The following is a 72089-nucleotide window of genomic DNA, read 5'->3' on the forward strand; positions in this document are numbered from 1 at the left end:
TGTGATTTCATTAATACCAAGGTCTGTCAAATAAGCAAACTCTTATCAGTATAGATTGATACTCTCTTTGTAACTTATGGTCTCTGAGAATTGCCTAGAGTATTGAGAAATGAAGTGGCTTTCTTAGGTTTAAGAGACTGAGGTAGAACTTAAATACATATCCTCCTGACTCTTAATCCAGCTCTTTATTCACAATGCATCACTATTTACATCATTGAAGGACTGAAAATGAAATTAGAATGAACATTGATTCAAAAATATAAGGGTTTTCTACATACATGATGAGAGAATTAACTCTAATTACTCGAATGTTGTTCTTTCTATAACTTTGTATAGTCTTATTAGAATTATCACATTCCCCAAATTCATCACTCAGTGCCTAAATTCATGATATAAACTAGACTAATCCTGAAAGAATAGATATATATTCTGTCACAGGTCCCTATAGTAAAATTGTACTCTGATTTCTCATCATAGGCTGAAGGTGACCTGGAGTTCTTGAGGTTTTGACAACATGGAGTCTACTCTAGTAGGACTTACCAAATTGAAAATATTGAAGGTGAAACCAAGAGAATCTAGGGAGGGGCTTTCCAGTGCTCTCTCCTAAACCCACCAAATACCTGTAAATAATGAATCTAATTAAATTTTGAAGTGCCAGAACTCACAAAAAAAGAACAGAACCATTTTCCTGCTGAGGACAATTTGGAGGGTCAGATGCACCAAGATAGGACTAGAGTGTAATCCCAAGACAGGCTGCAACTGCATAACTCCACTCCCAGCCAGGGACAAGTGTTAGAGCCTCTGAATCAGTGGTGTTAGTGGTGGCAGCAATGGCAGTTCAGATAACTGGGCATAGGAATAATAGGAATGACAGGAAGAGTTTGAAATGCTACAGTATGAAAGGAGCCTAAAAAAACAAGAGTGGACTTTGGAAGCTACTTAATCAAAAGTGCCAGCAACAGTAGCAAAAGCATTGACTGCAAAAGTTTCTGGAGCTTTTAGTCCACAGATTCAGGTTGCAGTGCTGGCTCACAGTACAGGTCCTTAGAAGGATTTCTGAAAACAGTTGCATAAAACCATGAAGCTTGGGACATTGTAGTCTCCATCTTAGAAACAGAGCCTTACTTTAACAAGGAGTTAAAAGTCAAGTAATAGGCTGGGGAAATGAACAAACAATAGAAAAGGATTCTAACCAAAGAAAGTTACAATGGTGACAAGGAATCTCAAAACACACACTCAGAAGAAGATAGCAAAGTCAAAACTCCTATCATCAAAGCCTCCAAGAAAAATAAGAATGGGTTTCAGGCCATGGAAGAGCTCAAAAGAGATTTTGAAAATCAAATACCAAAGGTAGAGGAAAAATTGGGAAGAGAAATGAAAGTGATGCGAAAGAAAATACAAAAAGCCAATGAGGAGAAGAATGACTTAAAAAATCAATAAGCTTGGAAATAGAAAATGAGGTACGAAAACTCACTGAAGAAAATAATTCTTTAAAAGGTAGAACTGAGCAAATGGAAGCTAATGACTTTTTAAGAAATAAAGAAACAATAAAACAAAATCAAAAGAATGAAAAAGTAGAGAACAATGTGAAATATTTCACTGGAAAAATAACTGACCTAAAAAAATAGATCCAAGAGAAGTAATTTTAAAAATTTAAGAAATTTAAAAAATTTCATTTCTGTATGAAAGCCATGATTCTTTTAAAAAGAGATTATCAAAGAAAACTGTCCTGATAGTCTAGAACCAAAGAGTAAATTAAAAATTTTAAGAATCCAACGGTCACCACCTAAAAGAGAACCCAAGATGGAAACTCCAAGGAATATTATAGACAAATTCCAGAATTTCTTCAGGTCAAGGGAAAAATATTGAAAGCATTCTGAAAGAAAGAATTCAAGTATAATGGAACCACAGTCAAAATAACACAAGATTTAACAGCTTCTAAAGAATCAGAGGTCTTGGAATTTGATATTCTGGAGAGCTACATTGCTAGGATTACAATCAATAATCACCTCAGCAAAACTGAGTTCAATTCTTCAGAGAGAAAAGTGGACATTAATGAAATAGAGGACTTTCAAGCATTTATGATGAAAATACCAGAGCTGAATGGAAAATCTGATTTTCAAATATAGAACTCAAGAGAAGTATGAGGGGGTGATCAGGAAAATGACATTAGGAGGAACTTAATAAGGTTTTTCCCTTTACATTCCTATATGGAAGGCTGATACCTCTAACTCATAAGAGCTTTCTCATTATTATGGGAGTTTGAAGGACAGAGGATATAGGTATGAGTTGAATATGAAAGAATAAAACCTTTCTTAAAATGATGAAATTAAGGGATATGAGATGAATGTTATATGGAGAAAGAAAAAGGAAGAAGTGGAATGGGGGGGGGGGGGGAGTGGAGCCAAGGTGTCAGAGAGGGCAGAGATTTCTTTTTGACCTTCCCCAATGACCCTCAGACTAATTAGCAAATTCAGCCTCTGAATCAGTTCTGGACTGGCAGAATCCACAAATATTGGGAGTGCAGCAAATTACCAACAGAAGATAATTTCAAAGATTGCCAGAAAAGGTTGGTTTCCAGTACACAGAGAAGTGGCCAGGTGCAGTCAGTCAGAGTATGGACGCCAATACACACTGTGCCAACCTAAGGCGGGATGCGGTCTCCACAGGGTAGTGCAGACTCTGCACAGCAGAGAATCTACAAGGAGGAATCTATGTCAGTGTTGGCTACTCTGCCCTAGTTGCAAGCCAATAGATCAGCAGAGAAGTTACAAAACATCCAACACAAACACAAAAGGTAAATAATGAATCCCCAAATGCTGGAGTCTTACAAGACCTGGCCACACCCACACAGCACCAGGAGAGACTCAGCACAAACCCAGCACAGCCACAGCAGTTTAGTCACTTGTAGAGGAAGCTTGGAAAACTTCTCTTGCTTTAAAAGTAGATCTTAACTTTTTTTTTTTTTTTTTTTTTTTTTTAATGAGTAAAAAGGCAAAGAGAACCCTAATCATAGATAGTTTCTATGGTGAAAAGGAAAAACAGATCTCAAACCCTGAAGAGACTAAAAGCAGACTGTCTGCAGATGAAACCCCAAAAGGTGGTTTAACCTGGTCACTATACACAAGGCTCTCCTAGAAGAAATTAAAAATCATGTTAAAAGAGAATTAGAAGAAAAATGGGGGAAGGAAAGGAAAACTTTGCAAGAGGGTTTGGAAAAGTCATATAATTCATTAAAAGATAGATTTGACAAAATGGAAAAAGAAAGAAACTCCATAAAAAACAGAATTTGGGAAATGGAAAATAATTCCATAGAACAAAACAACTCATTTAAAAGCTTAATGGGACAAATACAAAAAGAAGTAAAAAAAAAAAAAAAAAAAGTAAATGAAGAAAATAATTCACTAAAAATCAGAACTGAACAAATGGAAATAAATGACTCTATAAGACATCAAGAATCAGTCAAGCAAAACCAAAAAAAATTTTTAAAAGATAGAAAAAAAGTAAAATATCTCCTTGGAAAACAACTGACCTGGAAAATAGATGTAGGAGAGACAATCTAAGGATTATTGAATTCCCTGAAAATCATAATAAAAAAAAAAGCCTAGAAATTATTCTTTAGAAAATCATCAAAGAGAACTGTCCTGATGTCATAAAATCAGAAGGGGAAATAGCCATTGAAAGAATTCACCAAACACCTTCTGAGATACCAAAATTAAAATTCCAAGCAATATCATGGCTAAATTTCAGAACTATCAGACTGAGGAGAAATTATTACAAACAGCCAGGAAAAAAAAAAACAAAACAAAACAGTTCAAATACCAAGGAGTCACAATAAGGATTATGCAGGATCTAGCAGCTTCCATCTTAAATGATTGAAGGGACTGGAATCTGATGTTCTGAAAGTCAAAGGAACTTGGAATGCTACCAAGAATAAACTATCCTTCTAAACTGAGCATTTTCTTCCAGGGAAGAAGATGGACATTCAGTGAAACAGGTGAATTTTGTTAATTTCTGATGAAAAGACCTGAGCTAAACAAAAAATTTGACCTACAAATATAAGACTCAAGAGAATCATAAAAAAGTAAAAAGAATTCTTGAGAACTGTATTTGTGTTATGGATATACATAGAGACTGCATGTATAATTTGATGTTACTGTTATAATATAAAAAACTAGAGGTGGAAAGAGGATGGTTCCAGAAAAAGGGGAAAGTGCAGGTAAAATGAGGTAAATTACATCTCATGACAAAGCAAAAGAAACCTATTACATTGGAAGGAAAGAAGGGAGGGAGATGAACATTGTGTGGAACTTACTCTTGTCAGATTTGGCTCAAAGAGAAAAAATTACACATATTTAGTTGACAAAGAATTTTCTCTCACCTTACTGAAAAGAGGGAGGGGAAGGGAAAAAAGGGAAGGAGTAAGCTAAATAGAAGGGAATACAGAAATAGTAGGGGAAAGGTATAAAAAAGGGAGAAGGAGTCTAAAGAGGAAAGGATTCTAAAGGGGGAAGGCTACTTGAGGCAAATGGTGCTCATAAGCTAAATATTGGGAAGGAGGGAAAGGGGAAAAGGAAAGAGAAAATATAATCTGGGGATAATAAGATTTCAGGAAATACAGAATTGGGAGTTTTAATCATAAATGTGAATGGGGTGAACTCTCCCATAAAGTGGAAGCAGATAGCAGACTAGGTTAAAAAATAGAATCCTACAATATGTTGTTTACAAGAAACACATTTAAAGCAGAGTGATACATACAGATTAAAGGTAAAAGACTGAAGCAGAATCTTATAATGCTTCAGGTGAAGTAAAAAAAGCAGAGGTAGCCATCCTGATCTCAAACCACAGAAAAGCAAAAACTGATCTAATTAAAAGAGATAAGGAAGGAAACCATATCTTGCTAAAGGGTACCATAGATAAGGAAACAATATCAATACTAAATATATATACACCAAGTAAATATAGCATGGAAATTCCTAAAGGAGAAGTTAAAAGAGAGCTGCAAGAAGAAATAGACAGCCAAACTATAATAGTGGGAGATCTCAACCTTGCTCTGTCAGAACTAGATAAATCAGACCACAAAAATAATAAAGAGGTAAATAAAATACTAGAAAAGTTAGGTATGATAGATCTTTGGAAAAAAAAAATAATGGAGACAGAAAGGAGTATACTTCCTTCTAGACAGTTCATGGAACCTATACAAAAATTGACTATATATTAGGACATAAAGACCTGAAAATCAAATGCAAAAAGGCAGAAATGGTAAATGCATTTTTTTCAGATCATGATGCAATAGAAATTACATTCAATAAAAAGCCAGAAATACAGGGTTGGTTCAACATTAGGAAAACTATTAGCATAATTGACTATATCAATAACCAAATTAACAAAAAACAAACAATTATCTCAATAGATGCAGAAAAAGCATTTGATAAAATCAAATATCCATTCTTATTAAAAACACTAGAGAGTATAGTAATAAATGGACTTTTCCTTAAAATAGTCAGTAGCATCTACTTAAAACCATCCATAAACATCATATGTAATGTGGATAAACTGGAACTAGTCCCAGTAATATCAGGGGTGAAACACGATTGACCACTATCCACATTACTATGAAATTTTGTATTAGAAATGCTAGCTTTGAAAAATAAGAGATGAAAAAGAGATTAAAGGAATTAGGGTGAATAATGAAGAAACCAAATTATCACTCTTTGCAGATGATATGATGATTTACTTAGAGAACCCCAGAGAATCAACTAAAAAGCTATTAGAAATAATTCACAACTTCAGCAAAGTTGCAGGATCCAAATCATCATCATTTTTATACATCACAAACAAAAATCAAGAGCAAGAGATACAAAGAGAAATTCCATTTAAAATAATTGTCAATAGTATAAAATATTTGGGAATCTTTCTGCCAAGGGAAAGCCAGGAACTATATGAGCAAAACTATAAAACACTTTCCACACAAATAAAGTCAGATCTAAACAATTGGAAGAATATCAAGTGCTCTTGGATAGGGTAAGTGAATATAATATAGATGACAATACTACTTGAACTACTCTATTTATGTAGTGCTATACCAATCAAACTCCCAAGAAACTATTTTACTGATCTAAAAAAATAACAACAAAATTTATTTGGAAGAACAAAAGATCAAGAATTTCAAGGTAACTAATGAAAAAAAAATCAAATGAAGGTAGCCTAGCTGTACCAAATGTAGAATTACATTATAATGCAATAGTCACCAAAACCATTTGGTACTGGCTAAAAAATAGACTAGTTGATCAATGGAATAGATTAGGTTCACAGGACAAAACAGTAAATAACTATAGCAATCTAGTATTTGACAAATCCAAAGACCCCAGCTTTGGGGATAAGAATTCACTATTTGACAAAAACTTCTGGGAAAATTGGTAACTAGTATGACAGAAACTAGCCATTTATCCACATTTAACATGGTATACCAAGGTAAGGTCAAAATGAGTTCATGATCTAGACATAAAGAATGATATTACAAATAAATTAGAAGAACATAGGATAGTTTACCTCTCAGACCTGTGGAGGAGGAAGGAATTTGTGACCAAAGAAGAACTGGAGCTCATTATTGATTACCAAATATATAATTTTGATTATATTAAGTTAAAAAGGTTTTGTACAAATAAAACTAATGCAGACAAGTTTAGAAGAAAGAAAATAAACTGGGGAAACATTTTTTACATTCAAAGGTTCTGATACAGGCCTTTCATTTCCAAAATATATAGAGAATTGACTCAAATTTATAAAAACTTAAGCCATTCTCCAATTGATAAATGGTCAAAGGATATGAAGAGACAATTTTCAGATGAAGAAATTGAAACTATTTCCTAGTCATATGAAAAGGTGCTTCAAATCACTATTGATCTGAGAAATGCAAATTAGCACTATTCTGAGATACCACTATACATTTTTCAGACTGGCTAAGCCGACAGGAAACGATAATGATGAATGTTGGAGGGGATAAGGGAAAAGTGGGACACTAATACATTGTTGGTGGAACTGTGAATGGATCCAATCATTCTGGAGAGCAATTTAGAACTATGCTTAAAAAGTTATCAAATTGTGCATACCCTTTGACCCGGCAGTATTATGAATGCCAACTCAATTGGAGAATGGCTGAATAAATTGTGGTATATGAATGTTATGGAATATAATTGTTCTGTAAGAAATGACCAACAGGATGATTTCAGAGAGGCTGGGAGTGATTTACATGAATTAATAGTGAGCGAAATGAGCAAAACCAGAATATCACTATACACAGCAACAACAAGAGTATACAATGATCATTCTGATAGATGTGGCTCTCTTTAACAATGAGATGATTCAAACCAGTTCTAATTGTTTAATAATGAAGAGAGCCATCTACCTCCAGAGAGAGGACTATGGGAACTGAGTTTGTACTACAACATAGCATTTTCACTCTTTCTGTTATTGTTTGTTTGCATTTTTGTTTTCCTTCTCAGTTTTTTTTTTTCTTTCTATATGTGATTTATCTTGTGCAGCAAGATAACTGTATAAATATGTATACATATATTGGATTTAATATAAAATTTTAACATATTTAACATGTATTAGACTACCTGCCATCTAGGGGAGAGGGTCGGGGGAAGGAGGGAAAATTTTAGAACAAAACGTTTTGCAAGGGACAATGTTGAAAAATTATCCATACATATGTTTTGTAAATAAAAAGCTATAATAAAAAATAAATAATTTTTTAAAGAGTTAGACTTTATTTATTTATTTATTACTAATAGCTTTTTATTTATTTATTTACAAGTTATATGTATGGGTAATTTTACAGCATTGACAATTGTTGAATCTTTTGTTCCAATTTTTCCCCTCCTTCCCTCACCCCCTCCCCTAGATGACAGAATGACCAGTACATGTTAAATATATTAAAGTATAAATTAGATACACAATAAGTATACATGACTAAGCCATTATTTTTCTGTACAAAAAGAATCAGACTCTGAAATATTGTACAATTAGCCTGTGAAGGAAATCCAAAATGCAGTCAGGCAAAAATATAGAGATTGGGAATTCAATGTAATGATTCTTAGTCATCTCCCAGAGTTCTTTCACTGGGTGTAGCTGGTTCAGTTCATTACTGCTCCATTGGAACTGATTTGGTTCATCTCATTGCTGAGGATGGCCAGGTCCATCAGAATTGGTCATCATATAGTATTGTTGAAGTATATAATGATCTCCTGGCCCTGCTCATTTCACTCAGCATCAGTTCATGTAAGTCTCAAGTTGGACTATTTATAAATAGAAAGTTTTAAGGAAACTTTCAGAGTAAGCAGATTCTCAGAGAAGAGCAATTGGGAAGAAACAAAAAGTTTTGAAAGGACCTATGGGAATTCAGTCCTTAACAGGAAAATTACTTTCTGAAGATAAAGATAGCTGAAGTGTGTTGCTTCACAGAAGCAATTTACATATGTCTACTGAAAAACACATGCATACACTCAAAAACTCTCAAAATGATTTGCTGGGAAACACTGATAAACAGAATTTTGATTACTATGGAATTGATATGAATTATGACTTATTAAAATTCTAGATAGGAGTTACTTCTCACTGGGATACTCTGTTTTGAAAAGGACAGACTACAGAACAAGGGAAGTAAAAAAAAAAAAAAATCCAAGTAAGCAGATAGAAGCAAAGCAGAGACTGTTTAAGGATGTTTGAAAAGGATCTGAGCTCAGTTTATTTGATGGAATGAAGGGTGAATCAATAAACATACAAGAATTTTAAAAAAAGAAAGAAAGAAATGGAATGTTGTAGATTATCTGCCATAAAAAAGAGGCAAGAAAAAGCTTTTGCAGTGTAGGAGAAGAGGAGAAGATAGAAGGACAGTAAATCTTACTCTCATCAGCATTAGCTCAAAAAAGAAATTATCTTATGCTGCAAGAAAGTGGATGGGAAATGGGATATGGGAATGGGGAGGGTGATAGGAGAGCATAAGCAAATAGTATTGAGGAGAGTCAGGGTGAAAGGAGAAAGAATAGAATAAACTGGAGTTAAATACAGTTAGCCATAGTAATTGTGAAATTAATTTTGTAGTGAGTTTCTCTGAAGAAGACCTCATTTCTCAAATGTATAGGGAAGTAAGTCAAATTTATTTTTAAAAAAAGTCATTCCCCAATTGATAAATGATCCAAAAGTATGAACTATGCCTAAAGGACTATAAAATCATCTATATACTTTGACTTAAGAATACCTCTACTTGGCATGAATCTCAAAAAACATTTAACAAAAAGAAAAAGGACCTTTATGTACAAAAATATAGCAATCCTTTTCTCAGGGAAAAGAATTGAAAACTGAAGGGATGCCTATTAATTGGGGAATGGCTGGATAATTTGTGGTGTATGATTATGATGGAATATTATTATTCTGTAAAAAATGATGAGAAGGATGTTTTTAGGAAAACCTAAAGTCCTCATGAAGTCCTCATGAAGGCCAAGCCAAGTGGAATGTGCTATATATAAAATAATAGCAATATTCTGGAATGACCAGCTGTAAATGATCTTGCTATTCTCAGCAGTACAATAATCCATGACTTGTCTGAAGAACTTATAATGAAAAATCCTATTCATACCCAGAGAAAAAACTGATTGTGTCTGGTTACAGATTGAACCATTCTTAATTTCTCTTTCTCTCTCTCTCTCTCTCTCTTCTCTCTCTCTCTCTCTCTCTCTCTCTCTCTCTCTCTCTCTCTTTCTCTCTCTCTCTCTCTCTCTCTCTCTCTTCTCTCTCTCTCTCTCTCTCTCTCTCTCTCTCTCACACACACACACACACACACACACACACACATACAAGCACATTTCTCTATCACATGCCTTTTCTTTTTTTCCCACTTCTCTTCTCTTTTCTTTCTCTCTTCTAAACTTTTTATTGAGGGTTTTTCATTTGGTTGGGAGATCTATGTTTTCTTTTACAACATGACTTTTATGGAAATGATTTGCATAATTTCACACATGTGGTTTTTTAATGGGGACTGGGGATAAGGAAGATAACCTAGAACTCAAAAAACTAATGTAAAAATTGTTTGAAATGTAACTGGGAGGGGGGGAATATTAAATAAATAAAATAAAGTTGGTTTTAAAATTAAAAAAAAGAAGAAGCAACAAGTATAAAAATGATAGGAGACAGAAGGGAAAGATAGAAGATGAAAATATGGATGAATAAAGAAGCCACAGTTCTAGTCTAGATTCTTGCTGTTGCCATCTATAGATTTCTAGATCAATATTCATTCTCCTCAATACATTTAGCACCTAATATAGTCTTCTTTTATACACTAACTCTGCCTCTAAGAACATTGTGACCTCACAGTTTCTCAATCTTCTTCATTAAACATCTTTGACATTAGCCTACCTCAATTACTCATAGGAGTAATCATACCTTAGTCTTTTTCCTTCCCACCACATCTATTTAATTGAATTTGCTCCAGGTACCAGGACTCTTAGTTATGGCTTTATGAATCTAATTCTCATTCATCTCATACATATATGGAGTAGGTTTACTAGTATTATATAAAGATATTTAGTTCACAGAATCAGAGCTAGAATAGACCTTTGTGGTCAACTATTGTATAGTGATATAGATGAGGACTTTGAGGAAAACAGAGATTAAGTGACTGTCACTTAAATCACTCAAATAGTGTGAGATATAGGATTTGACCTCAAGTTTTCTGACTTCACATCTTGTATTCTTTCTTGTGTGCCATGCTGTCTCTCCAAGTATTATACACAATATTATTGTTGTGAATTAATATTACTATTACTAATTACAATAACTAACATTTATTTTATTCCTTATGCACATGTCATTTAAGCCTCACAGCAAATCTGTGAGGTATATGCCAGAGATGGTATAGCCTCTTGAGGCTTAAAAGGGTTAAGTGGTCTGTCTATAATGATACTGTTATAAAGAATAAGAATGAGGACTTGAATACAGATCTTCCTGATTCCACACCCAGCACTCTATGTAATATACCAAGTTGTTCCTTCAGTTAAGTGGCCCTTAAAGGGGAAAAGATGGATTTAAATCCAGGCTGAGACAATCAGTAGCTATAAGACCCTGGACAACTCACTTTAGCTGTTTACTTGGGGATAGTAATAGCACATAACTAACAGGGTTACTGTGAGGATCAGTTGAGATAGTATTTGTAAAGCACTGAGTCCTGACACATAGCAAGTCCCACATAAATGCTAGCTTTAATTATTATTATTATTATTGCTTATGCAGAACACCAGGGTCAACTTTTTAAGTAGCTGGTAAGTTTGGAAGTGCACTTTGCTGGCTACATCTTGAAATTCCCCACATAAACTTTGCTTCTCTTACTTTATGGTTTTTTTGTCTACTCAAATGACCCTTTGTCCTGGACTGGTCTGGCCTGGCCAAAAATGATTCGTAGGGATTCATAGAGGGAGTATAAATCCTGGCAACTACCTGAGACAGGGCAGATCAAAGAGTTCTTGCAGAGGGCTGGGTTTTCTAAATAAGCAGTTAAAATGGCAAATAGAGAAGGGAGATGAAGAATGCAGGATCAATCATGAGCTCTTGAAGTCCTCTTTAGTGAAGCAATCAACATAGATAATTGATCCTGAGAAAAGATCAATCTAGATATGCTAAAGTAGGCCGGGTCATAACAACTGAGCTGCAAGCATAGATTATCTAATTAAAGGGACTTAATAAAAAGGTCACTTTCCATCAGTTCAAACCATTCCAGTTTATCCAGAGACTGCTAATAAACAGAAAGTGGAAGACCAAGAATGAGATTGTGAATTACAGTAGTAATAAGGATTTTATCATCTAGGTTAGAGAATGAGTCTCCAACCCTTATTCCCCCATTATAATATGAAGTATGGCTGATGTGAATACTTTCACCATACTTTTCTAATTGGTGATAGGAATGTTTTGGGATTGTGATTATAGCATATTTAAGTGTATTTTTATATGAGTCTTCAAGCTAATTAAACTTTTCTAAGAAATCTAAGCTAATCAAGAAATTGATAATTGATAATATTTTAAAGTTTATTTTCCATTAAGGAAAGTCATCAAATTGCAAAAATTTGCAGAACTATGAGTGGATGGAATATGGAAGCATATTCTAAGAATTTTGATAGTGTGGTAGGATTGATGTACCAATAGCTTCAAGGAATATAAGAGAATGACTGCAATCATCTGAGAATGTTTATTGTCAGGGAGGAGGTAGTAAATGTAAGAGAGACTGAAAGATATAGGAGTAAAAGACAAGACAAAGAATCAGAGAAGTCAGTAGGGAAGATAATCAAGGACTCAGATAGTTCACTATCTGAGGAATCACTATATTTGTAAAGTCTTTCCTGATCCCCTTCCACATCACTTTTTCTAGTTAACTATGGTTAGACATTTAATTCCTCAAACTTTCATTCATCAGTATACATTTGCATTTCCCTATTGCATGGACTGTTTCATTTGTGTCTGAAAGGGGATTACTCTTCTCTTGAAATAAAAGGAAAAAAAAAAGAAGAGAATGAATGAATATGTGGAGAAATGCTGAGAATTATAGGAGAGAAATGAGGAAATTCTCATCATATTTCTTCAATTCTATAAAGTCATTGGTGAGCTTGTCTATTTACAGTGGCACCAATTAAAATTGAAAGTTTGTGAAAATGAAATTATTGTGATAACTGTTACCAAAAATGACCGGGAGAAAATTTAAAAAAAAAAGATGAATAAAAGGATGAAATCTAGAGTTTAAAGAGAAATTATAAAATATCATGCCAATCCCCTCATTTAATAGATGGGGAATCTGGGGCCCAAAGGACTTAACTTACTTGATAAATATGACTAAGTAATTGAGGGGATTACATCAGCAAGTGATTAATTATGTGAATTGAGTGAATCACACTACTCCAACTTGTAACTCAGTTGTGGAGCTAGCTCAATTCCCTTTCTATTCAATTGTGAGTTTAGTCCAACTTCTATCTTGTGAGGAAAATTTTCAGTTGTGGGAATTAGAAGAAAATCTTATTGTATTGTTTGAAACTATCCCTGTGTGACTAGGAAGCTGTACCACTTCTACTTGCTGTTTAGAGATCTTTAATTAAGGATATGAGTTATACTAACCAGACCAGTTATACAGTCCAGTCTAATAGAAAGATGGATGCAACAAGTTTTCTGACAGCTGTACATATCAAGTAACATATATGTCTTATTTGAGAACTGGTCCTATATTGTTTATATATTCCTTTGATAGTTTGTTGAGATTTGAAGGAGAATAGGATACCTACATTTCTGATTTCAAAACATTACACCTGTTTGTTCTTCCCCTTCCAATTTGAAAAATTCCTAATCTTTCCTCCAATTAGAAATCACATTACCTAATCTTGAATCCTGGTTATTTTCTTTTAATTAATAGGTTTCATTTGATTATTTCAATGTATAAAAATATGTTTCTCTCTGTATTTGGGGTCCAGCCCCAAACTAAGGAAGGGCCTAGACCCAACTTGTTTAAAAATAGGCATACATTACTCAATAAATGGAAATGCTTAGAAGCTCAAAACTTTGTTTCCTCAATCATTTCATCTTTCATCTGTTACATAAGATAATAAGCAGCTACAGCTGTATTTGAATTCAGGTCCTATTACTTTAAGTGATTATTTCTATTGTATCACTTTGACTTTCATATTTAAAGACATGCATGCCATGTGCTTGTTTCTCAGCATTTAGTCAGACAAATGATAAAATAAATACAAAAGAATTTGGAATTTGGTGGATCAAATGGATCTCTAATGATTCTTTTATATAAGGAAACAATTAAGCTGAGACTTTTAAGATAAGATAAGATTTCAAAGAGGGAAGATGAAGGGGCCAAACTGGGTTTAAGTGGAGTTGGGAGGAGTTTTGTTTTAGGGAATAAGCCAATTTGGTTGTAACATTGAGATGTCTGATGTCATCTGACGTTGAGAAGTCAACATGATGTCTGAAGAAAAAAAATGATAGACTTTCATCATTAAGATAATAGAAGCTTTAAAAATATACCAAATATTTATATCTTTTCCTCGGGGCACTAGGGAGATGCTAAAACATTTTGAGCAGTAGTGGAGACATTGTTAGATTTATGTTTTAGGAATTTTGATTTGACAGATTATGAAGGATGAATTAGTGATGAAAGAGATTGCAGAGAAGGAGAATAATTCATAAGCCCTTTACAATATACAAGAGAGAAGTAATAAGGGCATGAATTAAAGTGCTGCACTGATACCAAAATATTTTTAAAAGTCAGAAAAAGACCCCTAAAATTTTGGACAGATGGTTATAGAGAATTTACAGAATGGCAATAAGAAGAATATCTTAAGGAAAAATGTGTAGAGGAGATTGTCATCTGTATTAATGTCACATATGGCAATGGTAATTCATAAAAATCTTGAACTACTAAAATAATGAAGAGAGGTAGATAAATGAAAGGAGGAGCTGGATTGACAATGTCCATCTGTTTTCAAGAAGGTGTTTATTGCTTCTCTCAGTAAGTTTCTCTGGCTTTTTTTTTTCTGTATTAGGACTGAAAAGAGTTCTGGAGAAGTGCTCAGAGGGCATGAAAAGAGCAGACAATATCTTTAGAATGTGCTTGAAATTCCTGGAAATCCCTAAGGATATTAAGACTTTGAAATGTGAATCTTCAAAGTCTTCACTCCTTCATCTGAGGTAAAAGCAACCCTCATTGACCAAAAATATTATTATTTTGGATATCAATAAAACAGACAAAATATAAGAAATCTCTTTTTGTTGAAAAATTACTCTGAGAAAATCAGAATCAACATGCAAGGATTTTGCAGCAATTGGGCCCCAGCAATAGTTATAAAGTTCATAAAAAGGTAAACAACTAGGAAGGAAGGAAGAGTTGAAAGTGTAGTATGATTGAATATCCTTATGGGACCTGAATTGATCTTCCTTTCTAGTTTTATGCTACTAGAGTTACACAAAATCAACCCCCCTACAAAAGCAAGAAAGCAAAACATTAACAGGAATTTTTCCCCTTCCTCACAAAAAGGAGTAACTTTGCACATAAGTGCCTCCAGGATTCAAAATGATATATATGTCATAAGGTATATGCATATTCTTCCAGTAGGTACTTGGCTTTAGTCAGCATAAGAGGTTTCAAAGGGTCACAGACTGATTCATGAATAAGACTTTCCAGTGGCCACATCCTTTGATTTCTCTGTGTTATCATGACTGGAGCTTGAGTAAAAGACGACTGATGATTAAATTGGGACAAGCTACTCATTCTGTGCTTTATAAGGAATTAGTAGAGGCAGCTACAGGCTTCATTTCAATTGGCTTCTTTGTTGGAATACAGTCCTTGCATGGACTTTCAATAAAAAGGGAAGGAAACCTCATCCCATTTCCCCCTCAATCAGTTCAACTGCACACATATAGCAGCAAGAATCTATATTTGCCTATGAACATGGACAGCTGTATCACTTTTGGTGCACTCAGAGTTAAGAATTAAGGAGCTCATTTATGAATCTTCTACTCTATTGCCTCATTGTGGCATAGGTTCTTGGGTACTAAGCTAACAAAGTTCGATTTTTGAGAGGTTCTATCAAACTTTAAGGATTTTGATAATGGATCTGATGATAGATTCTTGTCTAAGAATAAGCCTGGCTTAAATTGGAGAGGTACACAATTTCTAAAGACTGAATCATCCTCCTCCTAGTCATTCAGACTAGTAGTCTCAGTCATTTCTTTTTCTTTTCTCTCCTTCACAACCTATCATTTCCCAAGTATTATTGATTCTGCCTCTACACAATTTCTTCCTCATGCAACTTCAATTGAATTGACCTAATTTTAAGGCTTTGTTATCTTTTTCGTGGATTCTTATAATGGCCCTTCAAGTGACATCCTTAACTCTAGCATATTGTTTCTCCAGTCTCTCATTCATATTACTTTCCAAGTAAAGACGATGGTATGAGGATGATAATGACAAAGACAATAATAATTGCATTTATATAGCACTTCAGAAATGTCTCATTTTCCCTCACAACCATTAGTGGATGTAGGTGTTATTAATAATTCCATTTTATTGATGAATATACTGAGGATCTAGATGAGGCAAATAGAAGCTAAGAGATTTTCCAAGGATCACAAAGTTAATAACTGTTTAAAATAATATTTGAACTCAGGTTTTTCTGACAACAAATTCAATGCTCTAGCCATTGGGCCATTTAGGTTCCTTCAAGTAATCTTTTTTTTTAACTTTTGTAAGTTATTTATTCAAAATCTTCCAGTGGTTTCCCCATTGGCTACCAAATTAAGTGTAAATTCCTGGTTTATCCTATTAAACATTTATTCCCTATGACTTTCTTGTAGCTGCTATTCTAATAAACAGAGGAAGCAGATAGAGAAACTCATTTTCTTTTGTCTTTACTTTGCAAATAGGGACACTCACTGATCTTTGAATTGAAGCTTCAGCTACTATTTGTACTTCTGTCTTTTCATCTCCCCAGCTGTGATTGCTGATGTTTTTGCTTGCTGATAAAAAGTTACTCCACATTTGATCCTTGCCATAGTGGTCTGTGTGTATCAGGTATATTTGGGAAATGCTAAAGAGCCAGCCTTTATGGTGCTCTATGATCTGCCTTTTTTGACCTTTCTTTACTCTTTATCCCATTTCAACTCCCCATAGAGGAATAGTAATCCATTCCCGCCCTCTCAAACATCCATATTAATTCAGTAAGATACAATGCATAAAGTATTGGAGTCAAAAAAAAAAAATGTAGCTTCAAATCCTTCTAAGACTTATTTATTAAGTGACTTCAAACAAATCACTTAATTTCTATAAACTTCAGTTTTATTATGTGAATAAATAGTTAAAACAACTTTTTAGGATTCTTCCAACTTGAAATCTTAAATCCTATGAACCTATTATTCTTCTATGTATAGTTGCACTTCAATTGTTATACTACCATTAAGACCAAATATAATAATAATGGCTTAAACGGGAAAAGATCATAACATCATAGATGTAAATTTGGGAAGGTAAATTTGGGACACCTTTCTTACAGATGAAGAAATTAAGTCCCAAGAACTTTAAGTGACATAGAATATCACACATATTATAAGCAGCAGAACTAGGATTCAACCTTAGACCTTTTGTGTATAAATCCAATACTCTCCACTATATAAGTAGATTAATGGCCTCCTTTTCTAAAATGGAATTTAGTCATCCCAATTCTAATTCCCTCTCAGGCAGTGGAAGTTTGTACTAAAGAGAGACATCTCATCACCTGTCAATGTCCTATCAGACACAGAAGACATTTTGGCATTAGAGCAGATAGTTGCTTTAAGCCAATTTTCCTTTTCCCCTCCCTTTCTGGGAACTTTCCTCTTCAATCTGTCCATGAGAAAGTGGATCATTTCCCAAAATATGCTCTGCAAAGTCATTTATCAGAAAGTCATCTTTTGTTATAAGGTATATATGAATTTAAGGATGAGTTCCATATTAATTTGAAATCAGGAAACAAAAGTCAGCAACCCAAACGTTTCACGAGGATAAACATGCTGCCATCATTTAATAATGATACTTAAGAATGCCGTTATACTTGACTCAGACCAAATTTAGATTAGACAAATGCTATTCTTGATTCTGTAACATATCTGTAGTAGTCAGAACCAGTATTCATTATTCACTCTCCTATTAATGCCCCATTGTTCCTTTCATCTATCAAAGAGCTTTTAGAATTTCAGTGCTTCAACATCAAGGATCTATGATTTCATTGCACTGGATACTCCCTCCACTGACATAGAACACAAGCTCTTGCAATCAAATCAAATCAATAAGAGTTTATTAAGTACTTATTTACATGAGACTTTAAGGAAGTTGGGGAAGTTGGGGAATCTAGGAAAATGAGATGAGAAGGGGGGGAGAATTCAGACACAAGGTATATCTGGTGAAAATACATGAATTCAGGAGATTGGACAACGAAGAGCAAAGAAACTAGAATTGGAATGAAATATTTGGAGGGGAATGAAATGAGAAAAGATTGGAAAATAAGAAGGGGTCAGATTATGAAGATTATTTTTAAATGATATAAAATTAAAAATAAGAGAATTTATATTTGATCAAGAACATTTAAATCCAAATTTGTAGGGGAAAATACTTTTGAATCAATTAAGCACTATCTGTGAAATTATCTGGAATTGACAAAATCAAGATCACAGTGTCCAAAGAGAGATAAATATAACTTAGGAATAATGAAACACTAAGTCTCTGGGAGAAATTTTTAGCTTATTAATAAGCACACAGAATATCATGAATTGTTGTGACCTAAATTAAACCTGCTTATGAAATCTCTACAATTTTTTTCTAGGCTGACCTTGGAAAATGGGCATAAAGTCCCTTTCTTGACCATTCTTGAAGTCTTTCCAGTGATTAGAATCTTCTAGAAATGTATTGTCTTTGCATAGACTTGAAAGGATATGATTAATTCCATTCTACAATGAGTTTATAAAGGAAGACTTGGGAGTACTTATAAAATATTGAAGCATAGAGGTTAATTGTTTAATTCTAAAAGGGAGCTCTGATTGTCTGAATTTGCTTATTTCATTTAATAAGACTGAGTCAACTTGAATATCACATTTTGGTTTGAACCTGTAACTTCATTGGTGTAGAAATTCCCAGTGAAAAGACTCATTATTCTATCAGTGCATATTGATAACTTCTCTGCAACTTATTGTCTTAGCAAATTCCCTTGAGAAAGAGACTAACTAAAGGAGGGAAAGAGACCCACATGTGCAAAAATGTTTGTGGCTGCCCTTTTTGTAGTGGCAAGAAGCTAGAAATTGAATAGATGTTCATCATTTGGAGAATGGCTGAATAAATTATGGTATATGAATGTTATAGAATATTATTGTTCTGTAAGAACCAACCAAGAGGATGATTTCAGAGAGGCCTGGAGAGACTTACATGAACTGATACTGACTGAAATGGGCAGGACCAGGAGATCATTATATACTTCAATAACAATACTATATGATGATCAATTCTGATGGACACGGCTCTCTTCACCAATGAGATTATTCAAACTAGTTCCAATTGTTCAATTATGAAGAGAGCCATCTACATCCAGAGAGAAGAATGTGGGAACTGAGTGTGGTTTACAACATAGAATTTTCACTCTTTTTATTGTTGTTTGCTTGCATTTTATTTTGCTTCTCTCTTTTTTTTTACTGATTTGATTTGATTTTTCTTGTGCGGCACGGTAATTGTATAACTATGTATGCATATATTGGATTTAACATATATTTCTATCATGTTTAACATATATTAAACTGCTTGCCATCTAGGGGAAAGTATGGGAGAAGGAGGGGAATTGGAACACAGGGTTTTGCAAGGGCTAATGATGAAGAATTGTCTATGCATACGTTTTGAAAAAATAAAAAACTTTAATTAAAAAAAAAGAATTTCAACCTCAAAAAAAGAGAGAATAAGGGATTAAGTTACTTCTCTGTTAAGGACCATGCCTAAGTGAAGGGGCAGGTCAATTCTCCGAGACTGTCCACAGCTGTGAATCATAACATCTGAAGGAGTTGCAAAGCAGCCTTTACTGATGCAGATGTTCCTTATAGATGGGGAATTAAATAAATTGGAAGCAAGATGGAAGAAGGGAGAACTCAGACAACACAATGGCCTCTCAGTTGAGAGGTCAGAGAACAGCAACTGCCTCTCAGTCTCCTTGTGTCACCATCATCCGTTCACATGAAGAGATCCATTCTACAAGTCTGAGTTAGACCTCCAGCAGCCACTGGCAGGCGGTTCCCATATCACAACACTTTTCCATAGTCATAAAGACAGTATGTTTCAAAAGTGGGATTTAATCTTAGGCCTTCACACCTCCAATGCTAGCTCTTCATTTATTTACTTCTTTTTAAAAGCTTTTTATTTTCAAAATTGTATACATAGTTTTCAACATTAACCTTTGCAAAACCATTTGTTCCAATATTTTTTTTCCTTCCTCTCCCCACTTAGACTGTAAATCCAATATATGTTAAACCTGTGCAATACATTTATCATATTAGATTAAGAAAAATCAGTACAAAAAGGAAAAAATGAGAAAGAAAACAAAAAGCAAGCAAACAACAAAAAGAAAGAAAAAAAATGGTTGTGATCCATACTCAGTCCCCACAGTCTTCTCTCTAGGTGCAAATGACTCTCTCTATCACCAGACTTTTCAAACTGATATGAATTACCTCACTGTTGAAAAGAGCCACATTCATTGTATATTTTTGTTATTGCTATGTACAGTGTTGTCTTGGTTTTATGCACTTAGCATCATTTCATGTAAGTTTCTCCAGGCCTCTCTGAAATCATCCTGCTGATTATTTCTTATAGAATAATATTTGTCCATATAGTCATATAGCATAACTTATTCAGCCATTCTCCAAATGATTGACATCTACTCAGTTTCTAGTTCCTTGCTACTACAAAAAGGGCTGCCATAAACATTTTTGCACATGTGGGTCCTTTTCCCTTTTTTATAATCTCTTTGAGATACAGACCCAGAAGAGACATTGCTGGAGCAAAGGATCACAGTTTGATAGATCTTTGGTCATAGATCCATATTGCTCTCCAGAATAGTTGGATCAGTTCACAACTCCAACAATCTATTAGTATCCCATCTTAGACAATCTGAGAGGTATGTAGTGGTACCTCAGAGTTGTCTTAATTTGCATTTGTTCTATCAAAAGTGATTTATATAACTAGAAATGGTTTTAATTTCTTCATCTGAAAATTGTCTGTTCATATCCTTTTGATACAGTTCTCTATATATTTTAGAAATGAGGCTTTTATCAGAACCCTTGGATGTAAATTTTTTTCCCGTTTTACTGCTTCCCTTCTTAACTTGTCTGCATTCATTTTATTTATGCAAAACCTTTGTAACTTAATATAATAAAAACTATCCATTTTGCATTTCATAATATACTCTAGTTCTTCTTTGGCCAAAAATTCCTTCCTTCTTCACAGATCTGAGCTACACTATCCTTTGTTTCTTCTAATTTGCTTATAGCATCACTCTTTATGTGTAAATCATGAACCTATTTCGACCTTATCTTGGGATACAGTGTTAGATGTGAGTCAATATCTAATTTCTGCCATAGCAATTTCCAACTTTCCTAACAATTTTTGTCAAATAATGAAGCTATTTATTATGCCATCTTGCATCCACTTACAATAATCATGGTTTTCAGAGTACAATGACAATTTCCTTAATATTCTTCATCATGAAATAATTAGAAAGTGGCTCATTTAGAAGGATCAATTAGAAAACACAGCTCAGAAAATTCTCACTCTTTATATGACCATTTAAGAAGATAGATACTCAAAACTCATTCAGTTTTAAAAGGTACTTTAGTTAATGCTTCTTTTATTTGTCTTCAAATTTAAAGTATCAGGATTAAGTTTATAGTTTGTTTGTAGGATAGAAAACTATCCTTCAGCCAACATATGAGATAATCAAGCTTTACAGAGGAAAAGTATCATGTCCAAAGACAAGGAAATACTAAGTAGCAGATTCAGGATGTAATTCAGGTGTTCTGACTCTAGTCCAGTATACTTCCTACAGCTCCTGCATATATCTTGATTAAAAGGACTATTTAAGTAATTCAAAGCCTCCAAGCAGAAAATAACGATCATATTTTTTTTTTATCTGAACTAACATATTTAATTGCCTCCTAATTGCTTTCCTTATTTTAAACTCTTGAATTCTTCTGTTCTTCAAATAGTTGACAAAATAATCTGTATAAGAGAGAGGACATATTAGGTCAATACTTGTGTTCAAAATGAGTTCAGTGATTCTCCATTATTTATACAATAAATTACAAATTCTTCAACCTGACATTCAAGATACTTAACAAATTGAATTCCAAATATCTTTCCAGTCATATAATATTATCCTTTTCTTAATACTGTACATAACCACACTGGACTATTAAGTATTCCTTTGCACTCTATCTTATATAATATTTTATTTGTATATGTTGCATTCCCCACCCTAGTAGAATGTAAGGTTTTTGAAGGCAAATATGTGGGGGTTTTTTGGTCTTGTTATTCCTAGCACCTAATATACCACCTGTTATAGAATTTGTGATTAATAAATTTGTCATTAATAAAGTTTAGTTTTTCATAATTAAACTGATAAAGGCTTTAAGAAAATTAATGTTATATTAGAGTAGGACAATAAAATTTTCACAAAAAGCCTTCAAACAAAGTTTCTAAGAGGAGGAAGAGGGGAAAGTTGAACTTTAAAAAGGCCAGTTGACCATTCACAAGTGATTACTATTTACTTTATTAGACAGGCAGTCCACCTAGAGATAATAGCTGCTTCCAAATGTTGATAATGTATGGCAAGTCGAAATTGCCCAAAATTTCAGACTGTATTTCAGAAAGACTGTACTTCAACTGAATTATCCATTCACTATCAAACAGTGCAATCCTCAAACTTTCAAGCTTAGATAAAAATCAAAAATATAATAATAAAGCACATCAGAATCAGTTTTTTATTCCTCTAAATGGCCAAGAACAACTCAATCTCAATTCACAGTGATGTCAAAGATTCACCCCTCTTTGCCCTCTATAGTCAAGGCAACCAATCATCAGTTATGTAGATATGAAGATTCAACAAGCCCACAAAGAATTTAGGAAGGAGAAATATTCCAACAACCTTCAGCATCATCTTGGGATATGACTGGCTTTGTTATATCCTTCAGTAAACCATGGTTAAATATATCATATTATGTATTATAAAACTTGTTTTTAGTGGCATGATAGCAATATTTACCATGAATTTAGAGTATTCATTTAATGTTGGGGAAAGAACAGGAAAGAGAGATACTTTTCTAAAATAAAAAATGTGTCCCTCAATTCAAGAAAAACATTCTATTCTAAACTGTAGTTTTACCATCATGATGTACTTCTTGGATCTTATAGATCTTTAGTTTCTTTCCCAAGTCTTTGTAATCTTTAGAGATTCTTTCTGGAAGTTTCATCTCTTTCTATGTGAATCATAAAAGTTGATTGTAGTTTCAGCTAATTTGTAGGTCCTATGACATTCTTTACTATCTTTGTATGGCCTTACTCAAGTAGAGTCTTAACATCATCCAACACAAATCTCCCTCTGAGAAGATCCTTAAAAATGAGTAGGTTTAAAGAATGAATTTAGCTTGTTGCCTTGTCTGCATACTACAAGTCTTCAAAACAACCTTGTTTATGCCCAATTAGATAAAAGTGATCTGCTATTAGAAAATACAAATCCTTTTTTCTGTTCTTTAAGAAGACAATTTATGATAAGAAATATTTCAGTTCTGTATAAAAAAATTAAGTCATAGAACATGAGAAACATTGAAAAGAAATGCTATCCAAGGAAACATTTTAAAGCAAAACATCGCAATCATAAATTCCATTCTGAGTGCTTCTTGGAATGAATGCATGATAATAACAGGATTATATTATTCTAATCATATTCTTGGCATGTTGGAACTAACCCCAGCTGCCTCAGCTGACTAAAATCAACAGCCTCAAATGTATGTGTCTCTTACACAGATACCTTTCTAATCCCAGATCATGATTGGATGGGGGATGGGAGGAAACCTGGACCAGAATGATTTTTAGAAATTGTTTATTTGTTCATACATTCAATCATACAATTTTGGAAAATTTGAGTCTTGCCACAGACATCTTCAGATTAGCCAGAAGTTAGCAATTTAGGACATTTTTAAATGGTCTTGAAAAATACAGTAACTAAGCACCACCCCTTCACTTCCCCCATCTTTCACATATACCACATACTCTATTTTTTCTTCCCACATAAAAACTTAATTTTTAAAAAAATTGTGATCATTTATTTTAATTAGATTTTTTTTTCTCCCTCTGGTGAAAATACTGACATCTATTAGCTTCTGTCTTTTTTTAGAAAGAATGTGGTTATAACCAATGGAAAGTACAAATTATATATTTTAGTAAAAGAAATATATTTTTATTAAGCTTTATTATATGTAGTAATATAAATTAAAAGTCCCCTCCTCTCTTCCAAATGTTGCTGGAATGCTTTACTAGATAAGAATCAATTATAAATTTCTCTTAGCACACAAATTATTATTATAAATGTCTGAAAAGTAGTTGTTCTTGTTGTCTTAAATATTTTAAACTTTCCCCAGAAAGCTTCTTTATATTATTTGCCTAGAAAATATATTTTTCATAGATAGCTGATAGTACCTGTATGTTCTCCACTATAGATCTTTGTATATTTTGAAAATATACATTTAATTTTTGATGATTGTCTAATAGAAAGTAAAATCTTTGAGGACAGAGACTATCATTTATACTTGATTTCCCAGTATCTAGTACACTGTCTGGAAAATATAAGCCTTTAATAAATGCTCATTGTTGACTAATTAAAAAGAGACAAATTAAATTGATAAATGTTTTAAGAGTTGAATGTCAGTCAACAAACAGACAACATTTTTCAAATGCTAACCATGTCCCAGGGAACAAGCTAGGTGTCCCAATGGATAGAATACTGGGTCTGGAGTCAGAAAGAGTCATCTGGGACAATAGTTGTGTTAACCTGCGTAAATTATTTAATCCTGTTTGATTTAGTTTCCTTATCTGTAAAATGAGCTGAAGAAGGAAATGGTAAACCACTCCATTATCATTGTCAAGAAAACTGCAAATAGAGTCACAAAGAATGGAGCACAACTGAAAAAAAAAAAGACTAAACAACAATATTTTGCTTATCAGATCTTAAATAGAAAAGTATTGCCTATTATTACCTCTACCAGCACTGTTACCAGGACACTGTATTTACAAATTTCTTTTCTTATAACTCTAGGAGACAGAGAAAATATTATTTTAATTTTTCAGATAAAGACACAGGGTTAAAGCCATAACTTTTTCTGAGGTCACAAAACTAATAACTGATTTCAGTTCTAAGGATCTCTTCATGAAAACCATCAGCTATAATGATATAAGCCAAACTAATATGTAAAAACAAAATTCAAACTGTGGATAAAGTATGGGGAGTTAAGGGAGAGGAGTTTGCAATCAACACTCTGTGGTCAGCTCAATGTCGCTGTATCCCAGTAATATTGAACTTGCTTGATCTACAGCATTCTATTAAGGCTGAAAACAGCCTAGGGTATCCTGTCAAAATATCCTTATCACCAGGCAAAGAAAAACATTTTAATATATTCAATGGGATTTATTTGCATGATTCGAAAATGGGATTTCTTCAAAATATTCATATTCAAAAATTGTTTTTACCTGCTATATCAATTATTCATCATAACTAATAAATTATTATATTTACTTGAATTTTACAAACTTTTCTCAAAAAACAGGTTGATATTTATCTTTTTTTCCCTGCTTACAATAGAATCATGAAATATCACATAAAGAATTCTATAAAAACAAAGAAAACATTTTTCCTTTCCACAGAAGTAATCTATCATTGAACTACATTGAATTGTAGACAAGTAAGAAAAATAAGTGATGTATTATGATTTCTTTTCAGAGATCTGAGAAAAACCCTGATTTCTCTCCAAAGACTAATTGACCAATGATAAAATTTTACCAGATTCTCTCTTTGAACACAATTCCTTAGGTAGGCCTTTGATTCCTCTTTAAATGGAAAGAGTCAGAGAAAGTAATTTTTAAAAGCTATTATCAATTATTTAAATTCAGTATGAGTGAAAGATTTTGAAGTGAGATTTAAATAGAGCAAAAAGAGAAGGTATGTGTGGGACTGAGAAGCACACCCTGGATACTGAGGTTTTAGAATATAAATATATTTTATTGATTTCTTAATTTATTAAGGCTAATCTTGCATGAGAATGATATAGCTTGGACAAAAACTTCACTATATTGAATATATTTAATTGGCTCTACATTGACCTTAAGGGCCTAATGTGTCTCTTCAAAGAATAATAAAGATCAGAAAGAGAGAAGAAAAAACTCAGCAAAACCAACAAATATGTTAGGTTTTTTTTGTTTTGTTTTATGTGGAAAAGCATAATATCATAATAAATATATAATTGTGGTAACTAGATGGCACAGTTGGTAGAGGACTGAGACTAAGTCAAGAAGACTTACTTACCTTCCTGAGATCAAATCATATAGCTAGCTATGTGAGCTAAGCATTTCACTTAGCTCTGTTTACCTCAGATTCCTCATTTATAAAATGAGCTGGAGAAGAAAATGCAAAAAATCATTCTAGTATGTTTGCCAAAAAATAAACAACAACAACAAAAAACCCAACCAAAATTCAAATGGGGTCTCAAAAATTAGACACAAACTGAAAAATGAGTGAACATATATATATAGCTGGCTTCAGTCAGAAAGACCTGGGTTCAAATGCTGTCTCCGACAAATAATGGTTTTTGAACCTCCCTAAAGCTCAGTGACCCCAAGCAAGTTTCTAAGATTACAAATTATAAAGGAGCTATCGATCATATTGGTAAAAACAGTTGCCTCTCTTATAATTCTCTGAACTAATATAATCAGACCAAAAAAGTAAAAATTATAATGTTAGAGTTCAGGAGTGCTAAATCCCTCAAATGTGTTGGGGTATTAGGACTCCCCATATGGGTCGACCCCAAATGTATATTGGGTTTATAGGACAACGAACTGAGGAGTCTGAAAATGATGAAGTGTAAATGATGAGATGTGAGAATAGAGAGAAAGAGATCCCCTAACATCAATGGGATCCCTTTGGCCAGTGGCAGGCTTTGCAAAAGAATTCCCAAACCCCAATGAATACAGGCACAAGGTTTGTGGCAAAGGTTTAATTGCACTAAGAAGCCAGCTTGCTAGGAAGACAGACAAGGGCAAGGAATGTAGCAAAGGTGGATTACACTGAGAAGAAAATATCTTCAGAGTAAGCAAAGTCCTGTTAAGACTTCAGGTAGGGGCTGGGCAGCATTTTGAGCGACTCAATAGAGGACTATGGACTATGAGCTCTCCAACTGAATGAAAGCACTTAACTGGGAGTTTGAGTTGTTGACTAGTCCCGTGCCTAGATTTCCAATTGAAAAGAGATTACTTATCTTGGGAATTTCCCTTATGGACAAAAGAGTGTGCCCCTCTCAGGAGAGAGTTTGAGATCCCAAATCACCCTTCTTTCACAGATTAAAGGGGCCACAGTTTCAGGGTCCCCCCAAAGGTTAAAGGGGACACAATTGACATCAAAAAGAATTAGTAAACTTAGATCTTCTCCAAATCAGGGTGCAAAGATTTTATTACACTGCTAGCAGCAGGCTAAATTCATAAGGAATTTTTAGCAAGGAAAGAGGTTTCAGCAATTACAAGGGCAAAGGTAAGTTTTCTACTAGAACTCAGTTGTCCAGGAGGAAGACAGCATTAAGGAGGAAAAAAAAGCCATTAAAGTGTCAAAAGTTCCTAACGAAATCTTCACTCCATAAAGCAGGGCTAATTCTAAAAAAGAGTTAGCTATAATAAGGAGAAAGATGTCATGAAGCAAATAGGTATTATGCTACTGGCTGTCAAATAACCCTAAAAAGGAGCTAGCAAGTTAGTGAGATACTGTAAGGTTCTTTTAAAAGAGAAGTATAATCTGTGCATTTACTTTGTAACTTGGCTTTTGAATTGGATACAATAATTGTGGAGTTATGATGGTTTTGTCAATTCAAAGAATTCAGCTAAGAATTCAATCTGGGTTGTAATAAAAATTCTCTTAATGAAAAAAAGACCTAATCAAAATCAAAATCAAAAAGTCCACTTATAATCCTATTAGTGCTCCTCCCAGCTTACCTCAGGCTAGGCTTCTAGACTGTTTACAATTATTCAGGTTCTCTCTATCAAGGCTCACCTAACTCCCAAGATCCTCATCAATAAAATTAAAATAATTTATTTAGATTTTACTTTATAAGTTCTTTGAGGGAAGACACTGTTTTATATTTTTTATATCTCTGAAGGCAACTAAATATTCACTAACTAACTCAAGCATTAAATTTGTCCCCTTCCATAAAGCCTATCAATAATGAATTTATAGATCATAAGATCGTAGATTTCAAACTGGAAAGGACTTTTAAGATCATTGATTCCCATCCCTTTATTTTGTAGAAATGAAATTGAGGCCCGAGTGAGATAAAGTAAATTAATTGCCCAAGATCAAACAACTATAAAGTATCTGAGGCAGTATATAAATCCAGAACTTCTGGACTCCAAAGCCAATCAGTGCCCCATCAAATATATGAGTATTTATACTTTGCACCATTTTTTCAAAATTAATTAAAAATAGATTTTAAAAATCTTTCTTTATGCAGGTAGGTAGTAGAGAATAGAGAGTTGAACTTGGAATCATTACATCTAAGTTTAAAATCAGTCTCAATTATTTGCTTAGTTCTCTGACTGTGGGCAAGTAATTTAACTTTATCTGTCTTTTTCCATTGTAAAATGGAAATAATATTAGTGTCTATTTCCTAGGTTGCACTTAATGAATGTTTGTTCCCTTTACTTCCCTTTATTTTTTTTATCATTATATGTGCATATTATTTTTTGTTATATTTAATTTTTAAAGACTATCTTACAACAAGCATAAAAATATGTTCTAATCATGTGAATCGAAGAGGTGAGGTATTATATCTGTAATTTCATTGCCATAGAGAATTCCTAAGGGGGAAACTCCTCACACAGACACTCCCTCACCAATTTATAACTCTAGAGATTTGCCTGCGGCACTAAGAGTTTAAATGATTTGCTCTTGGTCACATAGTCACTGTATGAGAGGCTGCCTGTAATGTTCTGGTTAGCTTTCTGGAATACTCCAGACCAGTCTTGGTTTCAGCAGAGTAATCACCATGAGAATAGTCAGAGATAAAGTCCAAAGTCTTTCTTATCTCCTTCACAGTCTATTTCCTTCCCCTGGGACCCAACTAGCTTTCTGGAGGCTTGGGTCTTGCTTTCAGTGTGAGAGGCAGAAGAGCCACCACAAAGACTTCTATTTTGAAGTCTGTTTCTGCCTGAGTTTGACCCCAGTTTATATACTCTATTACAATTACATCATTACAATATACTGAGTATAAACCAATCATTATATCACTAGGGAACCATTACTTGTTGTAAGATTAAATCAATCATAATGAACTAGAGAACTCACATGCTAAACTAGATAATCATTGTCTTATCAAGTCCATTGAATTAATACCTTGTTGTAGGATTAAATCACACAGAGTTCTTGCCCTTTACAGCTGCTCTCCATTGTATTGTATTGATAAGCAATATCCACTAATTTGGTATTTTGCCTCTATTTATAAATACTTGTCAATATGCATGTAGTATGTATTTTTATATATGTGTATGTGTAAATGTATATATACTTATTGTGTTTGTAGATCTTGTTTACATACATATGAAAGAAAAAAATATATCTGAATATAGACACAAGTGCAAAAATACAAATTCAGGCAAATATGAGCAAGTTTATGTTGTTTATGGATGCAAAGAAAGGAAATATGAATAGATGCACATATGTGAACTTGCATATTAAGGTTTTTCCTGTCAATATGAATGTTACTATGTTGTGTGCACATATGCATATGCATTCATATATAAAATATGACTGCACATATCAAAAATTGATTATAATCATCTACATGTATGTATATAGAGGCAAGTAAATAAGAATACATGGAAAGTACAAGACTAGTGGATTAGAAAAATTCTCTGATTGAAATGCAAATTAAGACAACTCTGAGATACCACTACACACCTGTCAGATTGGCTAAGATGACAGGAAAAAATAATGATGAATGTTGGAGGGGATGCAGGAAAACTGGGACACTGATGCATTGTTGGTGGAGTTGTGAACGAATCCAACCATTCTGGAGAGCAATCTGGAATTATGCCCAAAAAGTTATCAAATTGTGCATACCCTTTGATCCAGCAGTGTTTCTATTGGGCTTATATCCCAAAGAAATACTAAAGAAGGGAAAGGGACCTGTATGTGCCAAAATGTTTGTAGCAGCCCTGTTTGTAGTGGCTAGAAACTGGAAAATGAATGGATGCCCATCAATTGGAGAATGGCTGGGTAAATTGTGGTATATGAATGTTATGGAATATTATTGTTCTGTAAGAAATGACCAGCAGGATGAATACAGAGAGGACTGGCGAGACTTACATGAACTGATGCTAAGTGAAATGAGCAGAACCAGGAGATCATTATACACTTCGACAACGATATTGTATGAGGACATATTTTGATGGAAGTGGATTTCTTTGACAAAGAGACCTGAGTTTCAATTGATAAATGACAGACAGAAGCAGCTACACCCAAAGAAAGAACACTGGGAAACGAATGTGAACTATATGCATTTTTGTTTTTCTTCCCGGGTTATTTTTACCTTCTGAATCCAATTCTCCCTGTGCAACAAGAGAACTGTTCGGTTCTGCAAACATATATTGTATCTAGGATATACTGCAACATATCTAACATATAAAACTGCTTGCCATCTAGGGGAGGGGATGGAGGGAGGGAGGGGAAAAATTGGAACAGAAACGAGTGCAAGGGATAATGTTGTAAAAAAAAATTACCCTGGCATGGATTCTGTCAATATAAAGTAATTATTAAATAAAATTTAATAAATAAATAAATAAGTAAAGAAAAAAGAAAAGAAAAATTCTCTGATTCTACGATTAGAATAATAATCCTATTTAAAAGTGCTCACAAAAAGAACAAACTTGGGGTAGGCATATTACAATGTTTTATCTACACAAAGAGTTAAAGCATTACTCAGGGATTTTTAGTACCATTACATGAAAATGATGAGAATTTATACTGATGAAAAGTTTGCTGATTTTCCTACTATCAACTGACACATTTAGACCATTGGAAAACCCAAAAGCTCCATCCAGAGTCAAGGAGACAGAAAGAAACAATGGACCTTTAAAAAAAATTTCCTAAAGATTCAAATAATTATAGAAATTCCAATCTTCCACCATATGACTTGGGATTATTATGTGTTTAAGATAACTATAATATTTTCCAACATCTATTCATACAAATATGTGAATTTCAAGACCATTTCCAGAAGAAAGGAGATATCTTTAAAACAGTTTCCCCATGAGGAAACTAATTGCTGCTAAGATCTGTGATCTCGAATCAAAATGCATTCTAGAATTGCATGCCAATATCAACAAATAAAATGGTTTTTCATTCATGTATTTATTAAGTACTTACTATTTGCAGAGTATTATTCCAGGCACTAGGGATAAAAACAAAACAAAACAAAATAAACACCATAGAACTTTACCTCAAGAAACTTATATTTTATAGGAGAAATGCAACCTATACACAAATGAATAAATACAAAATAATTAGGATAGGGATGGGAGAAAGAAGGTAGTCCATACAACTAGGAGAACTAGAAGCTGCCTTGCTACCTTTACATAAGATTGCACCCATCTGAAATGAGTTTAGAATAAAGATAAGGTATTAGAGGCAAATTGAAGAAATTACTTTATACTCAAATTTCATTATAAATGATCAGTGAGTAGAGTGGTGGCCTCTGACCTTTCAGAATTGAGCCACTGGTGACAAAGACTATGAAAAATTCCTGGAATTTGTTAGCTGAGTGATGATGACAGAAGCCAAAACAATTTTTATGAAGGTCATAACTAAGTCAGTGCTTCCCCATTATGTTGAGGGAAAATCTCTGAATTCCCTAAGCAACTTTGGGAAAGGTTATAAAGTTCCCCGCACTTGAAGTGTTCCAAAATAGGTTGACATCCAAGTTTGAGGTACTTAAGTATCTCTTAAAATTTGTAGCCATATTACAATGTATAAAAGATACACCATTTTAAATCACAAAGCATAAAAAATATTAGTTATCTAGCACTGATCTATTTGTTTTTGAATTCAATTTTTCTGTACAAAAAAAGACACTCAAATGAATTATCAGCATGATTGACACATCCAAAAGTTTATGAATATATCCTTTAACATTAATAAAAAGTTTTTGGGCAAGAGTAGTTTCCTGCTGCCTGAGGAAAAACAGCCATAATTAATTGTCAAAAGTGATTGTGTCATAATCTATAATGTAAAAAAAAAAATCTATACATTTAAATTGTCAAATATCAGGTCATCACTAGGGGAAGTATAACCTCTAAATGGTCTAGTCCACAACTGTTGTGTCCTGCTTTCTAGAGCCCCTTTGTTGGGATGATTAAAATATACCATCCTAGTAGAGAAGTGATGAGACAGGACTCCTGAGGAGGTAGAAAAATGGACTCCATTTATTTCAAGGACTTTCCCCCTTTTATACTCTCATATCCTTGTGTAACAAAAACACTAGGCATGAGCCCAGTATATACTGTGCACATGGGACCACATAAACAACTTGTTATTGTATATAGATTGCCACCTGGTATCACTCTTTGCCACCTGGTGTCACTCTGCTTCAATCACAACACAGGTTATCACCACCTCCTGACTTCTCAGGAGGACCAAGAGCCCTTAGGGGAGGTGGGGAGCCAAACCAGACATTGTTACCAGGTTCTCTATAGGCTGAAGGGGCTTATACTTCCCCCAGAGCTCCCCCACTATCTGTGACCTTCTACACACAACAAATTTGGACAATCCTGAGTCATGATATAATAGTTTCTGGCCTACAAAATTGTATTAAATCTCTTTAGTTTCACATCAATCAAAAATCTTACAAATATTTGATAGGTGCCTACTATGTGCTAGACAAGCTACTAAGCAACAAGGATATAAATATCATATGTTTTATAATTTCTACTCTTAAGAAACTTATATTTTAATAAAGAAGACAACAGATACATATATAAGTATATGTAAAATAAATAAGACAAAAATATCACACACATGATGGTGTATGAGGCAAAGAAGGATAGTTACTTTAGCTGTACTATAGAAACTGCTAAATGGCTCAGTAGATAAAACACTGGACTTGGAATTGGGTCAAATCTTACTTTAGATATTTACTAATTATGTGGGTAAATCACTTAATCCTCTTTCCCTCAGTTTCTTCATCTATAAAATGAGCTATAGAAGAAAATGGCAAACCACTTCAGTATCTTTGTCAGCTTATTCATTTTTAATATTTATTGTTTTATAAGTTATATTAGGAGAGAAAAGGAGTAAATTAGGACGCTAAAGGGCAAAAAGGAGCAAAAAGGAAAAAAAAAAACATGGGAGAGATAAAAAAAACACAAAAAAGAAGTGAACACAGTATGTGTTAATTTACATTCAATCTCCTTTTCTGGTTGCAGATGACATTTTCTGTCTAAAGTCTATTGGGATTGCTTTGGATCAGTGAACTACTGAGAAGAATCAAGCCTTTCATATTTTATCATCACACATTCTTGTTGTTATTGTATACAATGTGTTCCTGGTTCTGCTTGTTTTGCTCAGCATCAGTTGATATAAATCTTTCTAGGTCTTTCTAAAATCAGCTTGTTCATCATTTTTTATTGAACAATAATATTTCATTATCTTCATGTACAACTTGTTCAGCCATTCCCCAATTGATAGGCATGCAGTCCTTTTACAATTCTTTTCTACCACAAAAAATATTGCTACAGATATTTTTGCACATAGGAGTCTGTTAAGGGACAGGTCAGTTCTCTGAAATCCTCCGCAACTGTGGATCATAGCATCTGAAGTAGTTTCAGGGCAGCCTTTGCTGACACAGGTGTTGCAAACTGGGAATGAGATAAATTGGAGGCAGAGGGAAGAAGAGAGAAGTCAGACAACACAATGGCTTCTTAGTCAGAGAGATTAGAGAATAGCAACTGCCTCTCAGTATCCTTGTATCATCCTCTCACAAGAGGAAGTCCATTCTGCAGGTCTGGGTTGGATCTCCAGCAGTCACTGTCAGGTGGCTTCCATGTATTCCAATAGCTCCTATATTACAACAGGAGTCCTTTCCCCACTTTTAAGATTTCCTTGTGATACCTACCCAGTAATGGCACTGCTGGGTCAAAAGACAGTTTGATAGTCCTTTGGGCACAGTTCCAAATTGCTCTCCAGAATGGTTGGATCATTTCACAAGTCCATCAAAAATGCATTAGTGTCCCAGTTTTTCCACCTCCCCTCCAACATTTATCATTATCCTTTCCTATCATCTTAGCCAATCTGAGAGGTATGAGGTGATACCTCAGAGTTCTTTTAATTTGCATTTCTCTAATCAATAGTGATTTAGAACATTTTTTCATATAACTATAAATGGCTTTAATTTCATCATCTGAAAATTGTCTATTTATATTCTTTGACCATTCATCAACTGGGGAATGATGTATATTCTTATATATTTGACACCATTTTTAATATGTTTTAGAAATAAGGCTTTTATCAGAAATAAATCTGTAAAGATCTGTAAAATAATCTGTAAAGATTTTTTCCCCAGCTTTGTACTTTCCTTTTAATCTTGTTCTGTTGGTTTTGTTTGTGCAAAACCTTTTTAATTTAATGTAATTAAAGTTTTCCATATTGCCTTTCATAATGTTCTCTGGTTCTTCTTTGGTCATAAATTCCTCCCTTCTCCAAAGATCTGACAGGTAAATTATCCTTTTTTTTCTGATAATTTGTTTATGGTATCATCTTTTATGCCCAAATCATGAACCCATTTTGACCTTATTTGGCATAAGATGTGAGATATAGGTCTATGTTGTGTTTCTAATATTATTTTCCAGTTTTCCCAGCAATTTTTGTCAAATAGTGAGTTCTTATTCCAGAAGCTGGAGTTTGGGGGTTTATCATATACTAGATTGCTATTTGCCTTGCTTCTTGTGCCATGTATAGTTAACCTATTCCACTAACTCAACCCTCTATTTCTTAGCCAGCACCAAATGGTTTTAAGGAGTATCTTTGTCAATGAACCCCCCAAAACAGATCTTAAGAAGAGTCAGACATGACTGAAAAAATAACAAGAATTTGAGAAAGTAATATATAATGAGATAAAATCAAGCTTAAGACTAGATTGAAACCAGATTGTGAAACTCTTACAAAGCTAACCAGAGGAGATAATATTTTGTCCTAGAGACAGTAGAGCAGTTGTTCTCAAACTTTTGTTCTCAGTATCTTCATGTTGTTTAAAAAAAAAAAAACTATCAAGGATCTGTTCAAAGAGTTTTTGTTCACATGGATTAAATTTATATCTATTTACTACATTAGAAATAAAAAAATAATTTTGAATTTGTAGACCCTCTGGAAGAGTTTCAGAGACCCCAACAATTCTTTGGACTACACTTTGAGGACCACTGCAGTAGAGAGTCATTGAAGTTTATTTAATAAAATAAACAGGGCCACAAAAATTATCCAGGTATTACTGAGTGGCAGGAACTATACCAAGTGTCTTGGATTAAAATGCAAACAAAAAGAAAATAGTTTCCTACCCTCAAGAATTTTATATTCTTATATATATTTTATATATTTTATATTCTTATATAAGAAGATAACATAGAAGAGAGAGGTCTTAGATGAGGATGAGCTGAGGGGAATGATGATGTGAGAGATAAGACTAGGGAAATAATCATGTTTAGACATGGTGTTGAAGTCCAAAGTAATAGGAGAGACTTCCTGGGGTCCAATGAAAGTGACTTTCATATTGCTTTTTATACAGATATTCCAACTTCCAACTTTGTAACTTTTTTCCCTATTGTTCCTTCTACCTGGAATGCACTCATCTACCTCTTAGAATCACCCAGGTTAAATGTCACTCTGGTATCTGAAGTGTTTCCTTATAATTCCAACCACTACTTTCTTCCTCGCTTGAAAATTAGTTTGAATCTATTTGTATCCATTTTATGACATTACATAGTCAGATCGACAGTAAGAGAAATCATTCTGTTCACAGACTGATTCAGAAAAGCTTGGAAAGACTTACTACATGAACTGATTCAGCTAAGTGAAGTATGCAGAACCAACAAAACATTGTACATAGCAACAACAAGATTATGTGATGATAACTGTGATGGACTTGGCTCTTTTCAACAATGAAGTAATTCAAAACAATCTCAATAGATTTGTGATGAAAAGTGTATCCACATCCAGATGGGAGAATTATGGAGACTGATTGTGGATCAAAGCATAGCATTTTTACCTCTTTCTTGCTGTTTGTTTGCTTGTTCTTTTTTTTTTTTTTCCTTTCTCAGTTTTTTTTTTTCTTTTGATCCGATGTGTGTGTGTGTGTGTGTGTGTGTGTGTGTGTGTGTGTGTGTGTCTGTGCAGCATTACAAGTATGGAAATATTTTGGAAAAATTGCACATTTATGCTGGAGAGATAGGAAAATTTAGAACACAAGTTTTGTGACAGTGAATGTTGAAAACTTTTTTTGCATGCATTTGGAAAAATAGCATACAATAGTAAAACAAAAGAAAAAGAAAAATCATTTTGGCATCCATGGAGATTAGGGACAGACTAGAAGCAAGGAAACCAATGAGGAGTGTAGGAGAGAGATAATGAATTAATGAATCAAAGTGATGGTTGTGTAAGTAGACATTTTGATCACATGTAACACTGAAGAAACGATTAAATAAAAAACAATGAACTATAGATAGTATAGAAGCCATGTGTCAAGAGCTCAGTCCAAATATACACATATCAGAAATGAAAATTAGAATCCTTAGTAATAATTATAAAGATTCAAAGCATAAAACTATTCCTGGAAAGAGGGCAGCAATGGTTTAATAAATTATATATATCCTAGGTCTATTATTACCCACCTAGACATTGGTAGAGTGGTCCTCCCAGCTTCTAAGTAGAAAGAAAAAGAGCAAAAATGAAAAGACTGGTGTTTTTCTGCTCACCAGAAAACAGCCTACTACCTACCTTTTTTCTATAAAAGAAGAAGAAGGTCACTTTCTGTTAAAACAAAAATTCTCATTTTGATGAAAGAGCCAAAATTCAAGAAAAGAAAGTTTTAAAATTTATTAACACACCAAGGAAATATGCCTTGGGCTAGGCCATTGAGCTTAGTTAGTCCTACTTTTATACACCAGAATAAGCATCTTCCATACAAGAGCAAGTAAATTTTGACTGCATTATGCAATTAGGAAAAAGTGGGATTAATGCAACCTCAGCTCTCCCTAAGTATTTTGATTGTTGATGGGATGGAGTCAGTGAGTATGCATGGCATCTGCTGCCAACTACTCTAGGACCAATTTTTTAAATTGTGGATTAAGATCTCATAACTAACTGAATGTAGGGGGTGGTCAAGAAATTATGATTTATTGTCAGTAAATATTTGATTTGTATACATATTTTATATACTTATATACCAGGGGGTGACATAAAAATTTCCTGGAGGAAAAGAGATTGCAACTGGATAAAAGTTTAAGAAGCCTGGCTTTAGGTGATGGAGTTAGAGTTAGACTGATGCAAAACTACCCTCCCCAAACTCAAGTTTAAAACTTGAGGTCACTTCAGAATGACTGCAATAGTGACTGATTTTTACACAATTCCAGCTTTTAAAGGAAAAAAAGAATCAAAAAAGAAAGACAGCACAATTTACTGATCAATTTACTAAGGAAAAAAGAGCAAATATAAGCAAAAAGAGACACCTGCCTTCAAGGACATTACATAAAATCAGGTCAAATCTTACTTCAGACACTTACTATTTATGTGGGTAAATAACTTAACCCTCTTTTCCTCAGTTTCCTTGTCTGTAAAATGAGTTGGCAAAAAAATGGTAAACCACTTCAGTATCTTTGTCAATAAATCCCCAAAACAGGTCTTAGGAAGAATCATATATGACTGAAAAAAAAGGAACAAGAATTTGGGAAAGCAACAACAACAACAACAAAAAAGAAGCTAAAGAGGAAAAGAAAAATGAACATGGAAGAAGAGAAGAAGAGAACATGGAAGAGAACCCTTGTTGCGTGATGTTCCCATTCTCAGCCTCAAGAAAAAGAGTAAGGCTAAAAGAAAGAACCAATTCATGATTCAGGCATTGAGGGTGATACTATAAAATTAATTGAGCAAGGGGTAATTTACCTTTAGAGCTGTGGAGAAAGGAGAAATTTATGATCAAGAAAAAGTTGAGAACATTATGAAATGCAAAATGGATAATTCTGATTATATTAAATTAAAAACATTTTGCACAAAATCAATGCAGCCAACATTAGAAGAGAAGTAGAAAGCTGGAAATTTTATTTTTAATAGTCTTTTTTCTGATAAAGGCTTCACTTCTAAAATTAAATATGTAGAAAACTGACTCAAATTTGTAAGAATACAAATCATCCCCCAAATGAGAAATGTTCATGGGATATAAACAGTGTTCAGATGAATAAATTAAAGCCATTTATAATCATATGAAAAAAAAAGTCTAAATCACTATTGATTAGAGAAATGCAACTCTGAGGTACCACCTCATATCTTTCAGATTGGTTAAGATGACAGAAAAAAAAATAATGTAAATATTGGAGAGGATGTGGGAATCCTAGAATAGTAATGCATTATTGGTGGAGTTGTGAAGTGATCCAACCATACTGGAGAACAATTTGGAACCATTCTGAAACTGTGCATACTCTTTGATTCAGTAATGTCCCTACTGAATCTGTATCAGAAAGAGATAATAAAAAGAAAAAAGGACATGTGTGCAAAAAAGTTTGTAGCAATTCTTTTTGTAGTGACAAGGAATTTGAAATTGAGTAGATGTCCATCAGTTGGAGAATGGCTGAATAAATTATAGTATATTAAGATAATAGACTATTATTTTTCTATAAGAAATGAAGAGCAGGCTTATTTTAGAAAAGCCTGGAAAAACTTGCATGAACTAATGTTGAATGAAGTGAGCAAAACTAGGAAAATTTGGGAAAGAAAGAAAAATCCAAGAAACTTCTTACATATTGTAAAGGGCTGAAACTCTGAATAGGAATCAGACAACCGAGCACTTAAGGCTAATTACCTATTGGACAATAATTCTTTTAGCATGTGCTTGGGAAAATGGCCCCTCTCACTATTCCATGCTGGCTTGATTTTTTGGTGTATACAGATAATCATAAGAGGGATTAGGGGGTGGAGTGAGACAAGCCAGAGTCACTTTGGAGGAGGACGAGGAAAAGGGAGGTTGGTGGAGAGCTTGTGGTAGTTTTGTCCATCTCCTTCATTTCTTCCCCTAAAGACCAAGTACTTTTGCTTATCCTGACTCCAGCTGATTCTGAGGCCTCCAGGGAGCTAACCCAGACTTCACAACATATCTTGAAATTTTAGGTTCTTCTGCTTGGGTCTTATGCTCCTAGTTATGTATTCTTGGGGAAGGAGAAAGAGAATTCCAGACTTTTTTTTGCCTCCACGTCCTCTCTCCTTACTCAGATCTCAACTTCTTGCAGTCTGGCTTCTGAAATCTTGATTTCACAGAAAATATTCACCCTTTTTAATGTTGATCTCACATTTATAGAATCTAAAGATCTTTTTATCAGTAGTAATGTTTCTTTTCCTAACTACATGATTAAACACTACTTACTATCCATTCCTCTTGAATATTCTCTCTACTCATCTCTTCAGTCTCCATTGCTGGATAATCATTCATATTCCATTTATTAACTGTGTATGTAACTCAAGTGCTCTCTGTGCACTTCTTGGTGTCCTTATCAGTTCTTGTGGATATTATTCTGAGTTCCAATCATTTGTCATTATCTGTTTCTTGGACATTTCGAACCACAGATATCACAAATTCAACATATTCAAACAGTACCTAAAAATAGGACTCACCCCATTTTCTAATTTCCTGTTTCTACTAAAATTCCCCAGATGCACAAACTTGAAATCATCTTCAAACCATGACTTCTCTACCACACTAATATAATCTATAAATTGACAACTGTCCTTTCTACCACATTTCTCATATTTTTCTCCTTTTTACTCCCACAGGCACAACCCCAATTTAAACTTTGATAACTTATCATCTAGATTATTGCCACATTAGCCTACTAGTTAGTCCTCCTTGAAGGCTCTCCCCTCTCCAAAACATACTCTTCACAACTCCCAAGCTCACTTTTTTCTCAAAATACAAGTCTGACCATATCACTCCTCTATTCAATAAACTCTACTGGCTTCCTCTCCCATTGTCTCTTGGATCCTACTGTAGCCTGGTATATAGATCCTTTTAGTATCTGGCTCCAGCCTGTCCTCCAGACTGCGTTAATTCCCTTCACATAAAGTGTAGTCTAGCTATATTGGCCTATTTAACTGTCCTCACACAAAATATTTCATCTCCTAACAATATGCCTCACCACACAATCTAACCCCAAGCCTGGAACACATTTCTTCTTTACCTCTATTTCATAGTCTACTGCATAGTATGCAGTCCTAAATTGCATACATATTTACAAGTCATGTACCACCTCCCACATGAAAGCTTCCCCAGCATCTAATGTACACAGCCACTTGGAAATTACTTCATTTTTCTTTGAATATATTTTGTATCTATATTTTTCTTCCTATATAAATTGGCATCAACATATCTTTCCAACTTTACTGTACATTGTTCTTTCTTCTATATTTTTTCATGCAGTCAAACTAGTCTTCCTTCTGTTTCTCACATACAATATTATGTATTCTGGCTCCATGTCTTTGCAGTGACAAATACTCATGCCTTGAATTCACTCCTTACTCACCTCTGCATCATAAAATCCATTTCTTCTTTTCTTCAATATACAGCTCAAGCCCCACTTTCTACCCGAAAATTTTCTTGATCACTTCCGATGCCTAGTGCTCTCTTTCCCTCACTACCTTGTATTTAACTATTTGCATTTATGTGTTATTCTATTGTTCTATTTATTCTATTTAAATATATTCCCATTGAAGCCCCTGTTCATATTTCTAGAAAGCAGGGATTCCATCATTCTTCCTATTCGTGTCCTCAATGTAGATCTAATACAGTGCCTTTAACATAGTAATCAATTTATAAATGCTTGCTGATTAATTAATTGTCCTTGATAGTTCTAAGACAATTGACTAGACCTATGATTTCATTATTGTAGGAGCTTCCTGATGTGGTGACAATTGTGCTTCAACTTATGATATTAAGGAAGCAAATCTACTGGGAAACTTAGAATTTAAGAGACTTGCCCAGGGTCACACAGATTATATGCATTAGTTAGCCCTTGAGTTCATATCTTCCTAATTCTGAAGTCATCTGTCTATCTAAATTTATGAAGTTTCCTAAGGATTATTGTGATAACCTCCTAATTAGTTTTTCTAGTTCAAGTCTGCTCCTGATTACTAAATGCATTAGGTGGATTGAGTGCATGTTATATGCCATGTATAAACAAATTGTGTATACACAACTTAATTTGAGGAGAAGGGAAAGAGCACTAACAATTAAGGTCATCAGGAAATGTTTTCTGTAGCTGATAGCACAGGAAATTAGCTCTGAAAGAACCAAGAATTTTATGAGGCAAAGGTGAAGAGAGAAAAGATTTGAGGCATGAGGGATTGTCTTACAAAGGCACAAAGTTGGGAGATGGAATGTCAAGTTTGAGGAAAAACAAGGAGACTGATTTGGCTAGAACAAAGAGTATATTCCATAAACTTGGCAACATAACCTAGAGCTAAATTATGAGGAACTTTCTCAGTAAAAGACACAATTTTAAATCAAAGACATCCTTCTCTATTTATAATACAGCCCTCTCTCCACCTAGTCTAGTCTATATGATTCATTTTGGATCACACTCAAGGAGGTCTTGCAGTACTCATGAAAGGAAAATTAGCTTCTGAGCCATGACTCTACTGAAGAATGAATATTTTTATACTGAGTACAGCAAACTGAGGTAAAGGACAGATTATGCTATACTCCTTACAGCACAACACCCATAATTTCAAACAACTTGATAGTAACTTGGTTCCAGATGTTAACTATGATATTGTCAAGGATAGGAGTGATGAGAAGTGCTTGAAATGCTTCCAGATATTTAAACAAGACTAGTTTAAAGAAAGTTTCTTATGTAGCAAGGGAAATAATTTTTATGGTTTAGCACTAAAAATTCCAATCTGGCTATTCCAGACAAGACCAAAGAAATTTTTGAATTCCTGAATAGAAAACAAGTGCTCAAATGGGAATTAAGAATTCAAAATTTTTTCTAGTATTTGGAGCCAAAATAACAATTATATTTTTTATTGTAACAAAATATATTATGTATAACAAACTATTTAAGTATTCCAATGTGTTTAACACAGATACCCAAAACATGAAATAGAATGAAATCTAAATACAATGTTATAAAACAAACTGGAAAGATCACCCCTTGCTCTTTAGTTCATAATCTGAAAGAGATAACATTAACATCATATAGTAGAGAAAGTATTAGATTTGTAAGCCAGAAGATTGTTTGAATCCAAGTTCTGTTACTCACTGTGTGACCATGGGATAGTCATTTAACCTAACTGGGCCTTCATTTTCTCATTTGTAAATTTAATAGGGACAATAATGAAACCTTTTTCATATGGTTTTGAGGATGTAATGAGAAAATAAAGGTAAGGCACTTTATAAATCTTAAATAAGACAAAATGTCAATAATTAACATTATTATAGACCAACGTTTTAAATGTCCAACATTACAAAGTTTTCTGCTTTTTGATATTCTTACCTCATTGTTGCAATCACTTAATGAATATTTATTGAAGTTATATAGTTACTTAATTTGGAGAATATTGACCACTAGCTCTTCTCTCAGATCTCAGATACTCTTTTTTCCCTGGGTTTTTGTTATACTATTCCTCCCTGGTTGTCCTTCTATATATGTAATAACTCTTTAGTTTCCTTTGCTCGCTCAGCCTTTCCCCTTGTGAGTATTCCTAGACACTTCAAGTCTCTTCTGGGTCTTCTTCTTACCCCTCTACAATTTCTATATTGATTGATGTGCTTATCACCTCTACAAAAACAACTCACGGAATGATATTTTTACCCAATCTCTCCCCAAACTTCAATTCTGACTCACTAACTATCAACTGGCCATTTCAAACCATATATCCTAGATCAGATATCCTGGATATCAACATATCCAAAACTGAACTCATTAATCTTTCACTTTAAACCATCCCTCTTCTAAATTCTTCTTTTTAAAAAAAGCATACCATTCTTCCAGTCTCCCAGTTTTATAATCTTGATATTGTGGGAAAATGGGACACTAATGCATTGTTGCTGGAGTTGTAAAATGATCCAATCATTCTGAAGAGCTATTTGGAACAATGTCTAAAGGTCTATAAAACTGTGCATATCCTTTGACCCAAAAGGCCCTTATTGAGTCTGTATCCCAAGAAAATCTTAAACAAGGGAAAAGGAACCTCATGTGCAAAATTGTGTGTAGCAACTCCTTTTATGGTAGCAAAGAATTGAAAAATGAGTAAATGACCATCAATTTGGGAATGGCTTGATAAGTTGTGGTATATGAAGATAATAGAATATTATTGTTCTATAAAATGATGAACAAGCTGATTTTAGAAAGTCCTGGAACTGATACTGAGCGAAACAAGCAGAACCAGAAATACACTGTATATAATAACAGGAAGAATGTGCAAAGATCAACTATGAAAGATTCGGTTCTTTTCAGTGTTTCAGTGAGCCAAAGCAATCCCAATAGAATTTGGAGAGAAAATGCCATCTGTATCCAGATAAAGTTCTAAAGAAACTGAACATAAATCAACACATGCTATGTTTGTTTCTTTTTTTTTTTTCTATTTTTTAAATCTTTCTCATTTTTTCCCCCTTCTGTTCTGACTTTTCTCTTCCAACATGATTCATAAAGTAATGTGTATTAAAAATAAATTTATTTTTTCTCCCAACATGATTCATAAAATGATGTGTATTAAAAATAAATAAATTTACTAGGGAAAAAAGAAAATAAAGCAGACTCATTATATGAAATTTTAAAAAGAAATCTTGATATTGTCCTTTTCTCCTAACTCTTCCTCACCTCACACATATAATCAGTTGTCAAATATGGTTATTTTTATTTCTACAATAGCTCTCACATCCTACTCTATATGCCACCACTGTAATTCAGACCTTTATTTCTTTTCTCCTCCAATTCAGTTTTCATCTCTCAAATATCTCTCTACTACAGCACATCTTCTACTCAAAGCTACATGATCTAGATCTATATCATCTATATAATCATCCCTTGTCTATCTCCTGACAGACATGCTTTCATTTCTTCAATAATCCTTTGGACAGAAGCTGTATAGGCTTCTGAAATTCAAGATATACAAGACAGAATACATTATTTTTCTCTAGCATTCTACTGAATTTCCCTATTACTGTTGAGTGTATCATTATCCTTTCACTCAGATCTACATCAATCAAAAAAGCTTAAAACTGTCAAAGTCTCCCAATTCATCCAGAGCCATATTCTATAGTCTTGATCTATATCTTTCCACTGGATCCAGATGGTTTGGAGGAGAAAGTGAGGCAGGTGACCTTGCACAGCCCTCCGTCACTTAAATCCAAAACACTTGCATGTCATGGCATCACTTCCCTGATGTCCTGGTCTTCTTGGAGAAAAAAGGACGAACAAATATATGAAAAAATGAGGATTTTCTGTGTTTAAGGAAGGAACAGTAATAGCAACTGAAAGTTATTGACAATGATTAGCAATTTGTAAATTTTTTGTGTTTAATTTAGGAACCAATTGAGACAGCTACTTCCTGAAGTATATATAGTGCTAGGCCTGGAGTTATATTTCACTAAATTCAAATCTGACCTCGGACATTTACTAACCCTGTGATCCTGGGTAAATTCTTTAACCCTGTTTGCCTTAGTTCCCAATCTATAAAATGAATTGGAGAAGAAAATAGCAAACCACTCTAGTATTTTTGCCAAGAAAACCCCAAATGGGTCACAGAGATTCAGGCAAGATTGAAAGGTCAACAATAACAAAAGGCATTTATATCATCAAGCACATAAACAGAGTTTATGTGAAACTAATTTATTAGTCCTGGACCATGAAAAAGTTAACTATCAAAGAAACCATTTGAAGTGTTTTGCATTTCCATATTTGTTTTCAAAATTACACAGAAAATCTGAATATTCAATCAATTTCTTTTCCCTCATACCTAGAATTCATTCCTACCTCACATTGCTCTTTGAATTTCTTGCTTCATTCAGATTTAGCTCATATGCCATCTTCTAAGGAAATTTTTTTAAAAATCCACTTTATTGTTAGCAATTTCTCCCTTTTTCTCAATTTATTGCTTATATATTTATTGGTTTCAATCTCCCAAGAAAACTATAAACTCCCTGAAGATGGGGATCATTTTTCATTTTGTCTCTATACCCTAAGTTTCAAATTGATTAACTCTCACATAGTAATTAATTTATTACTCTTGTTTGATTGTATTAAACTATCTACACAAATAATGGTGAACATATCTAAGCTAAATAAGTGGGTCAGAAACATCCTAAAAAGTAAAAGTTAGTGACTATTTATTCATATCCCCATTTATGAAGAAATGCCCATCAAATAAAGCAAGGTACTCCACAGATCTGAAAACATTTTCTGCTGAGTTAACTGAGGCATATAATCACATAACACAGGAGCAATAACAGAAAAGGAGAAATTTCAAAATAACATGTGAAATACACAAAAGTCCCTGGGACAGATGAAGGAGGGAGAGCTTTCAAAATAAAGACCAACACTAACAGATAATTCTGCAGAGCAATCAGGGGCTTTTACAGAAAACAAAAAAAGCTTGTATTCATTCCTCTAAATCTAGAAGGGATATTAGACTACATCTAGTCCAATGTCCTTAATTTCCAAAAGAGTAAATTGAGGCTCAGGAATGTTAATTGTTTTGTCAAAAGCCATACAAGTAGTAAAGAAATATAGCATGATGTTAGAGTCAGAACTTTTCCAAAAACATCTTAGCTCTCTAAGCTCTATGAAGTCATCAACATGATAGAGCTTGATGCAAGTGTGTTTATAGCTTCCACATATGAGAACATCTGGAGACTTTCACCTTTTCCAGCAGATCTTACAGAGCACAGGCATTTTTGATTAATTCTATGTTCTGTGCACTTAAAATGTGTGTTTCCAAGTTTTTCTTCTTATCTGCATTGATTCTGTTATTATCAATTCTTTTATTATAAAAGCTTATCAATTTCATGCAATCAAATCACTTATTTTCATTTTTTCTATTGCTTTACTCATTAAGAATTCCCTTCACAATTAGCCAAAATCTATCCTTATCTATTTTCCTCCAAATTTTAATGGTCTTTCCAAATTTTAATGAATTGTATGCATAAAATGCTATTCTACAAAAACTTTTTTGCCAAACTACTTTCTAGATTTCCCACCATTTCTTGTCAGATAAGAAAGTTTTTCCCCAAAGTAGTTTATATTTTTTAAGTTAATTTTATTTATTTATTTTTAGTATACATATTGCTTTATGACCCATGTTGGGAGAGAAAAATCAGAACAAAAGGGAAAAAAACATGGGAGAGAAAAAAAAAACAGAAAAAAGAAGTGAACATTGCATATGTTGATTTACATTCAATCTTTGTAATTCTTTTTCTAAATTCAGATGGTATTTTCTATCCAAAGTCTATTGGGATTGCCTTGGCTCACTGAAACACTGAGAAGAATCAAATATTTCATAGTTGACCATCACACATTCTTCCTGTTATTGTATACACTATATCTCTGGTTCTGCTTGTTTTGCTCAGTATCAGTTCATGCAAATCTTTCCAGGCCTTTCTAAAATCAGCTTCTTCATCATTTTTATAGAACAGTAATATTCCATTATCTTCATGTGCCACAATTGTTCAGCTACTCCCCAAATGATGGGCATTGACTCATTTTCCAATTCTTTGCTACCACAAAAATAGCTGCTACAAACTACAAACATTTTTGCACATGTGGATCCTTTTCCCTCTTTTATGATTTCCTTAGGATGCATATCTAATAATGACACTGCTGGGTCAAAGAATATTCATAGTTTTATAGCTCTTTGGCATAGATCCAAATTGCTTTCCAGAATGGTTGGATCATTTCACAACTCCACCAATAATGCATTACTGTCCCAGGTTTCCCACATCCCCTCCATCATTTATCATTATCTTTTCCTGTCATCTTAGATAACCGGAGAGGTGTGAGGTGGTACCTCAGAGTTATTTTAATTTGCATTTCTCTAATCACTAATAATTTAGAACATTTTTTCATTTGATCATAAATTTCATCATATGAAATGCTGAAATTTAATTTCATCATATGAAAGTTGTTCCTATCTGTAATGGGCCAGAACTTTGGAGAAAGGTGTTAACTCGGTGGAATTGATAAGACAATGGTTAACTAGATAACCATTGTCTTGTTCAGCATGTTGATTAATAGTTCTTTAGTTCAGTATGGCTGATTTAATCTTACAACAAATAATGATTCCCTAGTGATATGATGATTGGTTTATACTCAGTATACTGTAATGATGTAATAGAGTATATAAACTGAGGACAAAGTCAGCCACATTCATTCCATCTTTCATCAGCCTCGTGGTGGCTCTCCTGCCTCCTACACCTGGGGTCAGGCTAGCTTTCTAGGGGACCTTCAGATGGGTCTTGGTCTTAGTGAAGAAGTAAGGAGACAGGACAGCCACCATGAGGGTCTTTATCTTCAAGTCTGTCCTCTAGCCTCTCTTTGAGTCTATTGTAGAGTCTTATGTCTGAGTCCAAGAGCTTGAGCTCCAGCCTCCAGTCCTCTATCTCCCAGTCTGTCTTTCCCTCTCAGATCTCTTAGCTCTTATATACTCTAAGTATATCATCATAGGTGTCAATTTTGTAGAATAGGTGTCAACTTGTAGAACTATACTAGAGAATAATTAAACTAGAGAATCATTATCTCAATTCCACTGAATTAATACCTTGTTGTAGGATTATATCAATCATACTGAGCCTTAAATATATTTTTTCAGAGTTCCTGCCATCTATACTATCTTTTGACCATTTATCAATTGGGGAATAATTTGAATTCTTATAAATTTGACACATTTCTTTATATATTTTAGAAATAGATCTTTATCAGAAACACTGAGTATAAAATTTTTTCCCCAACTTTGTATTTCCCTTTTAATCTTGTTTCTGTTTGTGCAAAGCCTTTTTGATTTAATGGAATCAAAATTGTCCATTTTGTACTTCATAATGTTCTCTAGTTCTTCTTTGGCCATAAATTCATCCCTTCTATAAAGATGTAATAGGTAAATGTTTTCTTGCTCTCTTAATTTGCTTATGGTATCATCTTTTATTTTCAAACCATGTACCTATTTTAACCTTATTTTGGTATGAGGTGTGAGATGTAAGTCTATTCCAAGTTTGTGACATGTTATTTTCCACTTTTCTCAGCAATTTTTATCAAATAGTGACTTTTTTTTGGGGGGGGAAGAGGGTGGGTTTCATCAAATACTAGATTATTATAGACCATAGTTATTGTGTCATATGTATCCAATCTGTTCCACTGATCCATCACTCTATTTCTTAGCCAGTACTAAATGGTTTTGATGACTTCTGGTTTGATGACCTAAAACTATTCTGGTACTGCTAAGCCACCATCCTTTGTATTTTTTCCATTATTTCCATTAATAGTTTATATTCTCAGGCTTTAGGCCATTGGGTTATTGAGTTCAACTATTTCTGGTTGTTGCTTTTCTAAGATGTTCATTCCACTGCCCTTGTTTCTGTAGTTTGTTTAAAATGTATCTGATAGTTACTCTAATGGATAGAAACTTCTGGGGAAAAAAAACAACAATAATAGTAATAATAATATGTAGCATTTATATGATATTTTAAAGTTTTCAAAAAAAAAATAAAATAAAGTTTGCTTTATATATTGTAAATTATAAATCTATAGTATATTAAATTATTGCATATGTTACCTCATGAGTTCATAATATAATTAGGATATAAATCTCAATTATAATTATAATTTAAAAGTCTCCAAAATGGATATTTTACCTACTGAAACTATTGTACATTTTTTTAAAAAGTTCTTATATTTATTTTAAATTTAACTACAAAAGAAGAAAAGAAAAAATGTCATGTACACACATGTCTTGTGAAAATTATGGATGATCAAAGAAAAAAAAAGTGGTTTTGATTTTCTGCAGACATAGTAGCATAATTATACTTTTGGCTAGATTTTATCCAGTTTGTTGTTTCTGTCTCTGTAACAGTGCTGGATATGCTTGTACAGATAGAGTGAAAACTCATAATGATGGATTTAGAGGATTTAAATTATAATCTTGAAACTGGAAATGAAGGAGTCCTGAGGTTTTTAGCCTTAGCTTATGTATATTCAATCTGAATATAATCTCAACAAGCATCCTAATCTTTGAAAGTATTATGACTATTTACTATAATGAGTAGACAAGGAAAACTAAGAGTTGTGGCTTTGTGGTATTGTTTAATATCCATCTCCAAAAATCTAGACAGACTTCCAGGGACAGAGCTAAGATGGCAAAGTAGAGAAAGCACTGGGCTGAGCTTTCCGAAAATTACCCTCAAAACTACTTTAAAATATTGCATCAAATAAAATTCTAAAGAAGTAGAGCCAACAAAACATCAAAGAGATAGTCTCCCAGCACAAGACAATTTAGAGAATTAGAAAGAAATCTCTGATATGGACTTGGGAACTAGCTCTGAGCTCACATTGAAAAAACAGCAGTAGTAGGATGAAGTTATGGCAATAAAAACAATAATAGCTTCAAGAGCTCTCAAGCTAAAGATGGTCTTGGCAACTTATTCAGAAGATTAGAGGAGACCCATGTTTAGCACTGGAAACATCATTTGAAAATCGTGTGTGTGTGTGTGTGTGTGTGTGTGTGTGTGTGTGTATGATTTGCGATTGTTTATGTGGATTTTTTGTACAGATAGATGGATAGATGCTTTACTGTATTCTCCTTGTGGAAGGTGAAGGATGTGAAAGGAGGAAAAAAAAGAATAAAATAAAAGTGCACAGCAGAGAACAAAAGAATAATCTATAAGGAAGCAAAGATGAACATTCATGAATATATTATTATATATGCTTTTTTTGAAATGGAAATTTATTGTTATATATTTTGAATCCTCTCTGATGTTCTGCTGGGCACATGACAGTGTTTTATTTTGTTTTATTTTCCTTTTCTGGCTTTCTTTTTATAATTTTGCAATTAGTTTAATAAAAAATGATAACATTTTAAAAAGATAATTATCCAAAACAATTTCAAAGGACACATGATAAAAAATTCTGTCTTCCTCTAGAAAGAGAACTGACAAACTCTGAGTTTGTCATTGCATATTGAGGCATACTTTAAAAAAGAAAAAAAACCTTTATATTTTTTCTTTTGCTTTTTTCTATGTTTTCTTTTGTGACATGGCTGTTAGGGAAATATTTTGCATTATTTCATATTTATGTGATATCAAATCATTTGCTTATGAGAGGATCTGAATAGGAAAGAGAAAATATATAATTCAAATTTTTTGAAAATATTGTTAAATTTCACATTTAAATGAGAAATAGTTAATGAAATAAATATCTCTAAACTTATTTTTAAAATAGTCATCTCTTTAGACTTTTGTTAACCTTTCTATATATCTTTTAAAAGATATATTTGAAATTTTACTATTATCCCTTGAATTCCTCTGAAACAAGAATCTGGAATAACCATAAATTCTTATCCAAAGTAGTCTACAGATTCCCTAGATTTCTTCCTATTCCTAATGGACTTCTGCAGTTTGTTTTTTCCAGTTAGGTAATAATTTCAAGGACTTTGGCCTCCTGGACACAGTTTTTCTTTCCAGCCCAACACCCACGTAATGTCTGACCTAGCTTGATCTTAGTGGAGGAGTGTAGTAGGCAGGAGAGCCACCAGAAGGATGGTCAAAGATGGAATGTCAATATTTCCAGTCCTCTCAGCCTTTAAATAACTCACAGTATGATTACATTATTATAGCACACTAAATATGTGTGACCTAGAGAATCATTACAATACCATACAAAGTACTAAGTATATATGAACTAGCGAACCACCATCTCATTAATCACATGAGTTAACATCCTGCTGTATCTTTGCTTCAAGTATGATTTTCTCATACTCTCCCAATATATGAGATCCTCTACATCTCCTGCTTTCTTTTGTTTTAGAACACAGGTAATCATGCCTTCCCTGACTTCTCAGGAAGGGAGATGAAAACAACAAAAGGAAATGGAGATTCAAACCAGATATTATTTGCAGGTTTCCTCTGGGCTGAAGGGTAATTGAAACAGGTATACATAAATCCATCCACAAAGGAGGTATTACACAAGCATATAGTAATAAAACACAGGCTAGTAGTGATGTAATAAACAACATGAATCAACATGGGGAATTATACATGTCCATAAATCCTAAAAGGAGGGTATATAAATAACAATCACACATACAAATCCTTCAGCTGCCAAAAGATTTTCCAAAACCAATATATTGTCCATTTTGTCCATTACTTCATATGCCAGGGAATGCAATGATTCCTGCAGATTTTGAAGTCCTGCAGCAGTCACATTGACAATTTCTGATGTTCATGAGTCAATTGCCATACACATAGGATTAACTGCCAGGCTCTTGAACTGGCACATGTTATCAGAGATGGAACCATCTATCTCCTATAGACAAAACGAATATGGCTCATTCACACCCATCTGATTTCTTCTCCATCTATAGAGATACAAGCAAACCCTCTCCCCCAAGCAATTAATCTATCTGGTCCTTTCCATTCATCACTTTCTGGATTTCTCCACATCATCTGGCAATTAACTAAAGACAGTGGAGCTGCTCACACTGGAAACTGCCCTTCCAGTGGGTTATAAAACCTGACTATGGGAGCCAGTGCATATTTATCAAAAATCAAAAAATTAGTAGTATAAAGAGCTAAATTTAAAAGTTCTCTAGGGTTACCTGTGGCTCCTCCTTTCTTTTGTTTTTAGGGGAGTATCTTGCTGTTTCTGTTTCTCCTCTCTATAATTGCCTGCCATTAAAGATTAAAAGGTATGCCAGTGGTGTGCAAAATCTGACACTGCACAAAAGTGTGCAAAATATTTAGAAATATATGCAGGTCTATTATCCGTTTTTATTGCTTGTGAAACACTCATGATTGCAAAAGCTTGTATGAGGAATTCAGTGACTACTCGAGCAGTCTCTTTTGCTGCTGATACTTCAAAAGTGAATCCTGAAAAGGTGTCTACTACAACATAGATAAAAGACAGACAACCAAAAGATTTACAATGGATCACATTCATTTGCCAAATTTCATTGCGTCTCAAACCATGAGGGTTTTTCCCTGAAGGGAGTGTAGGACCATGGAAAGGAAGGCAAGCTGTATAGGCTTTTACTATGCCCCTCCCTTCCTCTTTTGTTATTCCCAAATTGCAAATGTAAAGCTCTAGAAGCTTGATGATATTTAGAATGGGGTTCTTGGGCTACCTGAAATAAAGGAGTATTGGCTAACATGGTTATAAGGGTATTTGTCTTTGAAATTACATTAAAAATAGGACCTGGAAGTCCATTATGATAGTGGACATGCAAAATATAAATCTTACCTTGACGCTTTCTTACTTGCTCTTGATGTTCCTTAAAGAGCTAATATGTATTGGAAGCTACAAATCTTATTTGGGCTGTGGCAGTTCTTTGTACCACACCTACTGAATAAGCTGAATCAGATATTATATTTACATCTCCTGGATAATAAGTAAGAGCTAGCATGATTGCATACACTCCATTCTGCTGAGTGGACTAAAAAGGAGTTCTATTTTATAGTTTTCATGAAAGTATACAGCACAAATGTTATGTTTGGATGCATCTGTAAAGATAGTTGGTCCTTTAACAAGAATCTTAGAAACCTTTTCTTCAAAAATCCATTGCCAATTATGTAATAGCCTGGTTATCTTTAATGGATACTCATGTGTAAAATTTGGAGTTGTGGCTAATAAAATTTGCCACTCTGGGATGGTTTCACAGCATACTTTTATTTGTGAATTGGTATAAAAGGTGTATATCTTGTTAGGTCTTATCCCAAATAATTGTACTACTCACTTAATGGTCTTTAATAAGATTCTAGCCACAAGCACTGGGTAAGGAGTAAGGCTTTGTTCTAGTTGTGCTTGGAAGGTCACCCACTTGATCACACTGTCTCCTTGATGAAGGACTGCTGTGAGTGCCTCTTTTCTAGAAAAAAAAAACTGATATATCTAAGGGTTTCTGAGTAACTCTTTTAAACGCATTGGATAAAGCCAGTTCAATTTCTCTCAAAACCTCTTTAACTTCTTTTGTAAGCTGGTATGGTGAGTTTAAAGCATTGTCTCCCCTTAAAATGTCATATAATGGTTGTAATCGATAGGTAGTTAAGACTAACACTGGATACATCCATTGGATATCTCTTATCAGTTTCTGAAAGTCATTTAAGGTGTTCAACTTCTCTGCTCTTAAAGAAAGCTTTTGTACTGTAAGCACTTTAGGACATACTTCATATCCTAAATATTGAAAAGGAGTGTGCCTTTGAATTTTTTCTGGAGCTATATGCTCACTTAGTGTTTCTATGATATTTTGTAAACACACTTCTAACATTTGCTCCTCAGGTGCACACGCCAAGATATAACATTCGTATCTTTTATAACGCTCAGTTAAATTGACTCTGGGCACTGAAAAGGCAAATCTTTTCATATCCTCCTTACCTAGAAGGATAGAATAGAAACAATCTTTAATGTGTATAACCCAAAGAGGCCATTCTTTAGGCAACTGAGTAGGAGATGTATAATGTTCTCGTTGGTTTTCTGGAGATCCTGGGAGCAGCCTTCTTTTTTGTAGAGTAATCACCACAAGAATAGCCAGGTGTTAAAGTCCAAAAGTCTTTATTGTCTCCTTAGCCTGGTGCTCAGCTAGCTTTCTCATGGCCTTCAGAGTGGACTTGGTCTCAGTGGAGAAAATGCAGGCGGACAGCCACCACAATAGTGTGAGATGAAGTGAATGAATCTGACTCTCTATGTCAGAGGGCTTGTGCTTCAGCCTCCAGGCACCACAAAAGGGAACAATGAATCTGTCTCTCAGTGCCTGCTGGCTGTTATATACTCTATTATAATTACACCATCATAAGTGTGTATCTTGTAGAAATATATAAAGTACTAAGTACATGTACTGAACTAGAGAACTATTAATCACCATGCTAAACTAGATAACCAATGTATTATTAATTCCACTTAATTAGCACCTTGTAAGAATCCTTGTTTTAGGTACAAGAATTCTGGCCCATAACAGAGATGGAAATCCAGGCTGAAGAGTTCTCATAGTTTCTATCTGTTCATTTACTTTTATTAAATCAGTCAACATCCTTCCTTTTCCAGATTTCTTTTTTACAACAAATACAGGGGAATTCCAAGGATTTACAGAAGGTTGTAAGTGTCCTTGGTCAAATTGCTCCTGAATTATATCTAAGCCCTGAATTTTTTCACTTGTTAACAGCTACTGTTGTACCCACACTGTGTATCAGTTTTCCATTGAATGGTGAGAGTACAGGCAGGCCTTCTATGGTGAGAGTACAGGCAGGCCTTCTACAGCAGCCCTGCCTAAAAAACTGAAGTACTCAGTTGTAATCCTAACTATTGTAAAATGTCTCTTCCCTACAGATTGATGGGGATTTTTTCAACTACAAAAGGAATTAAAAACTCCTGTTTCATCTTCAAATATCCATCTCAAAGGGGTAGCACTAACTTCAGATGCTATACTCCTATGCTAGATATCTGCCTTAATTTTTGGCCAATGACTGGGCCAATTGGCACCTCTAATGACTACAGTCTGCCACCCATGTCTACCAACCTTTTCCTGGATTCTGTTGTTGGGAATCAAAATCTGGGTAACAGGAGAGTGTATCAGATCAGTAAACCTGATGCTACTACTTTTCCTGAGTGCTAAGTCATACATTGTCTACCTGTATTAGTGACTGGGATATTAGCTACACATTCCCCAGTTTCCCAAATCAGTGTATGGATGGACATTGTTTTATAAACATTCTCTGGAGATGAAATGGTTAAGTCTACTATAACTGGAAGCAAAGGATCTATAGACAGGACAGGGACAGAGTTCACCTCTCCAGGAAATATTTCAGTAGGCCCAGCTGCATACAACTCTATTCTCCCCAATTGTAATTCCTTTTTCCCATCAGATTGCCTCTTGGCTGATTGATCATGTTGGAGTACTGAGCTTCTAAAGACTCAATGGATGCCACCCATGCCCCAAGTGTTTTTTGCCTGGATCCTAGAGTTGAGCCCTGCTTCTTGTTTTTCTGAGTCAGTCTACATTCTGAAGCCCAATGGAAGCCTTTGTTACATTTTGGATGGGGGGCAGGGTTGGGTCTTGTTCTCCCACCCTGGTTTTTATGCCAACATTGAGTTTTCAGATACCCTACTTTACCACACTGAAAGCATTAACGAGTCTCTCTGGAAGTCCCTTGCCAAAAAGGACCCTGTCTTCCTTTGCTCAGAGCTTGAAAAGTCTGCATCATTGCCTGAGTATAAAAAATATTTGTGCCCACTGTGGCACAGCATCTTATGAGCTTCTCTAAAGGAGCATCCTTATGTAGTCCAAGTATAATTCTTCTACAAATCTCATTAGCATTTTCTCTAACAAGTTGTCTTATTATAATTTATGTTGCTGCATTTTCACTATTGTTTGTATGACAGCTGTCTTCAGATGTCTCATGAAATCAGCAAAGGGTTCAGTTGACTCTTGTGTTATTTTTGTGAAGGCTTTCCCTCCCCTCTATCTTGTCTTCCTGGGAGGGTGTCCCATGTTTTGATAGCAGCAGAAGCAATTTGCTCATATGTTGCTATAGAGTAGTGTCTGCATAAGGACCTAAACCTGCTAGTTGTTCAAAGGTGACTGGGATATCAACTCCAGGTTGCCTATTTTGTGGGTCTTGTATTCTACAGAGTTCATTATACTCAGAAAGCCACAAGTTTTGTCCAGGTTCTAAACATGTTCTTGCCATAAATTTCTAATCACTAGGGGTTAAAATTTCATAAACCAAATTGTCTAATACCATCTTAACATAAGACAATGTAGACCTATAGAGAGTGCAAGCCTTTTTTTTCAGATCTTTGATAATTTCCAGATTAAAAGAAATGTATCTTCTTCTTTCTTGATCTGAAGTGTCAAACTCTTCAATCACAGGATATGTTTCTATTTTCAAATCAGATGTATCCTGTCCTTCATCTTTAGCTTTAATTAATGCCTTTTGTAATCATGTGGACAATGCTGCTGCATAGGTGGTGCTGATGGTGTCACTGCCCTTCCCACTCCTCCTCCTTCCCTCCAGGAAAGCAAAATTGAGGGGGGAAGGTCAGGACATGGGAAATGCCCTAAGGGCTCCTGCTGAGAAGCACCACACTCCTTAATTTCATTAGCACTCTACTTACTTTCTTGTCCAATTCTTCATGCTTTTCACCTGCTTTGTCAGTATCATCCCCCTTCTGCTCTTTCTCCTTTTTCCTTATTTTAAAACTTGTGGGATTCCTTAAAGCCAATTGTATTATATATTATATAAGTGTTCTGAATAAAAAGTCATTGGATTCCAACATTTTTAGTTAAGTTTTAGTCTTAGAATCTAAGCAATAGAAGCAGAGAAAAAAGAACCTACCCCCTCCTTAATTACTGAGAGTAAAATCTTAGAATCATGGAGCATTTCTGAGATTCTTGGTGAGTAAATAAAAAGAAACAAACAATAATAAATTTTATTTATTTATTTAATTTGTACAGACTTTTGATTTCATTAGAATAAGAGTTGTTGATGAAGGAGTTTCCTTTTCCAATTCAGATTGGTCCTACTATGTAAACCATAATATTAGAGCATTATCAGATCATATGTTATTTTTTCCAGGGTTGCATAATCAGGACGTCCCAAAAATACCATCTACAATAAGTTCTCTATCCCCTATGCTACACGTTTTCCTTAACAGCAGTATGTGGAGTAAAAATTAACAAGGAAATGCAATATACCATAAGGGACATTCAACTTCTAATTAGTGAAGATAGTGCTTTTGATTCTTATAGGCAGTACACTAATAGCTAGAACATTTTCCACCAAGATCTAAGTTTTTTCACATTTAAAAGTAATATTCTGTTGCTTAAGGTACCTATCTTACGGAGTTGTGAAGAATTTTGAAATGATGTATTTAGAATTCTTTGTTCTTAAGTATGAAATTGATCTCAACTGTCATTCTTTTATTCTGAATATCTGTTTTAAACCATTTTACTTGTTGCTTATATTAATTTGCCTCATATTTGTACCCTTTATTTCAATTATATTTTGATGATTATCTTTCCAGCTATATTTTCATCATTCTCTTTCATAATCTAGGCAAACTAACTTTCTTTCTTTTTTTTTATTTTTTATTTTTTAATAACTTTTTATTGATAGAACGCATGCCAGGGTAATTTTTTACAGCATTATCCCTTGCATTCACTTCTGTTCCGATTTTTCCCCTCCCTCCCTCCACCCCTTCCCCCAGATGGCAAGCAGTCCTTTACATGTTGAATGGGTTGCAGTATATCCTAGATACAACATATGTGTGCAGAACCGAACAGTTTTCTTGTTGCACAGGGAGAATTGAATTCAGAAGGTATAAATAACCCGGGAAGAAAAACAAAAATGCAAGCAGTTTATATTCATTTCCCAGTGTTCTTTCTCTGGGTGTAGCTGCTTCTGTCCATCTTTGATCAATTAAGGCTCTCTTTATCGAAGAGATCCACTTCCATCAGAATACATCCTCAAACAGTATCGTTGTTGAGGTATATAATGATCTCCTGGTTCTGCTCATTTCACTCAGCATCAGTTCATGTAAGTCTCGCCAGTCCTCTCTGTATTCATCCTGCTGGTCATTCCTTACAGAACAATAATATTCCATAACGTTCATATACCACAATTTACTCAACCATTCTCCAATTGATGGACATCCTTTCATTTTCCAGCTTCTAGCCACTACAAACAGGGCTGCCACAAACATTTTGGCACATACAGGTCCCTTTCCTTTCTTTAGTATCTCTTTGGGGTATAAGCCCAGTAGAAACACTGCTGAATCAAAGGGTATGCACAGTTTGATAACTTTTTGAGCATAGTTCCAAATTGCTCTCCAGAATGGCTAGATGTGTTCACAATTCCACCAACAATGCATCAGTGTCCCTGGGCAAACTAACTTTCTTAATATTCTTCATCTACTCTATTTTTCATTTATGTGTCTTTGCTTAGTTGTTCCACGTGTCTAAAATTACCGCCTTCCCTATTTCTGTATCTTAGAATCATTAGCTTCTTTTAAAGCTAAATTCAAATGCCACCTTCTAAATGATGAAAAGAGTTTTTCCTAACAATATAAATCATTTCCATCTTCTGTTTTAGTCCTTTTTTATTCTTATTTTTAAATGTATTTAGGGTTATTTAAATGTACTTGGATATAGCTTCAAATTTTTCTTAAATTGGTTTTCCACATTATCATTTGAATTTTATGAAGTTATATTGCTCATTATATATCACTATTCTTTCCCATAACATTTTATAAATATGTTCACATTCTAAATTGATCTAACTTTTGTCTGAACTATATAATTCTGGCAGGTAAGGCTTGTCTTTGAGTTGCTCTTTAGGACTTTTCATGCTTATATCATGGCAGTCAATTTGTATTGGTAAAATGTCTCTAGAAAATTATGGTATTCAATGTTTATCACTTGTTTTTTCTCCATAACATATTTTTCTTTCTTTTTTTCTTTATTTATTTTAAGACATTTCTTTATGAATTATGTTGGGAGAGAAAAATTAGAACAAAAGGGAAAAACCATGGAAGATAAAAAAAAAAAAAAGAAAAAAGAAATGAACACAGAATATGTTGATTTACATTCACTCTCCACTATTCTTTTTCTGGATGCAGATGGCATTTTATTGGGATTGCCTTGGATCACTAAACCACTGAGAAGAACCAAGTCTTTCATAGTTGATAAGCGCACGTTCTTGCTGTTATTGTGTACAATGTATTCCTGGTTCTGCTTGTTTCCCTAGGCATCAGTTCATGTAAATATTTCCAGGCCTTTCTAAAATCACCTTGTTCATTATTTTTTATAGACTATTCTATAGCACAAGTTCATATACCACAACTTATATAGCCATTCCCAAATTGATGGGTATCTACTAATTTTCCAATTCTTTGCTACCACAAAAAGAGCTGCTACAAACATTTTTGCACATGTAGGTTCCTTTCCCTCCTTTATGATTTCCTTGGGATACAGATCCAATAATGGCACTGCTGGGTCAAAGGTATGCACAGTTTTATAGCTCCTTGGGCATAGTTTCAGATTACTCTCCAGAATGTTGTATTATTTCACAATTCAATCAATAATATATTAGTGTCCCAATTTTCCCACATCCCCTCCAACATTTATCATTATCCATTGCTGTCATTTTAGCCAATCTGAGGGGTGGGAGGTAATACCTCAGAGTTGTTTTAATTTGAATTTATCTAATAGTGATTTATAGCATTTTTCATATCACTATAGATGGCTTTAATTCATAATGCATTTTGTGTGTGCATGTGTGTGAAGAGAGAAAAAGAGATAGGGAAAGAGAGAGACAAATAGAGAGACAGGCAAACAGATAGACAAACACAGAGTTCTGCAATGCTGCCAAATAACTATAGGAGGCAAAAACAGAAGATCAAATTATAGTCATAACTAATATTTGACATAAGTATTTGAGAAAAAAATTACTCATTGAAGGATTTCTTTATGTTCTAAATACTGTTTTAAGAAGTCTATTTGAGTTTCTATATCCTTTTAATAAAATCTCTGTTTTGTGAAATCCCTATTTTATAAGTAAGAAGTTGTCTAAATGCAAAGGCACTTAGGGAAATAAAATACAGCTATTCCTTTCCCCACCCCCAAGTTTTGCAGTCAACCAACCCATCCCTGAGACTTAAAGGAATGACCTGTAGGACTCAAATCAAAATTAAATGACAAGGTCTCATCCAGTGACTTTGCCCCATTTGATAATGAACTTAATATGATAAATGCTTTGTAGAAATTGTATCTAGTTTAAGCCCATTATCTCTAGGACCAAGTTAGAATTCAGGAAAAGATATTTTATAATCCACTTGGTGAGATGACTGATGTCAGATAACTTTCTTGACCAACAATACAGTCACACAGTAGTGGATTTGGAAGAGAAATTTTCATGTGAAAATTGCTTTCAATTTTAGCCCACTCTCCCAAGGGACTGAAGTAATATGAAGTAAAGTATGCTCTATTGTATTTGTCTGAAATAATTGTAACTTTCACTCATATTTTACCTTTTTAATAAACATTCCTTTATAAAAGCTAATTTTGTTAATTAATTAAATGGGTCTGTAGTGTTAATTACTGGCAGCTAACAATAGGAGAAATGCCTGGAGAAATATACCTTCATTACATCAGAGATACCCTTAGTATCTGAAGGCAAAGATATAGTTGTCTTCTTCTGGCAAAGTGAATCAAACATTTTACTACATAAACATTATGAATATTGTTTTTCCTTAATTCATCATATCTCCCCATGCTTTTCTGAGTTCTTCATATTAAGCATTTGTCTAAAATAACTTTTATAGATAGCTTTTATTGTTTAGTAACCAATTAAAATTAAAATGAGAAAAAATTAGTTCAATAAAACTAAACTAGGTATTAAAATCCTGTCATTGTTCCAAACCTCTATTCTCCTTCTATAGAAATTTAGAATTCTCATATAACTTCCTTTGGGTTAGGCTTAGTCAAATGAATAAGTTAGTCTTATGTCAAAGACATAAGACCCTTAGTCAAATGACTAAACCTAACTCATTTCATAGAATTCAGTTTCAGGCTATTATTCTTTCTGTTTTTATTCTTTTACTCATTGCATATATATTGCTTTCCTCATTCTGTTAACTTTACTTTGTATTGCTTCATATAAGCATTCTCATACTTCTTAACATTCATCATAGCTTTTTTAAAAATATAGTATATATAGAATATTGTAGCTCAATGTTTTACTATATTCCTGTGATACAATTTGTTTGAATAAGAATTTGTTTTGTTTACATTTTTTAAATACTATGAATAGTACATGCTATGCATGTATTGGAGTTAAGGAACTTTTTTTTTTTTTTTTCAAATCTCATGGAATTAATACTTTTCTTTTTTTTTCTTTTTTTTTTAAATTTTATTTTATTTAATAATAACTTTGTATTGACAGAATCCATGCCAGGGTAATTTTTTACAACATTATCCCTTGCACTCGCTTATGTTTCATTTTTTCCCCTCCCTCCCTCCACCCCCCCCCCCCAAGATGGCAAGCAGTCCTATATATGTTAAATATGTTGCAGTATATCCTAGATATAATACATATTTGCAGAACCAAACAGTTCTCCTGTTGCACAGGGAGAATTGGATTCAGAAGGTAAAAATAACTCGGGAAGAAAATTTCCCAGTGTTCCTTCTTTGGGTGTAGCTGTTTTGAAACTCAGTTAGGTCTCTTTGTCATAAAAATCCACTTCCATCAGAATACATCCTCATACAATATCGTTGTCGAAGTGTATAATGATCTCCTGGTTCTGCTCATCTCACTTAGCATCAGTCCATGTAGGTCTCTCCGAGTTAAGGAACTTTCAATCATTTACTCCCTTTTGAAATATTATTAACAATGTCATCTCTGGGTCAATACATATAAACATTTTAGCCATTTTTAAAGCTCAATACTAAATTGCTTCCAGAATTATCAGACCAATTCACTGATCAACCTACAATATATTGCTACTAGACAGATTTTCTCACAATCCTTCCCACACTAATTATTCTATTCTGTTTCTACCTTTGTCAGTTTGTTGGATGTGAAATACAAGCTCAGAATTGTTTTGCTTTACATTGATCACTTTATTAGTTTCAGCAATATTTTATATGGTTGCTAATAGTCTATAATTCTTTCAAAAACTATGAAGTAAGGCTGGAAAATAGCTGTCTTTGTCATTTATGCCATGTGATTACCATTATATTTCCAGCATCTAAGTGGTACTTACATAGTAGTTGCTAAGCAAATGTTTATTGACAGAAGCAAACTATATAATCAAATGCAGAAGACCAATATTCTGAGTTGACAGAGAAGAGAAATCAGGGAAATAAGGGGTTGATTCTACTCCTCCACATATTACAATTAAATTTCAATCTGGCTCTGGGATTAAGGCTAGATAAATATATGCCAATTCCTTTGAATTCTTTCTTTTCCCTTATTTGATTATTTTCTTCTCCCTTGGATTTCACATAGTTTTTTTATTTTTTTATTTTGCAAGTCTAAGGCATTCATCTGGTAATATTATTTATTGAAGCTTTTTTCTATCTTATACCCTTAACAACCAAGGAACTTCTTATCTGAATGTTGTATGTTCTCCAATGACTAGTACAGCTCTGTTAGGAGTAATCCTGATTCAGGAGTAGTACCTGTTCCCAGGTAAGACAAACTCTGGGAAAGTTGTGAAAGGGTCTTAATCACAGAAAATCAGCATTTAAGACCCTCAATTCTGGCTCAGTAGAGCAGCAAATCAGTGGGTCAGTTTCCAGTTCCAGCTCAGACAGCAAACTCTGGGAAAACAGGCTGTTTCCTGAATAAAGCAGGCAAAGCTAACTTCTACAAATGCAAGGGGCCCCTGTGCTCAAAGCTGAGGTTCAGAGCTGCACAGGAAGCTTGGGACAGTGGTATCTTCACCCCAGGAACAGAGCTCCTGTGAAGTAAAAAAGAGGAAATATCAAAAGAAAAGGAAAGAAAATGAGCAAGAAACAAAAAAGGATTTTGACCACAGAAAGTTACTCTGGTGACAAGGAAAATCAAAACACAAAATCACATGAGGACAGAATGTCCACAAAGAAATCTGAAAGAGTGAGATAAATTGGTCCCAAGTCCAAAGAGCCTTCTTAGAAATGCTTCAAAAGGCAAATAAGAGAGATAGAAGAAAAAATGAAAAAAGGAAAGAGGTATGCATAAGAGACTCAACAGTTTGGAAAAAGAAGAAAGGAGCAGCTAGATCACACAGTGGATAGTACACTGCCCTGAAGTCAGGAGGACCCGAGTTCAGGTCCTGCCTCAGACACTTAATACTTCATAGGTCTGTGACCCTGGGCAAGTCACTTAATGCCAATTGCTTCAGAAAAAGAAAAGAAGAAAAGAAAAGGAAGGGAAAAAATTGAAGAAAACAATTATTTAAACAGTAGAATAAACCAAATGGAAAAAGAGATATAAAAGCTAACTGAAGAAAATCATACATTAAAAACTAAATGGAAGCTAATGACTTTGTGAAACAGCAGGAATCAGGCAAAAAAAAAAAAAAACCTAAAAAGAATGAAAAAAAATGAAAGAAAATGAGAAGTTTAGGTAGTATTGTCATCTTTATTATATTTGATCGCCCAATCCAAGAGCATATAATATTTTTCCAGTTGGTTAGATCAGACGTAATTTGTGTGGAAAGTGTTTTGTAGTTTTGCTCATAAAGTTTCTGATTTTCCCTTGGCAGATAGATTCCTAAGTATTTTATATAATCAGTAGTTACTTTAAATGGAATTTCTCTTTGTAATTCTGTTGGATTTTGTTAGTGATATATAAGAATGCTGATGACTTATGTGGGTTTATTTTGTATCCTGCAACTTTGCTAAAGGTGTGGATTGTTTCTAATAACTTTTTAGTAGAATCTCTGGGGTTCTCTAAGTATACCATCATATCATCAGCAAAGAGTGATAATTTGGTTTCCTCATTGCCTATTCTTATTCCTTTAATCTCTTTCTCAACTCTTATTGCCAAAGCTAGCATTTCTAAAACAATATTAAATAGTAACGGTGATAGTGGGCAACCTTGTTTCACTCCTGATTTTATTGGGAATGGTTTCAGTTTTTCCCCATTACATATGATGCTTACTGCTGGTTTTAAATAGATGCTACTGATTATTTTAAGGAAAAGTCCATTTATTCTTACACTCACAAGAGTTTTTAATAGGAATGGATGTTGGATTTTATCAAATGCTTTTTCTGCATCTATTGAGATGATCATATAGTTTTTGTTAATTTGATTATTAATATGGCCAATTATACTGATAGTTTTCCTAATATTGAACCAGCCCTGAATTCCTGGTATAAATCCTACTTGATCATGGTGTATTATCCTGGGGATGATTTTCTGTAGTCTTTTTGCTAATATCTTATTTAAGATTTTAGCATCAATATTCATTAGGGAGATTGGTCTATAATTTTCTTTCTATGTTTTCAACCTACCTGGTTTAGGTATCAGTACCATGTCTGTGTCATAAAAGGAATTTGGTAGGACTCCTTCATTCCCTATTTTTTCAAATAGTTTATATAGCATTGGGGCTAATTGTTCTTTGAATGTTTGGTGGAATTCACATGTAAATCCATCTGGTCCCGGGGATTTTTTTTAAGAAGTTGATTAATAGCTTATTCTATTTCTTTTTCTAAAATGGGACTATTTAAGCAATTTACTTCCTCCTCTGATAATCTGGGAAGCCTATATTTTTGGAGGTAGTCATCCATTTCACTTAGGTTGTCAAATTTATTGGCATAAAGTTGGGCAAAGTAACCCCTTATTATTTCTTTAATTTCCTCTTCATGAGTGGAAAGTTCTCCCTTTTCATTTTTAAGACTACTAATTTGATTTTCCTCTCTCCTTTTTCTAATCAGATTTACCAGAGGTTTATCAATTTTATTGGTTTTTTCATAAAACCAACTCTTAGTTTTATTTATTAGTTCAATAGTTTTTTTTTTTTTTACTTTCTATATTATTAATTTCTCTTTTTAATTTTAAAATTTCAAGTTTAGTAATTGATTGGGGGTTTTTAATTTGGTCTTTTTCTAGCTTTTTAAGTTGCAGGCTCAATTCATTGATCTTTTCTTTCTCTATTTTATTCAAGTAAACCTCTAAGGATACAAAATTTCCCCTTATTACCACTTTGGCTGCATCCCATAAATTTTGGTATGATGTCTCACCATTGTCATTATCTTGAGTGAAATTATTAATTGTGTCTATAATTTGCTGTTTCACCCAGTCATTCTTTAAGATGAGATTATTTAGATTCCAATTACTTTTTGGTCTATTTAACCCAACTTTTTGTTGAATGTAGTTTTTACTGCATTGTGATCTGAAAAGAAAGCATTTACTATTTATTTCTGCCTTCCTGCATTTAATTTTGAGGTCTTTATGTCCTAATATATGGTCAATTTTTGTGTAGGTTCCATGAACTGCTGAGAACTTTCTGTCACCATTCAGTTTTCTCCAGAGATCTATCATACCTAATTTTTCTAATATTCTATTTACCTCTTTAATTTCTTTCTTATTTGTTTTGTGATTTTATTTATCTAAATCAGAGAGTGCAAGATTGAGATCTCCCACTATTATAGTTTTGCTGTCTATTTCTTCTTCCATCTCTCTTAACTTCTCCTTTAGGAAGTTAGATGCTATACCACTTGGTGCATATATGTTTAATACTGATATTGCTTCATTGTCTACATTACCCTTTAGCAAGATATAGTTTCCTTCCTTATCTCTTTTAATTAGATCAATTTTTGCTTTTGCTTGATCTGAGATAAGGATGGCTACCCCTGCTTTTTTGACTTCACCTGAAGCATAATAGATTCTGCTCCAGCCTTTTACTTTTACTCCGTATGTATCTCCCTCTTTTAAATGTGTTATCTGTAAACAACATATTGTAGGGTTCTGACTTTTGATCCAGTCTGCTATCTGCTTCCTCTTTATGGGAGAGTTCATCCCATTCAAATTTATGGTTAAAATTACTAATTCTGTATTTCCTGCCATCCTAATATCTCCAGTTTATGCTTTTCTTTTTCTTGCCCTCCTTCCCTTCTTCCCTAGTATTAAACTTATTGGTCCCACTTGCGTCACACAGCTCTCCCTCTGTAGTATCCCTTCCTCCTCCCTTTGAATCCCTTCCCCCTTCTTGTACCCTTCCCTTATTACTCTTTTTCCTTTTCCTTTTTCTTCTCCCACTTTTTAATGAAGTAAGAGAAGAATCTCTGTAAAACAAATATGTCAGTTATTTCCTCTTTGAGCCAACTCTGATGAGAGTAGGATTCACACAATGTTCTTCCCCTTCTCTAAGTTCCCTCAGATATGATAGGTTTCCTTCGTCTTTTTTCCTCTTTTCCCTTTTTCTGACACTATCCCCTTTCCATTTCTACTTCCATTTTTTATGTTATATCAGTAAAATCAAATTGTACATATGGTTTTTATGTATATTCACAACAGAAATACAATTCTCAAGAGTTCCTTTTACCTTTTTTCTACTTCTCTTGAGTCCTGTTGTTGGAGATCAAATTTAAGCAGTGAAGAGCTATTTTTGAGGCTGAATTAAATAGTTGGTTATGAGGGGAATGAAAGGAGCTTAGAAAGTCCTGTGTGCCTTCTCTGCCATCTTGGCTCCGCCCCTATCCACTTTAGAAAATTTTAAAATATTATGCTCCAGTCTCTATTCAAATAATACCAGTTCTTTCTTGGAAGACGAACAGTATAAAGCTATCATTAATTCTTTGGGACTGTCTTGGATCATTGTATCTCATTTTTTTATTTGTGTTTTATTGAACAAAATGACTAAGAAGGAAATGTCATACATAAATGCACATGTATAAATGATATCTGAATGCTTGAGAAGTTAAGGAGGGGAAAAAGAGGGAAGAATAAAATTTTGACCGAAAGCTTTAAATAAAAAATGTATTTTAAAAAAGCCAAAATCAGAAACTTTAAATTAAAATGTTAAAAAAGAAAGAAAGAAAGAAAGAAAAATTGAGGTGCTTCTCATTTCATTATGTGTATATTTTGCTGACTTAAAGGAATAGAAAAAAATATATTTGCATAAGGAATAATAAGAAAAAATTGCTATAATTGAATCATAAAATGAAAATATTTGAAGAGAAATAGGGTCATTTTCAGTACCTAACATAAACTACAACTTAGACAAATATATTGAAAGTTCTGTATTAAGACAGAATGCTGTGTTTAAAATGACTGCACAACAGTTCCTTTTCATAATTTTTTTTCAGAGATTAGAGTTTTTAAAAAATTAAATAAAATTATCTTTTATGACTTATAATACAATGGTCTCAGAATCATAGCTGGAAAAAAAAAAACAAATATGTTTTGTTTGTTTAGTTTCACAACATGAGCAAGAGAGGAATTGCTCATTATCAGAAAGTCCTGATTTGAGCAATTAGAAGCTAATAAAAAGGCAATAAGATAAAGGTAGTATCAGGAGAAACAAATTGTAGGAGAAATTGGTGACACAAGATTTAACAGAATGTAACATAAACTACTTAGAGAAGACAATGTAGAAACTAATTGGAGACAAGATGATGATAGATTCTGTAGCTGTTGGTTTTTTTTTTTTTTTTTGAGACATCTGCTTATTGCAAGAGTCATTACTTTGATGAGAAATAATTGAATAATGAAAGCCAATATTGCCTTCTATTACCATGTATAACCTGAGAAAGGTAGAGCATCATAAGTGTTGGTCTGTGCCACTCTTGACTAGTCCCTTTTTTGAGAAAGAGAGAGAAAGATGGGAAAATAAAGCCTTTACAGCTGTTTTGCTGTGAGTTGTGTTAAGTTGAGAAAAGTTTTGTGATTTTTCTCAGAGCTGAGTGGGAATAAACAGAATCCCTTGTTAGGTGGCATAAGATGTAAAGCTCTGAAACTAGGTTTAGGATGACCTAAATTCATATCATCAGAGGTAGCTGGCTGACTCAGCAGATAGAGCACTAGGCCTAGAGTCAGGAAGACTTGAATTCAAACTAACCTCAGATACTTATTAGGTATGTGACCCTAAACAAGTCAATTAATTTTTGCCTTTATTCACTGGAGAAGAAAATGGCAAATCACTCCTTTATCTTTGCAAAAACTAACAAACAAATCAAAACAAATACATACACAACATACACAAAACTGCAATAATATTATATTATGGTCCATAGGATCACAAAAAATTGGTCATGACCAAATGACTGAAAAAACAACAAAAATGTTCCAAACTGGCCTGACACTAATTCTAGACAATTCACTTAATCTCTGTCTTTCTCCATATCCTCACTGGTAAAATGGGGATTTTTTTTGCAGAGCTGTCTTTTAGAGGTTATATGAGGTTCAAATTGGATAATTATAAAGTATTTAGCATAGTGCCTGCAAATAAAAGGAACTCAATACCTCTTCCTTTTATTTCTACTTTAAAAATGGGATTAGAAAAAAGGTTAAATGACCTTATCACTATCTACAGCTGGAGAGGAATATATAACTTACAGACCTAGAGAGAATCTAAGGAGCTTGCCAATTCTTTAACTTAAGGGAAATGCTTGTCACTGAAATAGATTAAGACTGATTACCCTGACAAGGATGACTGTGTGCTGAAAAAAATTAGCCCTATTTTAATGGCTTAAAGATAGTTAGGATCAAAAAGTAAGAAGATAAGGAAGGTGGGGGGGAGCACTTTTGCCTCTCAGATGATGTGTATTTCAGACTCTTCTCTAAAAATACCCAAAACTGCTATATGAAGTTGTAATTGGTCCTAAACAAATCTTTCCTTACTTATGCACATCCCTGATTGATTTTTGTATATGAACATATTCTCACTTTGTATTGATGAGAAAGTATACTCCAACTTATACATTAACTGTTATATTTTGATTATTCCTGCTTTTGTCATCTATTGAGTAAATATTATTATTATTACTGTTTTTTGTTTACTATTGAGTAAATGTTATAGTTATTCTTGCTTTTTTACTTTCTTGTTTTGTAAATGTGACATGTTTAAGAGCCAATGATGCAATTGTGTCTGATTCTGTGTAAACTGGAAGCTTGCCAGTAGGGGCTCAATAGCTAAAATGGTAAATAGCAGAATTATTTCCCTTCAATCTACTCTCCCAAATACATACATACATACATACACACACACATATATATACACACACACCTGCCACTTTGTACTCAGTCTAATGAGAAAGCTGAATAATAGTGGCATCCTCTCCAAGAAACCCAAGACCTGAAGGACTGAGCAGAGTAAACCAGTATCAACTCAGAGAGAGCAAGAGGAGAATTGGAATTTAGAACCATGTCCAGGCTACACATATAAGTGTATTCTTCTTGGACCTTATATGTATTATGTCTAAGTCCAAGATCCCATCATTCCTCTCTCATAGTCTAGAGATTCAAATTTCATTCTGACACCACCTTCTTAGCCAGCTGTTCTCTCCTATTTTCCCATCTAATTATCCTTCCACTGATTAGCAACACTGATGAAAGTATTACATCTGTCCTTAAACTTTCAATTCAAGTCTTTATAATTGTGAAAAATTACTTCCAGGTTTCTTCTGCATTTATTGCTATAGAGGTCATCATAAGTGTACAATAATTGTCAGGTGAGATGAATCTCAGGAAGCTATCAGGCATATCCCAAGTGCATAAACTGGGAATACAGCCGACCTCCCAATATTTATTTCAGTTTGACATGTGTCCAACATATGGTTGACAGATATTTTTGCTTCCCTCTTCAATTTTGCCTGATGTGATTCTGTAAAGTCATACTATTCTAGTTTTAGAGCTAGAATGTCAAATAGTCTAATCCCCTCATTTTAAAAAGAATGTATTTTATAAATGAGTATCCTAAAGTCCTAAAAAAAATTAATTGACTTGCCAAAGATTGTCCAACAAGTTAATTAAAAAAAAAAAAAAGAAAAAAGAACTAAATTCAAATCCTCAGAATTCCATGGTGTACTTCTCTTTCTTCTAGGATTTATTCATGATTAGTAGAAAGAGTATTGAATTTCTAGTCATAAGACCTGGATTCAAATACAGACTTTGCCATTTATTATTTGTATAACTTTGGGCAACTCAAACTCCCTGAGAATAAATTTCCCTGTCTCTAATAAATAAGAGTCAGAATAGATAATTTTTAAATTCTCTTGCATCTCTAAAACTAAGAAATCATTATTCTAATTTGCATTGGTTGGCTTCAACCAACTCTCATTGTGTTCATCATAGTTTCATTCTCTAATTTTTTTATTCTGGCAATAATGTCCCTTTCCATTTTTGAAAGTCTGTAGCTTTTTCAGGTCTGCAGTTGCAACAAGATGTCTGGAATGGCAAGTGAAAACATACTTTCCCTAAATCTAGAAGTGAAAAGGACTTCAAAGGCCATCTCATCCAAAATCCTCATGTTGAAGATAAAGAAACTAAAGTTCACAAAGTTTAAATGATTTATCAAGTATCACATGAGTAATAAACATCAGTGGCAAGATTCAAACTCAAGGACTTTCATTTTCACTTTCAACCATTCTTTCTTTTCAAAGTTCTCAAATTCTCAGTACTATTGTAAATCATAACATTCAAATGGTGATTTCTTGAAGAGGTAATTAAAGATAAATTAAAGGCAATTAAGAAAATTTTTAATTTAATCTTGGACTTTGTTATATTGTCCATTCTTTCAGTCATGTTCAACTCTTCTTGACCCCATGTGGAATTTTCTTCTTTCTCTAGATCATTTTATATATGAAGAAATTAAGAAACAGGATTAAATGATTTGCCCTGGGTCACACAGCTACTAAATGAAGCCAGATTTAAACTCGGGAAGATGAGTTTTCCTGACTCTAAGCCTGGCACTCTATTCTGTTTGTCATTTAGCTGCCTTGGACAATTAGCTTCAATACACTTCTTTTCATTTGGTGAACTTACCCCATCCGCAAAAATAAAGGGTTTGGAACAATTTATTTCTAATATCCCATTTAGCTCTAATCCATAGTAGCAGCATCTTTTACTTTTTAAAACATAATTTCAATTTTAAGCATAATCTCACAAACTCAGGAGTCAGCTTGTTGACTTTACAATGCATAATTTTCCAAATGAAAACTCCAAATAAGAAATTTCTTGAATGCAAAATCACAAATGAACTTTGAATATACTTTGCTCATGCAAGCCCACGGCTGTAAAAACGTCACTCTCTGCGAGGGAGTTTCCAGTTGTTCTTACTCTGTTTACAACAAAAGTGTCATATTTTAACATTAGGCAGGAAAGTAAGTTTCCAAATGCACTGTTCATAGCAACAAGAAACAAGATGCAATTTGCTAGCCAGCACATATGGTAGGTCCATTAGCTTAGAGTGACCATAAGAATATCCCAATATTGACTATACACAGAAGCTGGTGAATTCTGTGGCAGCTGCATGTATTTTTTTCCAGTTCAACAAACTGTGCTAATAAGTTGGCTGAAAAGTCAATGATTCCTGGCAATTTTATTTATTGAATCAGCATATGTTTTAGTCACCTTCTAGTTTTTGTCAATATGGTTGAACAATTAAAAATTGAGGGGAAAAACACAAAATGACTTAGATAGCAAGGGTGGGGACTAAAGAAAAGGGACAAGAATTTATTGCCCCATGAACTGACCTTTGTTTTGAACTTACTTTTGGAATTCAATTCAAAAAAAAATTTATTAAGTGTCTACTGAGGGATACATATTGCATTAGGCACTCTAAGAGATATGAAGGTGAGGAGCCCTCAAGAAAATTGCAAACTATTAAGGGCACAATACAGATACTTAAATAAATATGATACATTTTAAAATAATACTTTAAAGATGAGGGGTCTGGGGATCTATGAATATGGAATATTATATATAATGTGAAGTTTTTATTTAAGGCATTTGATTAATTTTGCAAAATATTTTCTTTTCTTTCTTCTTCCTTCCTTCCCTCCCTCCCTCCCTTTCTCCTTCTCTCCTTTTATCCCTCCCTCCCTCCCTCCTTTCATCCCTCCTTCCATCCCTTCCTTCCTCCCTCTCTCCTTCCTTCCTTCCTTTTTTCCTTCCTTCCTTCTTTCCTTCCTTCCTTCCATCTATCTTTCCTTCCTTCCTTCCTTTTCTGTTGTTTTTAGTATCAGAGAACCTGGGTTTGAATCTTGGCTCTGTCACTTAGAACCAATATGATGTTGACCTTAAGAGAATATAGTTTC

Source organism: Antechinus flavipes, chromosome 4, assembly GCF_016432865.1.
Source record: "Antechinus flavipes isolate AdamAnt ecotype Samford, QLD, Australia chromosome 4, AdamAnt_v2, whole genome shotgun sequence".
NCBI lineage: Eukaryota > Metazoa > Chordata > Mammalia > Dasyuromorphia > Dasyuridae > Antechinus > Antechinus flavipes.